Genomic DNA, 72,089 nt, shown 5'->3' on the forward strand with positions numbered 1-72,089 from the left:
TCTCACAAGCAAAACATGATCACACCTTAGTACTCTTTGGGTGTTAATCACATGGCGATGTGAACTAGATTACTCACTCTAGTAAACCCTTTGGGTGTTGGTCACATAGCGATGTGAACTATGGGTGTTAATCACATGGTGATGTGAACTAGTGATGTTAAATCACATGGCGATGTGAACTAGATTATTGACTCTAGTGCAAGTGGGAGACTAAAGGAAATATACCCTAGAGGCAATAATAAAGTTGTTATTTTATATTTCCTTATATCATGATAAATGTTTATTATTCATGCTAGAATTGTATTAACCAGAAACTTGATACATGTGTGAATACATAGACAAAACAAAGTGTCCCTAGTATGCCTCTACTTGACTAGCTCGTTAATCAAAGATGGTTAAGTTTCCTAACCATAGACATGTGTTGTCATTTGATGAACGGGATCACATCATTAGGAGAATGGTGTGATGGACAAGACCCATCCGTTAGCTTAGCACTATGATCGTTTAGTTTATTGCTATTGCTTTCTTCATGACTTATACATGTTCCTATGACTATGAGATTATGCAACTCCCGAATACCGGAGGAACACTTAGTGTGCTATCAAACGTCACAACGTAACTGGGTGATTATAAAGATGATCTACAGGTGTCTCCGATGGTGTTTGTTGAGTTGGCATAGATCAAGATTAGGATTTGTCACTCCGATTGTCGGAGAGGTATCTCTGGGCCCTCTCGGTAATGCACATCACTATAAGCCTTGCAAGCAATATGATTAATGAGTTAGTTGCAGGATGATGCATTATAGAACGAGTAAAGAGACTTGTCGGTAACGAGATTGAACTAGGTATGGTGATACCGACGATCGAATCTCGGGCAAGTAACATACCGATGACAAAGGAAACAACGTATGTTGTTATGCGGTTTGACCGATAAAGATCTTCGTAGAATATGTAGGAGCCAATATGAGCATCCAGGTTCCGCTATTGGTTATTGACCGGAGATGTGTCTCGATCATGTCTACATAGTTCTCGAACCCGTAGGGTCCGCACGCTTAACGTTCGATGACGATTTGTATTATGAGTTATGTGATTTGATGTACCGAAGGTTGTTGGGAGTCCCGGATGAGATCACGGACATGACGAGGAGTCTCGAAATGGGCGAGACGTAAAGACTGATATATTGGAAGGCTATATTCGAACATCGGAAAGGTTCTGAGTGATTCGGGTATTTTTCAGAGTACCGGGGAGTTACGGGAATTCGCCGGGAGAAGTAATGGGCCCTATTGGGCTTTAGTGGAGAGAGGGGAGAAGGGCCAAGAGGTGGCACGCGCCTCCCCCTGCCCAAACTGAATTGGACAAGGGGTGGGGGCGCGGCCCCCCTTTCCTTCTCCCTCTCCCTCCCTTTCCTTCTCTCCTACTTCGAATAGGAAAGAGGAGGGGAATCCTACTTGGACTAGGGAGTCCTAGTAGGATTCCCCACACCTGGCGCGCCCCCTTGGGCCGGCCACCTCTTCCCTCCCCTCCTTTATATACGTGGCCAGGGGGCACCCCAAGAACACAAGTTGATCTTTTAGCCATGTGCGGTGCCCCTCCACAGTTACACACCTCGGTCATATCATCGTAGTGCTTAGGCGAAGCCCTGCGCCGGTAACTTAATCATCACCATCGCCACGCCGTCGTGTTGATGGAACTCTCCCTCGGCCTCAACTGGATCAAGAGTACGAGGGACGTCATCGAGCTGAACGTGTGCTGAACAAGGAGGTGCCGTACGTTCGGTGGTAGGATCAGTCGGATCGTGAAGACGTACGACTACATCAACCGCGTTGATATAACGCTTCCGCTTTCGGTCTACGAGGGTACGTGGACACACTCTCCCCGCTCGTTGCTATGCATCACCTAGATAGATTTTGCGTGACCGTAGGATTTTTTTTAAATTACTGCGTTCCCCAACACTTCTCTCGTGCATTACCAAGGTATATCACGAGAAGGAGAGGAAACGACCACCATGACAATAGCAGGGATTCTTCCTCTCTGATATTTCGACGGTATATCATGGACACTCCCTCATAGATATTTCGATTGTCGGTGATGGTCGCTCCTCCTTTCTTTCGAAAGTGCATTACACCAAAATGTCTAGCACCTGTGAAAGAACAAGAAGCGACCCCTCACGACAACAGTCGGGATTCTTCCTCTCTGAAAGTCACACTAGGAGTCCCAACAGACTGAAAGTCAACACATTATATATATGGAGTAATGACATAAAAATGGCATATGTTTTGCTGGATTGTCGTTTAATTCCGTTCCGGCAAATCACGAGCACTCGATATGTCTTACTTTCTAGCACAAGTCATGCCAAAATTTATGGAAAATTTTGGCATGACCTTTGCTGCCGGAATGGAAATGAATCAACATTCCAGCAAAACATAGGCCACTCGGAGTTTCCCTTCAATAGAAAGAGACATATGTGGCCATCTTTCGCACCAAATACACAGTAGCTCAAGATCAACATGTCCATACACATACATATGTCCAAATAGTACAAAGTATCAATATTGAAATGATCTCATACAAACTTTGTATTGGTATTGATTCGAAAACCCTAAATATAGCCTAAAAAACTTAAAACAATCTAGCCTAAAAACCTAAATATAGTCGTAATAACCCTAAATAAAGCACACATTTTCCCCTAAGAGAATAACAAACCCTAGATAAAGCACAAGCAGGAAAACAAATAACCTGACAGAGGCTGACACTCAAGAGCATGTTCTTAAGGATGCACTAGCTAATAACAGAGAGCCATTATTTATCAATTAAAGCAAAGTTATAATGCAGCAAGGTGTTTGCACACTAAAGTGACCATGTTGATTTTAGGAACCAAAGTAGAACAACTAAAGACCGATCTTATTAGTACAAGAATTAACCAGGCGGGCTGTTATTCGGGCTGGCTATTAGCAGAAAAATGCTGCACCTGAAACCAAATCCCCTTTGCTCTCTTTGGTAACACATACTTGGAACGGCAAATAAAATGAGTGTTACGTACTTATATAACCAGACAAAAGCTCAGTCTCAAAGGCATTATATTTCCTAAGTATGTCTTTAATAGAATTGACAATGTTGTTTTACCAACAAATGTAGAACTGAAACACCGGCTTTTTGTACAGCGAAAAATAACTTGAGCAGGCTGCTGTTGAGGTTGGTTATTCAGAAATACTACCTCTCTACCAAAATATAATACGTTTTTGTAGGCTAAACTAGCCTACAAAAATGTCGTATATTTTGATAGGGAGGGAGTAAAATGGAAGAATTCCATGCAGAAACATTCAGAAGGTAGAATAAAGAGGCAACACACAGTATTTGCAAAAAAGAAAAGAAAATGTACTGTTACACCAAATGGCGCCCAAAAGTCATCATTCTATCATTCTAAAAGCATAAAAAACGCATCTAACAAAAGCACAACTTTATCACGTGCAACAACCCAAAGCAGTTAGCAAATAAATGCTCTAAAGGGTACAAAACATTTCTGAGTAGTTTGATCCCAAACAAAGGTAGCTCACAAAAAAAGATGTCAGCAATAGAAATAGAGTTGATCTTGTACAACAACGGTAACAGAAATTTGTATCTTTCAAGGAAGCAAACAATTTATAAGTAAAATAATCTGACATTTTGTCACGAACTCATCATCGCAGGATTGGATCGGAGAGGGGAAGGGGATGAGATCGAGACTTGGGAAGAGGTTTCTTTCCAAGGGAGGAGGTACAGATTAGGTGGGAGAGGTTCAGAGATACATCACACACATCGCATGCCCTGCCTACTGGCCTACAGCTGGCTAAATAGCTGCCCTCCACTTGTCCGCCTTGCCTTACAGGTGGGTCCATGCTAACTGGCAGAGGGGTCCCACCATCACGCGTCCACCGCATCATCTCCTGGTGATGCAAGTGTGACATTCCCCACTCCTTCAGAACGGGCGCCGTCTTCAGGTTCAGCGTGCTGCTCCGCGTCGCCGGCGAATGGTGCGTCCCACGCCGGTGCTTGCGGAAAACGGCGGTGAAGGGTGTCGTAGTCTTCCCACATCGTCGCCGTCTCGTCGTTGCACCACACACCTTGATCTGCACCAGAGCGTTGTTGCCGCGCTTGACCATGCGCCGCTCCAGGATCTCCACCGGTTCGTCGTCGTGGCCGGCCAGGTCTGGGGGTCGTGGTAGCTCGGCGAAGACCAGAGTATAGTTGGGGGTGAGTGGCTTGAGCTGGGATACGTGGAAGACTGGGTGTATCCTGCTGTCCGCCGGCAACTCCAGCTTGTACGCCATCTTGCCGATCCTGTCGAGCACCGAGAAGGGCCCGAAGTACTTGTACGCTAGCTTAGCACAGGGCCTGTTTGCCACCGACGACTGTGCGTAGGGTTGGAGCTTGAGGAGAACAGTGTCGCCCACCTCGAAGGAGCGCTCCGTGCGGTGCTGATCCGCCTGCTTCTTGAATCTATGCTAGGCACGGAGAATGTGGTCGCGCAGCCGTGCCGTGTGCATGCCCCAGTCCCAAGGCTCGCCGTCGATCATGGGCACCGTCTTGTCGCCCCAGAGTGCCATGGCGCCCAGGTTGGGCTCGCCGCCGTACAGAGCTTTGAAGGGGGAGCATTTGATCGAGGAATGGAACGACGAGTTGTACCAGAATTCTGCGGTTGGTAGCCATCGACGCCATTGCCGGGGCGCGTCGTGCATGGCGCAACGCAAGTACATTTCCATGCACTGGTTGACGCGTTCGCTCTGGCCATCCGTCTGGGGGTGGTACGTCGTGGAGAAGAGCAGCTTGGTGCCCGCACTGGCGAAGAGCTCGCGCCAGAGAGCGCTGGTGAAGACGCGATCGCGGTCGGAGACGATGGAGCTCGGAATGCCGTGCAGCTTGACGACCTGATCCCAAAAGACCTTGGCCACCTGAGGGGCTTTGAAAGGATGACGAAGCGGAATGAAGTGCGCTGATTTGGTGAGCCTGTCCACGACAACCATGATAGAGTCGAAGCCCTCCGACGGCAGCAAGCCTTCCACGAAATCCATGGTGAGGTCGCGTCAGGGAGCGGTCGGCACGGGCAAGGGTGCGAGTGTGCCCACCGGCTTGGATTGCTCGTGTTTGGTATGCTGACACACTGGGCACTGCCGCACGTAGTCGGTGACGTCGGTCTACAATCCGTCCCACACGAAAAGTTTCTTGATGCGCTGGTAGGTGGCCGTAGCGCCGGAGTGACCACCAACCGCGCTGTCATGCAGAGCGCTGATGATCTTGGTGCGCAAGGCCGTGTTCTTGCCGATCCACAAGCGCTCCTGCTTGCGGATGAGCCCCTTGTAGAGCTCGTACCCGTCGTCATCGGGGCTATGGATCGCGAGACGCGCTAGACACTACTAGGGAAAACCTTACCAGTAGCGCTGGTTTTTGAGCTACCAGTAGCGCAGGCGCCAGCGCTACTGCTACGGTGCTACAGCTATTTTGTAGCAGTAGCGCTTGTTTAGGGCAGCGCTACTGGTAAGTTCAGATACTAGTAGCGCGGCACTGGAAAGCGCTACTGGTAAATGAGCGCTGCTGCTAATATTTTGGCCCGCGCCACTGCTAAAATTTATGTTTTTTCGCATTTTGGCGCTGTACATGTTTAACAGATATATCTTTTATACAATAACAACTCATCATGAACTAGTCTGTTTAAATAGAATATTCATTACCACTTGTCATCACCACCAACAATGTTCGTCAATGAGACATCATATAACAAGTTGGTCACTAGTCATAATCACAACTCCTCATCATCATCAACTCTAACACATTGTAGCACATAATAACACATTCTAGCTACGACCTACTCCTCTCATAGGACCTACTCTACCCTCTCTTAGGCAAAATATCATAAAACAAGATAGGCATTGACTCTCCATTAAGGAAAATGGACTCTCCATAATAAAGAACGGAGATCATCCTGTCTCCAAGTCTTGGCCTACGCACAATGTTGCTTCCAAGTAGCTCTCTACGATGGTCGAAACATTTTTTGAAATCATTTATTATCATGGCTTCCTCGCTTTTAGAAATCCGGTATGGACAGGAATGATGTGTACTGCGGCTGACCTGGCCGTGGTGGTCGTAAGCTCATAACATCAACGCGACCTCTCGGCAACATCAGATGAGGCACACAATCCATCAGGATTTTCTGTTCAAAAACATAGTAATAACTTTGTAGTTAGCAATGTAGTTTAGTTTTAGAAGAATTTATGCAAAAGATGCACGGATGTCGTAAGAGTAGAAAATCTTATCATGCTATCTCCATTGATGTTACCGTAGTTCAACACATGCACTAGTGGCACGTATTGACCATAATGTGGAGGAGTTTGATAATAGCTATTGTAATTCTCAAGATGCGATAAGACCATCTTTCTCCTTATAAGTTAATTGTGCTTCATCATTGTAGTAGTAGGTTCTGTCTACCATCTTCCGTGCATTTTTTGAAGAATGAAAATAAGATGTCAATGGAAATAAGCTGTCAACTATTTTGAAATAAACAATATAAATTACTTAATAAATATGTTTGAGAAACTCACATAGCGGTAGAACTGGAAGCGTGTCAACAAGGACCCAGAATTGTATAGATTTACAGCAAAATCATAACCATGATGGGTCCGTAGTTGAATTATCTTTGTCTCCATGCTTTCATGATCTTCAAAACCATCTTCTACAAGACATAGCATCTTGCAAGGCATGGGATAAGCTAGTCGAATTGTAAAAGACGGAAATTACACGTTGAAGAAGAAGAGAAGTCGTGCAAAAAATAACAAAAAACACTTGTCGTCGTTGCGTGCCGTTTCAACATCGAAGGTCTCTTGGAGCTTGATGCTGAAGCGCCGACCTTCTACCTGATGAGGCCTGTCGCACAGACCGCGCTCATCTTCGCAGTACTCGCACATAGCGAATTCCCTTTCGTCGTCAGACATTTCCTAATAGGTAATTAATAATCCATCATCGAATACATATATAGTAGTTTGTAGCAAAGATCATCATATAACAACTAAAACACCTAAAATTTGTAGTTTGTAGTAGTTTGTAGCAAAGATCATCATCGAACCTAGTTTGTAGCAAAGATCATCATATAATCCATCATCGAATACATATATAGTAGTTTGTAGCACAGACCGCGCTCATCTTTTGCATTCAATAAGCAAATAACTAATAGGTAATTAATAATCCATCATCGAATACATATATAGTAGTTTGTAGCAAAGATCATCATATAATATCACTAATACATCTCGAATAATAGCTCCTCTAGGTTCAGTGGGCCGTGGTGGACACCCAAAGAGAAGGAACCATCACAGGATCATAGCTCCGGTGAGATCCTTGAAGAATCTGCCGGGTATTGGAGAACCTGCCGTCCGCCAACGCAACCATGTAGCGCTGGACGTGCGCGTCCTCCTCCGTGACATGGTGATGTACCACCTGCGCGGGGGACTCAAGCCTCTGCACTGATGCAGGCCCACGTGACCGCCACCAAAGACGCTCCGGGTCGACGACGGGCTGGCTCCTCACTAAGGTGCGCTCACCAGAAGGTAGCACAACCCAGTACCAGCCCGGCGGAGCCCAGTCCCGGACATGGCCCCTCGGCTTAAGCACGAATCCTCCGCCGAGTCGACGACGAGGATGCGGGATAGGCATCGTCGACGTCGAGAACAAAATGCTTAATTATGAAAACAAAATTAATAAACACTTAGCAAAATTCGGCATGACCTTTGCTAAAAGCAGGACATATCGAAAGCCTGAAATTTGCCAGAACGTAAACGAACAGACATTTCTGGCAAAACATAGGCCACTCGGAAAAATATGACATGTCCAAAATGTGACATGTTCAAAATATGACATGTCCACTGCAAATTTGCATATAACAGGAAAAATTGCTTTAACTAAAAAAATAACAACAATTGCTTTAACTAAAAAATACCTAGAATTCTGTTAACTACACCTAAAACAACTAAAACACCTAAAATTTTGTTAACTACACCTAAAACAACTAAAACACCTGAAATTCTGTTAAATAGACCTAAAACACCTAAATTCTATTAACTACACCTAATTAAAAACCTAGCTAAATTTCTGTCCTAACTTTAAAACCTAGCTAAATTTAAAAACCTAGGGTTCATACGAATTAACTAGGGTTCATACTACCTAATCTGTCCTAGCTAGGGTTTGATCATAACCAAGATTATTCTAAGAACCTACATTTTTTTCAACTATAGAGGATTCAAAATAACTACTCTCTAATAACTACAACTAGGGAGGGAGGGAGGAGGAGGAAGGAGGGAGGAGAACCTCGGTGGAGGAGGGCCGGCGCGGGGTGGCGACCGGCGGGGGAGGATGGCCGGTGCGAGGGGGCGGCTGGCAGGGGAGGAGGGCCGGCGCGGGGAAGGTTGGCCGACGGGGGAAGAGGGGCCGCGCGGGGGAGGGCGGCCGGAGTAGGACGCGGGGGCGGCGGCCGGATCGGGGGATTGAGGGATTCGATCTGTGAGTGTGAGCGTGTGAGTGTGAGTGAGTGAGAGGGGAGGGGCGCGCGGGCCGGCGCGGGAGGAAGCATAGGTGGGCTTAGCGGCAGCGCGGGGGAGGAGGCCCAGCGCTATAGCTAAAGCTGCAACAGGGGGACGAGAGCGTGGCCCATCAAGAGCAGCGCTGGCCTGGAAATCCCGCGCTACTGCTAACGTGCGCTTGCAGCGCTGGTGTTGTCCGACGCTACTGCTAAATAGCAATAGCATGGGGTCTTTAACCAATGCTACTGCTAAATGTCTATCTATAAGCATTTTCCTAGTAGTGCAGGCGATCCTGCGCATCAGCGTCCGTGGCGTAGGAGTTTGCCACCTCTTGAACCCATGCTGGTTGGCAAATGTAGAGCGCGTCCAGGTTCAGAGACACACCCACGCGAGAGAGAGCATCCGCGGCCCATTTTCGCTGCCGCGACGGTAGAGGAACTTGAATTGGAGTCCCACCAGCTTGGCCATGGCCTTGCAATTGCAGGTCGGTGGTGAGCTGCTGATCTTGCAGGTTGCAGAGGCTTTTGTGATCCGTGATGATGGTGAACGGGCCCCGTTGTAAGTACGCGCACCACTTCTCGACGGCCATCATGACGGCGATGAACTCCTTCTCATATGCCTATAGCCTCTGATTGCGCACGCCCAAGGCCTTGCTGAGAAACGCCACCGGGTGCCCTTCCTGCGCTAGCACCGCGCCGACGCCTGTGTCGCACGCGTCCGTCTCGATCGCGAACGGGCGCGCGAAATCTGGGAGCGCGGTCACCATTGCGCGCTTGAGGAGATCGAACGCCACCTGCGCTTTCTCCGTCCACTCGAAGCCCTTCTTGGTCAGCAAGCTTGTGAGCGGCTTGGCGATGATGCCGTAGTGCGTGATGAACTTGCGATAGTAGCCGGTGAGGCCGAGGAAGCCGTGAAGCTCGGTAGCATTGGTTGGGGTGAGGTCCAGCTGCTTGCGGATGTGCGCCAGATCCGCGAAGACTTGCGTGTTGAACGCGATATGGGCCTCGCGCTGCTTGTCGCCCGCAAGCGTGGTCTCGTCGAAGCGCTTCAGGAGCGCCTGCAGCATCGTCTTGAGCTCTCCCGTGGACTCTGTCATGGCGGTGATGATATGGCGAGTTTGAGCCGAGCGTTTGCTGGGCGGCGCCGTCGCACACGCTCCAAATCAGGCCAACCCCGCTGGGGATTTCGAGCGGATCTCACCGGAGCGAGGCCGCACCCGCAGCGGTGGATGTTACGGCTCGATCGAGAGGGATGAGTGGCAACGAAGAAAAAATTTGGGTGGGCAAAACCTGAGCTCTGATTACCAACTGTCACGAACTCATTATCGCAGGATTGGATCGGAGAGGGGAAGGGGATGAGATCGAGACTTGGGGAAGAGGTTTCTTTCCAAGGGAGGAGCTACAGATTAAATGGGAGAGGTTCAGAGATACATCACACGCATCGCATGCCCTGTCTACTGGCCTACAGCTGGCTAAATAGCTGCGCTCCACTTGTCCGCCTTGCCTTACAGGTGGGTCCATGCCAACTGGCAGAGGGGTCCAACCATCACGCGTCTACCGCATCATCTCCTGGTGATGCAGGTGTGACACATTTGAACAAACATGTGATGGTAACCTAACTCTCCCGAGGGTAACCTCCTAGGAACCTCAATCTGTGACGGGATGCAAGCTACCTCAATCCCTGTCGGGAAGCAAGCAATCTAATTGCACATGTTTTTGTAGACATGATGGCTCCTCACTGCATCTTTCTTGTAGAGATCAAGGCTCGTAACCACCAGGAGAAGTGCATAATTTACAACCGCACTCACGACCTACATAACTAATAGATGGACACTCCACATGACAGATATGAAAATCAATAACAAAAACACCCGCAAAAAAAATCAATAACAAAAAAGAATTGATGCATCTCTATCTATTGATATGATATATTACTAGCAAAAGCGCCCGTGCATTGCATCAGAACAAAAAATAACACACGCTCTTAACCCTATAACCATTACTCAAGACCACAATAGTTCCATGTCCTTTATTTTAGCGAGGCATCACATTTGTGTTGCCGCTTATCCTCTTTCTCACCCTTGCTGGCAATGGCCTTAGTGTTCACACAAACCAAAACATGTTTGAATGTGATTAATCTTAAGGCGTCTCTCTCCCTCTCTCTCCCCTTCTCTCTCTCTCTCTCTCTCTCTCTCTCTGATGAGAAATTCGTTGTTTTTCCCCTGTGAGGTTTTTTCAGAGGTGTGCATGTGTGGTTATTGATGTTTTCTTTCGTCTCTATATGGTCTTAGTGGGTGTTTATTTGCAATTCGGATCACTGCCGGTACGTAAAAAACGGACTGTGCCCTATAGATTACAAGTATGCTTCCAAAATAATATTTTAAAAATATGTAACAGGTAAAATAACATCATATTCAAATTCTACACATTTTTCAAACCAAAATTCATATATAACATGTTAAAATCGGAGTTACAGTTTAAAAAATATGGATATTTTGGAAAGCATTTGTTTGACTTAAATATGATCCGTGGGTCAATAACCTAAAAGGTATGGGGGTCCGTAAAAAAATGTAAAATAACGATTCGGTTCTGACTTAAATGTGTATTGTAGGTTAATTCATAGAAAATGCAGGGTTTTGTTTCTGAAAAATCGCGTGACGAACCGCAAGAAGCATTCCTTAATTTGTTATTACCAACAAAAGAGCCTGTGTGTTGCATCGAACAAAAAATAACACACGCTCTTAACACAATAACCATTACTCAAGATCATAATACATCCATGTCCCTTATTTTAGCGACCCATCATATTTGTGTTGCCGCTTATCCTACTTCTTACCCTATTCTAAGGCGTCTTTCTCTCTCTCTCTCTCTCTCTCTCTCTCTCTCTCTCTCTCACACTCTCACACACACACACGATGGGAAATTCATTGTTTTTTCCCATGCAAGGTTTTTCACAGGTGTGCATGTGTGGTTATCTTCTTTCATCTTTATAGAGTCTTACTGGGTGTTTATTTGCAATCGGAATCACCGCCGGTACGTAAAAAAGCGGACCGTGCGCTACAAATTATAAGTATGCTTCCAAAATAATACTAACAATTTTGAAATGTCTGATCATTTTTTTAATCAGCGAACATTTTATTAATGAATAAACTATTTTGTAAGTCACTAACAATTTTGAATTTTTTGGATATTTTTCCAATCATGGACAAATTCTGAATTGGCGAATGTTTGTTCCATTTCATTAACATTTGTTAATACAAGAACATTTAAAAAAACATGAACATTTCTTGATTCCCAAACATTTGTTTCCAAATTTGGAACATTTTTTGAATAAGCGAACATTTTTTTACAAAATCGCAAACATTTTTTGAACCCACAAACATTTTATTAAATGTTTTATTTCAAAATTATCATTTTTATCTATTTTAGGAACTTTTTTAAGTCCCAAATTATTTAAAGTAGAAAAAAAAGAAAACATAATAGAAACAGAAAAATAATAAAAACGAAAATTGCAAAACAGGCCTATCAGGCATGGGCTGGCGCAAACGGACGCGCTGTGTCTTCTCCCAGTGCACAGAGCGTGGTATAGGAGGTCGCTATTGCATGAGCCGGCCGAGGCGAAGGATTCCCCTATATAAAACGTTTTTTTATCAATTATAGGTAGCATTGGTGGGTGATATTTTGCAACTTTGGGGCAATTTTCATGACGTACCGCTAGAAGCAATAGCCTTTTTATTATTATGTACTAGCAAACATGAATTACAAAGTAATGCTTCTGAGTCTTTGTGACTATATACCCGCGTGAATTTTAAAAAATTAACTACCGGGTGGATCGGAATGTTATTGAAATTCAGAATAATTCTTTGAATTACAAATTTTTTTGACAACCACGATATTTTTTCGAAAATGTGAACATTGCTCCAATTTGTGAATAAATTAAAAAAATAAACATTTTCTTGCATTTGTGAACAAAATTTTAAAATCATGCGATGAGATGTGAACAAAATGTGGTCATCGCTATTGAAGATTATGATTTTTTTTCTTCCATTGCAACACACGGACCTTTTTGCTAGTTATTATTAGGTATAGATATAGATATAGAGGTATATATATAGTTAGATATAGATAAGGTAGAGATATATAGATATAGATATAGATGGATTGAATATTTTCGCACATCTAAGCAACTCCTACCTTGCTACTCACTAACTACTACTGAGAAGCGCAGCGACCATTGGCAAATAGCATGTCGACAGGAAATTTGCAATGGTAACTTATTTTGCTCAATTTATCAAGTCTATCTAAGTATAATCTCTGACAAACAATTTAGTCTGCATCCGGAAATCTCCCTTTGAAGAACAAAAAATATTTCTAACATTGATAAATATAATCACACGTGCAATTGAAGTATATACCAGATATCCTACATAGCATGAAGTGCTCTGTCGATCAGGAGATTTCCGAGGATAATTTATTTTCTCGAGTTAATCAAGTTTGTTTAAGTAGAAATCTGTGGAGAACAAAGAGCATACAGAAAATCAGGACAAACCACATGCTTCTAAGGACAGGAGAATCACATGTCAAATAGCATGTATGCATCGTGCCACAAAATCCTGGCAGAGAACATATACAGAGAGACAGTGCAGCACACTATAACATTCTTGCCTGCCAGGTTGCTCAAAATATAGCCTATATGTATACAGTGACAACCACTTTGACAGACACTTGACAAGAAAAACTTTCAGAAAATGAGTGTACCAAAAGGAAGATCAGGCAAACGGAAACTGAATAATAAGATAATTACTGCTAAACCAGTTTATTATCAATTCCAGTCCTCTGTTTCATTACGGACACACACGTCATCATGGACCAAAAAGAAAAGTACGAACTCTCTGTTCTGTGTGTGATCGCCGATTGTGGAATTTGAATAAAACACCTTAATGGATGATGATTTTCATTCTTTTTTGTCCTGTTGGTCTCGAAGATGTCTGTCAGTCTTCAGTGAAACTATAATGAGCTAAATTAGGAAAGATGCTCAGTCATACACAAATCAAGCAAACCACATAGGAGTAGAAACGCCTCTTGTGCAAGTAGTTGTGATGGCAAACTGCAGGGAACCACCACAGCAAGAAGAACTAATATCTCAATAATATGTAGTCCTACATGCATCGACACATCAGCTTATTTTAACTAGGTCTCTATGCTAACTGCCAAGGCATAAGGCACCTCGCCTCGGTCTTCCGCGAAAAAATGAGCTCCAGGCAGATGTTTCATTTCCTCTGGAATCAGCATCGGAAGGCCGGTTTACTTTAAATTACTCTAGGTGATCCCTGCATTCCGAACACCACAAAGGAAAATAAACCTCCATGAACAGTATTCCTTCTAGATTCCTGCGAAAATCCTACAAACCGAACGCAGCCTAAATCCATAATTAAAAACAATATGGGAAACCAAGTATGCTACAGATGATTTATTTCATATAAAAATATAAAATAAAAAGAATTCAAGACACATAATTATATGTCTAAACTTAACAATGAGATTGAACTGCATCTCCAGTGTACCTAAGGGCAGGCTGATAGAAAAAGCCATCATCATCATGATTTGGAAGATAATCTGAGCATACTTTGAACCTAGTAATGAACACCACCTCATGACAGGAAATTTTAACTACACATGAGTACTTGCTTAGTCAAACACCAAACATTTTCCGAGGAATACTGAAAAAACAAAGGCATGAACCACCAGCTTTGGAAATGAAATTCTTGAAACTAAATTTAAAAAGATAAGATAAAGGCATATAGCTATCCGCAAGCAGAATATCGATAAACTGTACAGTCAAGAAAAGGGACTTAAATCACTGGCTTTAGAATCAGAACTTGGTGAACTCTGGTATATGAATTTGAAGGTCTCTTTGTGTCGTTTTCTTTAGCACAATCCGAGCACAGGAAATTATGTAACTTTTTGGCCTGCTCAATGATCATTCCCATACAGGTTGGATGGAACCTGCACGTGTTCAAAGGTACAAACTAAAGAAACATGTGAATAAGGAAGGTCAACAGTAGCAGAAATACTGAGAAGATGAAAAGAGGGAACGAGTCAATAATTTTACCAACGGTTACCACCATCCTATTAACTTAGTAACCTTTGGAAATGTAAAACATTCTTTTGTGAAGGAACAATAAGCATGTAATGAAGGGAAACTTATACGAATTGAAGGATTTTATCAGCAAGCAAAAGTCTCAGTCCAATTTTGAAGCAAGTAGACAAACCCTGAATATATATTATATATTAAAGTTTAAAGCAGCCTTTTTGGGTTCTTAGTGCTTGGAACCGCATTATTAGATCTCTGAAATAACTTGGAAGATAATGTATCCAGTAAGCAAAAGTATCCTATTTGCACCTTATTGGCAGTCGTTTTCGATGGCCGTGGTGTCCTTGACATGGCCTTGCCTCAATGTAGACCTGACCGTGGAAACTTCTTCTGTGCCTCGCCGGTGCTGGTTGTCTGCAGCTTCTACAACTGAATCTCAGGTCTGCAGCGGAGTAATTTATTAGACCAATCTCATAGAAGAAAATAAATAATTCATCTATAGAAGGCTGTGCTGCTTCCACAAAGTAGTAGTTTTAGTACAAAACAAAAGAAATGTTATGAAGGTGAGTTTTACCTTTAATTGATTTGAACCATGCTGCAGGAACGAAGGTCAGATGAACTTCTATTGCTGCCCGCCACCGAAAACCCTAGCTGTCGCTCGACACCTTAGCTGCACGATACAGGCCGCAACCCTGCCGCCGGCTGACGAAGCCACAATCAGCGCAGCAGTCACACGAAGCCACCCGGAGCTGCCACCAACTCGCTCGCTGCTTCTTCCGCTCCTGATTCCACAAAATGCAGGGAGCAGGGAGAGAAAGAGAGACGGTTTGGGACTCACCTGTGCAGTTGGAGGCCATGAAAATGCGAGCTAATCGCGCACAAACGTGTTGGCCGTCTGGAAGAAGCGGAAGGAGTCCGTGGTGGCTTGCAGCCATGGACAAGGTCGAGCTCAGGAAGAAATAATGTCGGTGGAGGCCGCGTGGGAGGAGGAGCTACACCGGCAGCCCCGCAAGAAGAAAAGGGCAGAGCTCGGGGCAGCGAACGGCAGAGCTCACGACAATGAGGGCAAGGGCATGGGAGAGGCGCCAGAGATGGGCGGTGCAAGGGAGAAGAGAGGAAGCGGCGGGGGCAAGATGGAAGGAGGGTCCTAGGGGAAACCCGGGTTAGGTCATGGTCCAGGGCAATGAGGAGTGGAGTCGGCCCCTGGGCTCATGTCCAGGTGGGGATCGATTCGTCCCAATTTTTTCTCTAGCTACAATAGCCGCGGGTCGCTTTCAATGAATAATTTCACGGGAGCAACAAGGCTGCCTAATGACCCTCTCATACTTTATGAGTTAAATTTCTTTCCTCATTTTTCCCGATACACCCATCACCCATGTATTGTCCTCCTCCACCCATCCCATTGTGTCCAGGTGGGGATCGATTCGTCCCGATTTTTTCTCTAGCTACAATAGCCGCGGGTCGCTTTCAATGAATAATTTCATGGGAGCAACAAGGCTGCCTAATGACCCTCTCATACTTTATGAGTTAAATTTCTTTCCCAATATCTCCCGATACACCCATCACCCATGTATTGTCCTCCTCCACCCATCCCACTGTGTCTTCTAGTACTAATCTTGTAGACACTAGTCCGTCATCACCTGTAGCTTCCCCACCTCATTCGTTACCTGAGGCTACCTCACCTCGCTCGTAACCTTAGGCTTCTCCGGTGATTTCCCCTCGTCCTCTTCTTCACCACAATGACTCAATGATGCTTGGCTTTGGATTGCAAGGATTGCAATTGCAGCCACACGCGGTTGGCACATATCTGGAGTATTGTTTATGGTCTACTGACATCGTCACCGCCACGGTATAGACATCCACATCGCCTGCACCCTCTGCTTCAGTGCCCCTAAGAGAGCTCAACACCTATTCACCAGCTCTCCTTGACGACAATCTAGAAATTGGTGATCACCTCTTCAACATCAGCACTGCCCCAAGGGGGCGACGTTTCCCTTTCCAACTGGTCGATTGGCTGTCAGGCGGCCATTCCGCCTTCGACGCACTGTGGACTCGAGTCAACAATGTTGCTCGCATTTTAGACATATGGAAGGTACACAATGCCCGGGTGTTCAACATGTTATGAGTAATAGTATATTATAGTCATGTGCCCTTTGTATTTTCACATTATACAAGGGGCTTTCTTCATCACATATGTACGTGTTTAGCCTATGGCCACCTTGGAATACAAGTTGCATATTCCTAACATGGTATTAGAGCTAGGTTTTCTTCCTCACACACACAACTCGTGCTCCTCTCTGTCGATCTCGATCTAAGTTCCAGATCATTTTTTCTCAGGCTAGTACACCTCGATCAATTTTTCTTGTCATCGCTTCACTGCCTCCAAGTCGGGGTTGTCTCTCCTTTGTCATCCAGGCCTATCCCGTCCCGGAGAATTCCCACAAGTCGCCACTCCTGTCGTGCCCTTATGAGCTCAGTACCTCTCCCTCCATCACGCTCGCAACAAGCTACCTCCCCAACATCTTCAAGAGGTCACGCCTCATCGCCATCTCTAGGAGGCTGATGCCTCACCTCCATCCCAAGGAGGTTGGTGCCAACCGCTCCAGGAAGCCGCGCCTTGCCACCATCTCCAAGAGGTCGGCCTCGTCTCTCCTTCATCTAGGCCTCTACCGCCTCGGTGAATTCCCACAGGCCGCCGCGCCCGTCGTGCACTTCAGAGCTCGGTGCCTCCGCCTCCATCTCTCTCGCCCCTTCTGGCCACTTCCGCCATGCTCGCAATCGCAAGGTGCCTCTTCAATATCTTCAGGAGGCCGCGCCTCGTCGCCATGTACAGAAGGTCAGTGCCTCACTACCATCTCCGGGAGGCCGGCGTCCCACCGCTCCAAGAGGCGCGATCTTTGACACGTCCGCTGCTGCAGGTCACAGTCCCAACTCCCTCTTTTGCTACATGCAGCATTTCGCACCCGAACCTTAAGACTCGGCAACCCATCCCGCCAATTGGCTTCTTTGGGGACCATGCCCCTACTATGCGCGCCCTATACGCTGCTCTTTGATGCTCTAAGCTCTCTAAGATTGTTCTGTAAAAGAAAACGGTAGAAGAAAAAACAGGCACAATTTGGACAGTCTCTTGTTGTCCGATGATTTCTTAGGGTGTTCCTATGCTTACCCCATCTCACACATGCGTCGTCTATCGGTCTGCCGGTGCTTCGTGTTCCTCACCTATGACGTTGCTACCCCCATGGCTTTTGCAGGCAGTGGTGGTGGCTCCATAGTGACACCTCTCGTGACCTCTGCAGATGGTGATGGTAACTCTACACAGCGTCCCCTCAAGGCTTACGTCGATAGCGTTGTTGCACATCACTCCACCAGCTACGTCTCACAAATGCGCCTTCTCATCGCGCTTGGTGCTTTTGTGCTTGCGGTGCCGTCTCCTCCACCGACTTCTACAACCGGTATTTGTCGAACTACACCTCTAGCGGCTCACACAGGTGGTGGAGGCGGCCACTCTTCTGGTGAATCTACGTCGACCATTTCAGTAGTGTCCTTCACCGCGCAAGAGATTGCACAACTTCGATACCTAATTACTGCTTCTGATTCCTCGTCGCCTGATGCTTCTTCGTTGACCTCTTCAGTTGAATCCCTCACGATGCTGGAGATTACGAGACTTCAGTGTGTTAGACCACTTTTTACACAGTTGGGTATATTTCGATGGATCCTTGATACTGGAGCGTATTTTCATATAACTCGTGATTCTTCTAGTTTGTCCTCCATTCATCCCTCTAGATTCTCATGTTCATGTTCTTACTGCTGATGGCACTTCCCTCCCATTCGATAGTCAAGGCACTCTTAGCACTTTGTCTTGTCGTGTTCCTTCTTTATGCTATGAACTCGCTACCCTCGTAGCATATAGACGCCACCAAGACCAAACCCACAGATCACTTTGGCCGTGCCGATGAACTCGCTACCCTCGTAGCATATAGACGCCACCCATGCAATGTAGATCCACTGACCTACCCATTAACCTGTAACCAATGTCGCTGCCTCGACATACAACCACCGTCTAAAGTCGCCGCTCTAACATCCATAAAGCCTGACTACAAATCAACCTTGCCAACTGGACAATCACGACGGCGAGGGACGTAGCACCACAACGAGGCCTTCAAGAAGGAAACAACGGGCAAGGTCGCCATCGTTATCGACGCCAACCATAGTAAGTGCAGGGCTTTCACCACCAATGAGCCACACAAAGGATCCCGGACTACATGACGACAACACACATAGGAGAGTGCCTTGCCAATAACAACCAAACACACCCACACAACACAATAGGTACCATGCCCACAACCGTTCACCGTCACGGCGGATGATGTCTTTCTCCTTCCAGCTCCCTCTTCCCATCTTCCCCGCTTCCTTATCGCCATCCCCTCTTCGCTCAGCTCTGGGTCCAAAGACTGACGACATCGGCAGTACACTCCCAACAGCGTTTTCACCCTTTAACCACACCTCCCGTGTACTCTCCACTACACGCCAGTCCGGCAAGGAATCCTTTACCTAGCTGCAAGTTGCTTTGTGTGCTGCCTTGTTCCTACATCCCGTGCTCCCCTGAAGGTTGTCCCAATAGCCACAAGCTCAGGCACCACCACTGGCGGAGCAAGAGCACGGCAGTTGGCACCGTCTCCGTCTTACGCGAGGACGCAAAGCACCCAGGAGCACGACGCTACCTGTCACCAAGGCCAGGGACGCCCAGCAAGGGAACGTGGAATGCGGAATCAAGTCCGTGACACACAACCCACAAACAGGGGAAGGATGCCAAGTCGGGTCGGCAAGAAATGGAAAATGCAAGAGAGGTACGTGGAAGCAATGAAAACACTGTCAGGAGCAGCACCCCCTTGCCATCCTCTGTCTTTTCTTCACTTTAACTTGCGAATAGGAACCCTGCTGAGTTGCTCGTCCCAGTTTTCCCTCGTGGTATTCTATAAGACACTATTCCATAGGCCAAAATGCTATTATTAGAAATGTCCAAAAAGTATCATATAAGTTCGCTACCACGAGGTTGGGCACTTAACTCATTTCTAGGCTAGAAGCACATCTTTCTATGGATCCTTCATACTGGAGCGTCTTTTCATATGACTCATGATTATTCCGGTTTGTCCTCCATTCAAACCTATAGATTCTCATGTTCATGTTCTTACTGCTGATGATATTTCCATCCCATTCAATAGTCGAGGCACTATTAGCACTTTGTCTTGTCATGTTCCTTCGTTTGCTCATTTTAGGTGGTTAGATTAGGATCGCCACACGGGTTCCCTACTTTGTGTTGGCCCTCGGCGTAGTGATTCCCAGGACCTCCGGGAGCTTGTCTGGCTTCACCTGCCATGCTGACACCGCCGCTAGTCTCTTCGGCTCTTCGCCTCTGTTTCCTCGGCTACCGTCTCTATGTTGCAACACCGATGGTCACTTGTATGGCTCTCGTCCCTCATCTTTAGTTTGACGTGGTTTTCTTGGATCTGTCTTGGGTGTTGTGTCTTTAAACTGTCAAGTTTGTCAGCTTGGTAAACAGGTTCAGTTACTTCATCCTCATAGCGAGACGGTGTATCAACATCCTTTCGATCTTGTTCACTCTAATGTTCGGGTTCTAGCTTCCTTTGCCTCGATAGGAGGCCATCGCTACTATATTATCTTTATAGATGATTACTCTCGACATACATGGATATATTTTATATCTTCTTGTAATGGGATCTTATCTATCTGTAAGAAGTTTATCGCCATGGTTCATACCCAGTTTTCCACTCCTATCAGTGTCTTCGGTGAAGATTCTACTCATGAGTATTTCTCTCATATGATGTGCGGATTCCTTGCTGAGCAAGGCACACTTGCTCAATTCTCTTCTCCTGGTGCTCATGCTCAAACTGGTGTTGATGAGCGAAGCATGATCACTTTCTTGAGGCAGCTCGTTAGTTGATGAGTCTCATCCTTTCTATCCACGTCCATCCTCCCATTGACGATATTTATTTCCTCACTTCTCCAGATATACCTATCACACCACCCCTCCCACCGTGTCTTCCTGTACTAGTGTTGAGATCCCATGCCATCGTCACCCATGGCTTCCTCACCTTGTTCATTACCTGAGACTGCCTCAAACCTCTCTCGTCCCTTGAGGCTTCCCTTTGATTCCCCCTCATCCTCTTCTTACCGCATTGGTCGTCAACGTGTTGTGGATTCTTCTAATGCGCCATCTCCCTCGAATACCATGACTAATTCTGTTTGTAACGCACCGCCTCCAACTCAACCTATAGCTTCTGTGCTCGCCCGCTTCCTTCTATTAACCTCTATGGTTATTCTAGCGCCACTCTTCTTGAGACGACTTCTTACCATGACGCTGTCGGAAATGCCTTCCTTAATTGAATGAAGTGATATACATACTAAATGGGCAAGCAAGACATACTAGGACAAGCAACCTTGCAGCATCCATGGCATCCGTACCGGCCCTCCATGTTGTATGAACAATTGTAGTGATATAAAATTAGTGTCAAAAGAGAGCAACACGCCACAACCAGATATTCGGAATTTCATCATCCTGGAAACACGGCCACACGACAACTAAACTAGCAGGAGTAGGAAGGCATCCTTGGAAATAAAACAGTACCAACATGAGTTGAGGATGCGAGTGCATATCATGGATGGTACATAGACCACATATATGCAGTCCGAATTTCATGGAGGCAAGCAGGGAACAAATTAAGTGGTGATACTACATCCCGAAACTAACAAGACTGCTCCATGTGTGTAGTGGGAAACTACATACATATGTGCATATATATTCAGGTGTGCTGCCTAGTTGTTGAGTGCGAAGAAGTGTTTCAGACTTTGAGTGGGATGGAAATCAACATGAACATGACCTATATATATTCTATCAGTTGCTGCTCAAGGACATATATTCAGCAGGTTTCTATCAGGCAGGCAGCAAGGCAGAGAAACGAACAAACAAACAAAGAGTAGCACCATCATTATACAAGGGCGTACCTGTAGCAGCCTAACCAGACATAGCCATGGCACAATGGCCAAGTCGAGCTCAGAGCAACCACTGGAGGTGAGGAGAGGAGCTCACCATAGCTGTTTCTGTAGCCGCTGCCGCCGTCGCACCGAAGCGAAGCAGCACCGAGGTGCCTGGCACGATGAACCCCTTGTCACGTCTGCCTCGGTGATGGTCTTGTACCGAATCGAATCCTGCTGCATAAGGGCAATAAATAATCTTGAGGTCAATCGAAAAACAAAACAAGAAATGATGGACTTGAGATTGGAGAAAACATGGGGAGACCTAGTTGAGGTAAGGTACAGCAACAGCGACCTAGCTGAGGTAATAAATATAAGCATTCTATGCAAATAGGAGGCAGAAAGACACCTTGACAATAACCAACTTGTTTGTCAATACACGCATACACAGCTAGGAATGAGTGATTTTCTTTCTTCTCACAGAAGCGTATCAATCGGTCAGTGCACAGAACATCATAAACTGAAACTCATACAAGAAGAATTCCTTAGCAGAGATAAGAAAATCAGCTCATGTTCATATAAGAACTAAATCCCTGTACATCAACATGGTCTGCTAATGTGCAGAACACATTTGCAATACAAAGGATTGCTAGTAATCATGTTATATGCATATACAATTAGAGCAATGGCAACTGGCTCAATGACCCAGTTAGACATCCTAAACCCAGCAGAGCAACATAACCAACTAGATTAGAGCAGTAGCAACCAGATGACCAATGCTCAATTATGAGATGATTCACATGATCCCCAGCACATCACAGGAACCATAGCATCCATCGTGAACAAAAGACAGCAGCATGCATGCCCTTCCTGTCTCGAAGACATCTCCAACTAAGGTGTGTCTAGATCTCGCCCCGCATCTACCCCATGGTGGGCCAGCCCTGTATGGTTTGATCGCTGGGGTTTTCGGTGGAGGTCTGGTCACTGGTATAGTATACCTATCTGATCGCTAGTTAGTTCTCAAAAAGAAGAAAGTTATGATCGCCAGTTTGAATTCTGAAAAAGAAACGATCACTAGTTGGTTGTAGCCATCGTACACTTCACTGTTTTTTTTTTCGTTTCCACTTTTAAGATATACTAGCGAAAGAGACTGCATTGCAACGGGTACTAAATAAATAAATACAATTCCAGTACTTTCGAGTGAAGCAGATCCGTTATGCATAACAAAGTAAGGTTTGTGTTAAATCTTATGGCCAGCAAGGCCCTTAATATATTAACCATGCACATAACTTATCACTTTGACATTACAATATTGCCCCTTTATGTGTAGCATGATTGGGATCTGGAAACTTCCACGAATCGTATTTTTGAAGCAGTTCAATGGTATTCAGTTATTCACACATGTGCATCCCCTGTGAAGATGTCATGTGTAACTTTGTATATTTTGTTTCCTGGTATTTACATGGACATCCAAACAATCAAGTTTCTTCTCTTTTGAATTTAACCATAAGATATGTTCAAGGATAGCTATATAAGTTTGTAGACCTACCCAGATCGGCCATAAAAACCCCTTTCCGATCATGTGCCCTACTGTAGATGAGAACTTCCACATGTAGGATTTCATTACAGGAACCAACATTTAAGCACTGAGCGGTACTGTTTGGACCCAAAAAAATACTATTTTACTAAAGTGTAATAGCAAGTAGCAACTACTTACCAAGGACAATTGTCAGACATATGTTCAATGCATCATGTCTACAATGCATGATAGGAATAGTGATCCAGTCGCTCCCACTTTCACTTGCCATCCTTGCTAATAGAATATGTTGAAAGAGCAATCGTCCCATCATTGCTTGAATCCAAGAGAACATCCATCTCTCCTTCCAAATCCTCCTGCATTATCACCAGAGTACAATCAAAACACTCTATCAGCTCATCAAGAGCATAGCAGAGCACCACGATTTGAATAGGCACATGACACTCGTCAAATTAATCAGAACCGATAATAATCGGATAATTGTGCGGACATGTTCCTAAATCTGAAAGTTGCATGTGACACCAGATCATCCCATCACCAATCAGGAGCACGAGAGTGACAGAAAACAGAGAGATGCAGCGTATTCAATTATTCATTTATAGAAGCAAGCTCGAACTGGTCTTGCAGTCGGTAGGACACCTGCACATAGAAGATACTATGGGCATGGAGGCCTTTCTCTCTTTGTCCAAATAAAATCTGCAATTCCTTTCTTTCCAAATCTACCAGACTGCATAAGAGGCAAGATCGATCTTCTTATATGCAATCATCTCGATCTAATAAGTTCTTGCTTAAGACATATAAATCTTGCAAATAAAGCACGCGTCATCAGTATAATTCTCCAGGAGCTGATAAAAGGATAAGCATACTCATAGAAAATAATTTATCTATTTGTGTGGAGCACTACAAGACACTCCACACACATGGTGGTATAATTATTCAGGAACTGATAGCAGGAGAAGCATACTTAGAGAAATTAATTAATCTATTTGTGTGGAGCATGCTAAAACATACAGGATAGGCAGGTTCTTGTGGATACCATAATATGAACAGGCAGTCAGCAAGTTTTTAATATTCCATGGCAAGGCAATGACTTATGATGTACTCTCTTGGTTTCCTCTCCCTACGGATATATGCTACTGTGACAACAACATTGCATAAAACAGCTCTGCCTAGTGCCTGCACAGTCAGGGTCCAATTCCTTCTCTCATATTCTTCACTTACACGAGACAGCAAAAGGAAAGATCACTTTAACAGGGTCTAGGCACACATATTTGAAGTAGAACATATACAACAACGAAAATTGATGGTGTGCACTGCACAACATAAGACACAATTACCTGTAGTAGATCGAACAGAAACGCAGAATACTGGCTTCTTTCACTGGCCAAGTAATTTTTTTGGGGACTGGTACTGCTTAATTTGGATGTAGCTTATGCAGATATGTTGGCAATGAGACAAATCTGCAGTTCAGAACAGAAAGGTAAATTTGTGAAGTTCAGTGCCATGTTCAGAACAGAAAGACAAATCAAATCTGCTTAATTTGGATGTTCATCCTTTCCAAATCTGCAATTCCCTTCTCTCCAAATCTACCAGACTAATTAATTTACAAAAAAAAAAAACAAAGAAAACAAAACCCTAGAAAACATGTTGCTTGTGCCGCTTGTCGTGGAAGAGAAGGGAGGCTCAAGATGCGGCCTGTGCCGCTGCCGTGGAAGAGACGGGGGTTCACCGGCTGAGGAACGGAGCACCCTGAGCGAGCGTTCGAGGAGGAAAGGGACCTGCGCCATTGGTGGCCGTGGAAGAGGAGGGACGAGCTCTATCGCAGCCGCGCGCCGAAGGATCACCGATGCGCCCCTTCGCGCTGGAATCCGAAATTCCCCGCCGGCAGATTGGATTGAGGAAGAGTAAGAAGGTGAGAGGGGAGGCGGGAGCAGCGGCGTTCATCTCTGCTCGCTCGCCGGCCGCCAGAGGAGTTGCGCCGCGGCGGGGAGAGAAGGGTGGATCGATTTGGGGCCGGTTTAGTTGAGCGTTTCGGCCTCGATGGGCCGTCGGTGACTCTTGGGCCGTCGTTTCTCTGGTCCTGGTCTAGGAAAAAAATTGGATTTTCCTAACCAAATGACCCCTCTCGTGGCTATTAACTACACATGACCCCTTTGAATTTTGCTTTGAATTAATAAAGTGTGGGCATTCCTCAAAAGAGGGAAAATTTGGATTTTCTCAACAACAAAAATGGATTTTCTATAAAAAGGAAAAAATTGGAACATAATTGGCTAAAAAAAATCGGTTGAATTCCACACACACACACAAAAAAACGATGCCTGACCTTGTTTTAGGGTTTACTACTCCGCTGGCAATCTCGATCTCTGGTGAGAGTTTATCACCAATGTTTTTTTCTCGCACTAGTTGATCCAGAGAGTGGCTATCGCCTCCTCTCATGGAAGGGGCGTCAAGTTCTTCACGGGCGGTGGGGAAGAAAGCGGTGGAGGGGAACTTGGATGAGCTGACAAAGCACTTGGAGTTGCAGGATGATGAGCTAGATGACATAGTGGTGGGAACTACAGCTGGCTAAACGGGTCGGGCCAACCAGGCCAGCCCGCGAGCACGCCGGCACGGCCCGCCATGGCCCATGGGCCAGGCACAAGACGGGTTGAACGGGTCGTGCCCGGCACACGGCATGCCTTGGGTCGTGCCTGGCCTGGAGGCCGGGCACGCGGGCCAGCACGACACGGCCCGTTTATTATATACATGTAAAATACAACCCAACAGGCTGGAAATGTGCAGCCCAACGTGCTAAACAGGCCAACGTGCCAGCCCGTTTAGTAAATAGGTTGTGTTTGGGCCTAGAGGCGCATCACGTGGGCCTGCATGTCACAGCCCGCTTACTAAATGTGCCTCGGTGGCCGTGTCGTGCCAGGCACGTTTATAGTGCATCGGGCCGGGCCGGCCTATTTGGCCAGGTTTGATGGGAAGAGAGGATGTCAAGAATTTTGGATGTGTTTGGTAGGGTGCATGAGGGCAAAAGTTCCCAATCTAATCCACTTTTGCTTGTTTGGTAAGGTGCATGGGCTCACCTAGGCTATTCCCATCCGATGCAAAAAAAGGGCTCTTATGTGATAGCCTGTCTTATTAGGGATGATAGACTACTCATATCAATAAGGAATTCCTTCTTTTTTGGGAGCCATTCGGAAAGAACTCCAAAGTTAAGTGTGCTCAGCTTGGAGTAATCCCCGGATGGGTGACCAACCGGAAAGTTGCTCCCGGGTGCGCACGAGTGAGGACAAAGTGCGCAGAAAAAACTAGTATTGATCTGTGGGGCCAGTCTAGATCCCGCCAGGAGTAACGACCACCGGCAGGTGTGTCCGGGGTGTTACACCTTAGCCATGCTCATCTCATGCACCTGCATTGACGTAGCCATGCTGACCAGACCCTCGTCGCCACCCACCAGACCACGTCTAGATATATTTAAATTTTTAAAAAGTATTCATAATTTCAAATTTTGTTTCATTTTTCAAAAACTATTCAGAATTTAAAAAAATTTACATTTTCAAAAAGTTTAGAATTTTAAATTTTGTTTAAATTTAGGAAAATGTTCAGAATTTCAAAATTGCTTAAATTTTAAAAAAATGTTCAGAATTTCAAATTTTGTTTAAATTTTCAACAAATGTTCAGAATTTCAAATTATATTTATATTTCCAAAAAATGTTCAGCATTTCAATTTTTTTAAATGTTTCGAAATTCAAAATTTGTTTAAATGTTCAAAATATGTTTAGAATTTTAATTTTAAATTTAATAATTTTTCAATTTTGTTTAAATTAAAAAAGTTTAGAATTTCAAATATGTTCAAATTTCAAAAAGTGCTCAGAATTTTAAAATTTATTTAAATTTTCAAAAATGTTTAGGATTTCTAGTTTGGTTTAGATTTCCAATAAAATTCCATAATTTCAAAGTATGTTTAATTTTTTCATGCTTTTTCAATTGTGTTCACCATTCAAAAAAATATTCAGAATTCAAAATTGTTCAGCATGTCTATACACATGTAGGCTGCCAAAAAAAGTTTCAGCTAAGCATGTCTCAGCGCATACACCGCTGCCAAACAACAACAAATGAATGGACTCGGCATGTATGAAAGGAGAACAACTAGGCTAGATCCATACATACTACCAAACACACCGTCTCGGTCGCTTGATCATAGACCGGCCGTTCAGTCCTACTACGATGTTCAAGACTCTCAAGCACTCCCTTTGGTCCTTTTTTGTCTGCATATAAGTTTTGTCTATAGTCAAGAGGTATCTTTAATTTGACCAAACTTATAGAAAAAAGTATCGACATTCACCATACTAAATCAATATCATTAGGTTCATTATGGAGTGTAGTTTCATATTATATTTGGTATTGTAGATGTTGATATTTTTTAATATAAATTTGGTCAATTTGTGCAAAGCTTGACTTAACACAAATCTTACATGCAGAGTAAAAAGGACCAAAGAGAGTACGTTTGGGTATTACACAAACCCCGAAGTATCGCGAAGCAGGAGCCTCGGGATTGGAAGAAAGTGGTACGTGGTGGTCCTTTGCTCTTCAAGGGATACAACCTAATTGTGGAAGACTACGATGGACACACTGATCCGACCACGACCAACTTCGATGGACTATATGTGTGCGCGTAAATTCACAAGATTGTATCTTTACCATCATGAGAGTGTCGTGCATCAACTAGCGAGAAGAATTGGGAAGGTTCGTAATGGCTCTATTTTTAGAGCTCTTTTGTTGCATGTTCTCTTCATATATCATGTCTCACTGAACCAAAATAGTTGTCCATTATGCATTTTTACTAATATTTACACTTTTCCTTGTGAGCATTGCACATTTAGTATTTTCTTTAGTTTTAATTAGTTTCCTTCTTTTTCTTGTGTCTATAGGTGTTTTGGAGCAACCTAGGAACAAACACGATGAAAGGACCAAGGATGGGTTCAATATGGAGTCACCTAGGGGTGAGACTTAGCCATTCCGTGTAGGAGATATGCCCTAGAGGCAATAATAAATGATATTATTTATCTCCAAGTTCATGATTATGCTTATGCTCCATGCTGTAGCTGTTGTGGTTCCCGAGCCCGTATATCCATAAAGGCTCTGGGGAAAACCCATGTGCACGTGTGGAATAATAAACGATAAAATGTATTCCTAGTCATGCCTCTTAGACTAGCTCAAGTATTGCATGACGATTATGTTTTCCCAATCAAGGGCATGTCTATGCCAGCAATTTTGAGGGCACAATGTTAGAAGAACATTTGTGTTGAATCGACCCGAATTGATGTTATGCTATGAGATACATTCGTCACAAGTTTAATGATACATAACACAGAGATGGTTAACGTTTGCATGATTCCTTAGACCATGAGAGTATCGAGTTTCTTCATGCTTGCTTCATGAACTTTGGGGTTTGTTAAACGTCATCCGTAAATGGGTGGCTATTACGGCGGCTTACGGGTTCATGGAAAAGTATGTCAAGTAACTTGATAGCTCAAGATTGGGATTTGCTCCTCCGACGATGGAGAGATATTCTCGGGCCCTCTCGGTGTTACGGTATCCATAATCGTCTGGCCAGACACCTTGTGATTTGATCATTGGGATGCCGGAACACGGAAACGAGAAAAGAGAACAAAACCGGTAACGAGGTAACATGCATGGTGGACAAATTGTTCGTCCACGGGGATGCAATAAATCTCACCTCGGGTGTCTGTGACATATCGCGAAGCAACAGGAATAACTCACTGTAACTGGAGGTTCACTCGAATATTCATTCGTGTGGGTATAGGGGTCAATATGGGTGTCCATGGCTCCGCTGTTGATCATTGATCGGAAGGGGTTCCAGGTCATGTCTATACTTCACCGAACCTATAGGGTCACACGCTTAAGGGTCATCTATCTGCTGAATACTAGACAAGGAGTCTGAGAGAAATTTGCCGAAAAAGTTTCGGAGATAATGGAAGAGTTTCGGAGAGAGAATAGCGAAATAGTTTCGTAAAACCGAAAAGTTGTTTCTGTAGGGGAACGCAGCAGAAAACAAAAATTTTCCGACCTACGCACCAGCCCAGGACCACTATGGAGACTGCATACATGGTTTGATCTTTTTCGTTACCGACTCGTAGCGCAGCGGGAAGTAGAGTCGATGACGATCGGCGGTGCAGATCCCCGCAGCTAGGATTTACAACCTCCCAACCGCGAGGATGTATACCCTCATCTGCTCCTCAGACAGCCCTCCGGGAGGCGGTCGAACAGCCCCCCGGACGGTGTCGCGGACAGCCCTTCGGGAGGACCTTCGAAACTCGAACGGTCACTCGGACAGCCCTTCGGGAGGACCTTCGAAACTCGGACGGTCACACGGACAGCCCTTCGGGAGGCACTCACGAACTAAGACCGAAACTACGATCTCTCTACAGAGTTGCACACATACGGTGTCATCTATCCGGCAGGGCTTCGCCGTCCAGAACTAGTTCCTGCCGGAACCCAGACAGCCTTACGGCTCTACGAAACTCTTTTCGTGGGAGGGAGAGAAGAAGCCAGATAATGCATGGCATGTGTATGAGAGCAAGGGATGAGTGTGGAGGGCTGCCCCTCCACCTCTATTTATAGGAAATCCCAAGGGGTAGGGTAGTTTCACAAAAAACCCAAAATGCACATGAATGAAGTCCTTCCACAAGGACCTAGGAGTGAAACCAAGGAACAAGAGGGTCCCCAAGGGGGGATACCCCATGTGGCCGGCCACAACCCCATGAGGGGCCCAAAAAATGGCTCCTATCCATCCATGTCATCCCCAAGATCTTTTGGAGCAAAGCCCCAAAAGGTGGCTTTCCATAAAGTAACCATAAAGCTGATTTTCACTATTCACGACGACATTTTTCAGCGTCTGATCGAACTGAAAATATTTATGTGGGCTAAGAACATTTCCAGTACCCACTAAAATGATTTTCAACGCGTTCCGAAACAATTCCGGTTTTAGTGATTTTCATCTGTGAAACGCATCTGAAGTGGCTCCGGCAGCTCCGGAACATTTCCGGTGTTTATCTCAGAAAATTCCAAAAAGCTTCCAGAATGATTCTGGCATCCTCCAAGAATTATCAGGCATGTGCCGAAACCAATTTGACTTAATGGTGTATCCCGAAACAACTTTTCGGTATCATCGAAACTTATCCGATGACCTCTCTCTGCGGTACGATTCCGCTGTCCGAAACTTTTCGGTGTCCGAAACTTTTTCGGTGATTTTCTCTCAGACTCCCTGTCTAGTATTCAGCAGATAGATGACCCTTAAGCGTGTGACCCTATAGGTTCGGTGAAGTATAGACATGACCCGGAACCCCTTCCGATCAATGATCAACATCGGAGCCGTGGACACCCATATTGACCCCTATACCCACACGAATAAATATTCGAGTGAACCTCCAGTTGCCGTGTGCTATTCCTGTTGCTTCGCGATATGTTACAAATACCCGAGGTGAGACATGTTGGCATTCCCGTGGATCAACAACTTGTCCACTATGCTAGTTACCTCGTTACCGGTATTGTTCTCTTTTCTCGTTATCGTGTTCCGGCATCCCCGTGATCAAATCACAAAGTGTCTGGCCAGACGATGATGGATACCGTAACACCGAGAGGGCCCAGAGATATCTCTCCATCGTCGGAGGAGCAAATCCCAATCTTGAGCTATCAAGTTACTTGACACACTTTTCCATGAACCCGTAAGCCGCCGTAATAGCCACCCATTTACGGATGACGTTTAACAAACCCCAAAGTTCATGAAGCAAGCATGAAGAAACTCGATACTCTCATGGTCTAAGGAATCATGCAAACGTTAACCATCTCTGTGTTATGTACCAATAAACTTGTGACGAATGAATCTCATAGCATAACATCATGCCGGGTCGATTCAACACAAATGTTCTCTTAACATTATGCCCTCAAGGTTGCTGACATAGACATGCCCATGATCAGGAAAACATAACCATCATGCAACACTTGAGCTAGTCTTAGAGGCCAGACTAGGAATACATTTTACCGTTTATTATTCCACACGTGCATATGAGTCTTCCTCCGAGCCTCGTGGTTATTGCAGACTCGAGAACCATAGCAGTTATAGCATGGAACATAAACATAATTATGAACTCGGAGATAAATAATATCATTTATTATTGCCTCTAGGGCATATCTCCTACAGACTCCCACTTGCACTAGAGTCAATAATCTAGTTAATGCTAATGCACTTTACACCTGTGGCACACCGGTGTAAATATGCTTCGCTTGTGGTATAGCCTGATGTCCAACGGATCTGACGACTTCAGTTCCGTGTGTATCATTGCATGTCCTCGTGTTTTCACGTTTTCAAAAAAATTCATATTTTGTGTGGACTTGGCTTTGTATGTATGTGAATCACAGGTCAAACCTGGATTCCTCAGACTGAGTTCTGGAGCAACTACCTACAGTAGTGTCCCATTGTCAAAAGCCATCTTGGAACTATACTAAGTTCATGAATGAACTATATGATTCAACATCTTCTTTGTCGCTTCTAAAGCGTCAACATACTTAGCCCTTGTTATAGAATTTGCCACAGCAACTAGTTTGAACAAATTCCAACTAACTGTGCCACCACAATGTGTGTTACACAAAACCCTTAACTTAAATCGAAAATCGCACGGTGAAAAGATGAAGACTATCGATGTAACATTTTACAACGAACTCTTCATGATCTCCGCTTGCAAGAAAACATATCATCAGTACTTACTCTAGTACTCAATGACATCTTTCACTGTTGTCCCACGATCAGTACTTTGATCACTTTAGTATCCATACTCGCAACACCATGGGAGTATCGGACATATCTGGTTGTTTTACATACCATGGAATACATGATTAACCCAAACACAAAAGTGTGTGGAATCTGCATCATGTATTTTACTCATCAGTGTTTTGGGACACCGAGTCTTGCAAAAACTCCTTCCATGTGACTTTGGCAAGAATCACTCCTTGGCGTTTTAAATGCTAAAAGGTTTTAGCATCTTGTCAATATGTATTCATTGCTTAGCCCCATTAGGTAAATCTATCTCCATAGATCATCATGCCTAATATTGAGGCTATTTAGCCTAAGCACTTCATCGAAAAAATATTTTCAAATGAAGTCCTAATTCGTGTCAAGAAATTTATTTCCAATTACCAATGTGCCAAGCACATAAGGTTTTTAGAAATATTATTACGCTCCCACTTACTTTCTTGAAGTACAAGCATCTTCGTTACCCATTGATGAAGTCAAAACCCCTTTGACCATTTCATCAAAACACGAAGATTCCAACTCCATTTTGCTCTCTTCTGTCCATTGCTGGAACTCTGAAGTTTGCATACCTACTAGCATCCTCTGGATCGACAAATTACTTTGGACTGTATCATATACAAGTCCTAGCTTTCATTTCCATCAGATGGAAATCCTTTTATCATCCATGTTTCATATCTCATGATTGAAATATGTATTAATTGCTAGTTCAACCCGAACCGACTTTAAGCATCGCTACGATGAAAACAACCTCATCGTGGTCAACTCTTGAACTTGTTATTTCAACAAGTCGAGCTTTATGGATAAAACATTTTTATCCATATCAGTTTTAAGTTCCATAAATATTCGTTAGACTCTAAGTCTTCCGAAAGGTGTATCAAGGTTTTAATCTTGAATCACTTATATGGAAACTAACTTGGGTTGTATTGGCATTTAGCCAATTCCGGAGTCAGGGCCCATCAACGCTTCCTTGTGTATCGTAGGTATAATGTTGTCTAACAACAATATCTCGTTTGCGCACCTGAGAGGTTTGCACGAGCCTTGCCTACGTGGTTCAGCTGCAAGTTCGACCGAAGTTCATACATTTTATTGTAGAGACTTCCGTATCAGTCGCAGTAGGAAACTCTGGAATTACTTCCAAGGTCTCTTTCCTTTGATCTGATGACTTAGATACTGTTTATCTCGTCGAGTTGCACTATTCTCCCACTCACCTTTTTGAAAGAACCATTCTCTTTAAAAGCACACCATTTCGCGGCAAAACTATTTGCCTCGGTATAGTGAGGGAGGAATACCCAACATTTTGGTATAACCTACAAAGTAGCACTTGTCTGATTTGGAATAGGTTTGTAACCTTTTACACAAGCCCCATATTCCAAATGTTAAGAAAAGATATAACATGGTTGGGCGTACCATACCATGGCTTCATTTCAACAGACCCGATGTAGCTCTTTTCAGTGTAAAAGCCGCAGTCTCTAAAGCATCACTTTAAAAGGGATAATGGCAAATTTATTTATGTCATCTTTCACCTTACCATGTCATAAATGGTTTGATTACATCTCCACAGACTTTCCACTTGCAGTGGTGTTCCAGGAGGTGCAAGTTATGAAACCCCTTTCACAACTCATCAGACATTCGCTAAACATGTAACTCAAATATTCCTTTGTGCAATCAAATTGCAGAAACATAATTTTCTTGTTACAATAACTTCTACTTCATTTCTGAGAACCTTTCGAATGATTTCAAAAGATCCAGACTTACGTCTCATCAAGTAAATATCCATATATCTACTTGAGTCATTTCTGAAGATAAATAAATCCACCACTAACAACACTTATCGGACTACACACATCAAATGTATGATCACTAATAAGTTTGTTGTTCGTTCCTTATGGCCTGTGAACGGTATTTTAGTCACTTCACTTTTCGGAGGAAAGTTGCAAGTGTCAGATGATTCAAAATCAAGAAGACTTCAAAATCCATCATAATGGAATTTTCCATGCGGTTTCTCCAATGTGACCAAATGTAGTGCCACACTTGTGTGGTATTCTTTTAGTCTTGCGACATTTAGCGTTAGTGTTATGGATGTATCATATTACCATCAATATTCATAACATACATGCCATCTTGGATGGAAGCATGGCCTTCATGTTATTCATAATACTTAACAACAATTGTTGTTTTTATGAACAACTCTTTTGCAACAAACATTGTGCAATGGGCTAGAATGTATGAAACTCTAAAATGAATTATGAAAGTAAACCCAGAGGTATTGTATTATTATCAATATTCATAACATACATCTCATTCATAATGAAAGTATGGCCCTTGTGTTATTCATAACATCGAACATAAAAAGTTCTCTTATGAACAACCTTCTTGCAAGATACCTTATGCAATGGGATAGAGTTTGTAAAACTCTAAATGAATTATGAAAATAAATACAGACGGCAATACACCGATGGAAGGTATAGTAACATTTACTATGTTCCCTGTGTATACCTTAACCTCATTTCTAGCTAGTCTTTCAGGCCATAGTAGTTCTTACATCGAGTTGCAACAGAATGCAATCGAGCGGGCAATTTTGTGATGAACTCACAATACCCAAGAATTAGTGATTAACATGTTTAACCATAATTCGCAAGAACTATATCTTTGACCAGCCTTCTATACATCAAAAACTTGTATGACATTCATACATGAGCTGGATATTCCAGTCTTCTTTCCTTTTGCCTTTATACTTCTAACAGTTTAACTTTTAGTATTTCTCCTACTCTCAGAAGAAGCACCCAACTTAAGAGTGGCATTAGCCCCGGACTTCCTAGGCGTGTAAGTCATACTAACACCCTTTGGACACTTCCTTTCTCTTTAAGTTGTTGTTTTATTCACCTTTCATTATATGACAGGCGTTCTTCTGGATCCCTTTCCCAACAGTCAAATGCATAGTAAACACTTTTACTAATACTTGCAAACAAACATTGCTTTGTTTGTATCTGAAAATAATTTTCAGTTCCATGAATATCATATAACTATCCCAACTTTCGAAGTTTGGGTTTCATGGAAGCAAACATATTCCACTTGACTGTAACAGAATCCTAGCTTTTGGATCGAAGGACGAGAGTCACATGATCCATAGCATTAGCGGGAGGATACGGAAAGCATGCGATAGGACAATGTCCTTCTCGGCACTTTTGAGGACAATCCTCATATTACGTTACCAATCGTAAAGTTTTAACCAGATATTTAACAGCTATTCAATTTTAATAGGGAAGGTGGAAATGCGAGCCATTATTCTACAACTATTATGCAAGAAACACTTAGACAGTGTTCATAATTAATTGCACTTAGAATTAAACATGTTAATTCAACAGTGCGCTCCCACTCAAATCAATATCTCTCACAATTAATTTTGAGTGATACAAGATCCAGACTTCAATTCATCGCCATAGAATCATCATCTCATAACGGGAATTTTAATCGGTAGGCCAACTTGCCGATCACATCTCTATGTGACTCTTGCTCATCTTTCGATGCGTGTGTTCCGAGCTCAGGACGATCCTGCCATGAACGTCAAGACAACCAAGTGATCTTGCTGCGAGGTCTGACCTCACCCGCCTCACACTTCTCTAATCGTTCGTACCCATGCATCCATGGCGCACCCCGAAAAGATAGGTGCCGTGACGGTGCTACACTTGGGAGAACACTAACTACTTGATATTTTAAGTGAGAGATCACCCTAATAAAAGCGACTACCGCGCAATCAAGAAGGGTGCATCATAAGGGATAAACATCTTAGGCAATTCATAATAGCATGATATGGTATAGCCCTTTCTGACGGAGAAGTATTTCATTTCTTCGTCTTTGGCATTCGCGTCGGTGTTCACCTTCGCGAAGATTGCCACCACCTTGTCGATGCACCAGATAATATTGCTATCTCTATAGCTAACAAAATAATGCATTACAACAAGGTTGACACGCAGGTCATTAAAGTGCAATCATATGGCTCCAGCCATCATGCCGAATCATGACACGCAGGTCATGTTAATCAAATTACATCATATAGTCATCTCATACATAATCGAATTAGTATGAGCATTGCTATACCACATCACATGCACATCCTGCAAAACCAAGTTAGACGCCTCTAATCGGTTTATGCAAAATTTATTTTACGTGGCTTCTAAGGTTTTGACTTAAACCGCAGCGACCAACGTTCATCATCAAGTATGATTATTCAGGTTGCTAGATTAACATCTCGGGGTGTATGAAACACGGGATAATTAAATCTCGAGCCCCATACTAAACTTCGTCATACGCATGACCCCCGTGCAGATCATATCTGCAATGCCCTTTCATCTGCGAATTTCATCTTTCTTTTGACTACGGCAGAACCCAAAGAACTGATAGCACTTCCATGATCAATCAGGATCACGGATTGCCAGAACTTTGTCAAATTCCACCATGCTGTCTCGAGATTGAGCAAACACAAATTCTAGGGAAGCAACAAGAACCTCGGGTAACAGATTTCATCTGTCACCCGCATAAATAATTTTCAGCAATAGATCTCATCTACTACCTAATTATATTATGCAATACCCATACATCTCCATGTATTCTAGATCGAAACCTGCATCTACGCATAGCACGGCTCTTGATGCCACTGTAGGGGAACGCAGCAGAAAACAAAAATTTTCCGACCTACGCACCAGCCCAGGACCACTATGGAGACTGCATACATGGTTTGATCTTTTTCGTTACCGACTCGTAGCGCAGCGGGAAGTAGAGTCGATGACGATCGGCGGTGCAGATCCCCGCAGCTAGGATTTACAACCTCCCAACCGCGAGGATGTATACCCTCATCTGCTCCTCAGACAGCCCTCCGGGAGGCGGTCGAACAGCCCCCCGGACGGTGTCGCGGACAGCCCTTCGGGAGGACCTTCGAAACTCGAACGGTCACTCGGACAGCCCTTCGGGAGGACCTTCGAAACTCGGACGGTCACACGGACAGCCCTTCGGGAGGCACTCACGAACTAAGACCGAAACTACGATCTCTCTACAGAGTTGCACACATACGGTGTCATCTATCCGGCAGGGCTTCGCCGTCCAGAACTAGTTCCTGCCGGAACCCAGACAGCCTTACGGCTCTACGAAACTCTTTTCGTGGGAGGGAGAGAAGAAGCCAGATAATGCATGGCATGTGTATGAGAGCAAGGGATGAGTGTGGAGGGCTGCCCCTCCACCTCTATTTATAGGAAATCCCAAGGGGTAGGGTAGTTTCACAAAAAACCCAAAATGCACATGAATGAAGTCCTTCCACAAGGACCTAGGAGTGAAACCAAGGAACAAGAGGGTCCCCAAGGGGGGATACCCCATGTGGCCGGCCACAACCCCATGAGGGGCCCAAAAAATGGCTCCTATCCATCCATGTCATCCCCAAGATCTTTTGGAGCAAAGCCCCAAAAGGTGGCTTTCCATAAAGTAACCATAAAGCTGATTTTCACTATTCACGACGACATTTTTCAGCGTCTGATCGAACTGAAAATATTTATGTGGGCTAAGAACATTTCCAGTACCCACTAAAATGATTTTCAACGTGTTCCGAAACAATTCCGGTTTTAGTGATTTTCATCTGCGAAACGCATCTGAAGTGGCTCCGGCAGCTCCGGAACATTTCCGGTGTTTATCTCAGAAAATTCCAAAAAGCTTCCAGAATGATTCTGGCATCCTCCAAGAATTATCAGGCATGTGCCGAAACCAATTTGACTTAATGGTGTATCCCGAAACAACTTTTCGGTATCATCAAAACTTATCCGATGACCTCTCTCTGCGGTACGATTCCGCTGTCCGAAACTTTTCGGTGTCCGAAACTTTTTCGGTGATTTTCTCTCAGACTCCCTGTCTAGTATTCAGCAGATAGATGACCCTTAAGCGTGTGACCCTATAGGTTCGGTGAAGTATAGACATGACCCGGAACCCCTTCCGATCAATGATCAACATCGGAGCCGTGGACACCCATATTGACCCCTATACCCACACGAATAAATATTCGAGTGAACCTCCAGTTGCCGTGTGCTATTCCTGTTGCTTCGCGATATGTTACAAATACCCGAGGTGAGACATGTTGGCATTCCTGTGGATCAACAACTTGTCCACTATGCTAGTTACCTCGTTACCGGTATTGTTCTCTTTTCTCGTTATCGTGTTCCGGCATCCCCGTGATCAAATCACAAAGTGTCTGGCCAGACGATGATGGATACCGTAACACCGAGAGGGCCCAGAGATATCTCTCCATCGTCGGAGGAGCAAATCCCAATCTTGAGCTATCAAGTTACTTGACACACTTTTCCATGAACCCGTAAGCCGCCGTAATAGCCACCCATTTACGGATGACGTTTAACAAACCCCAAAGTTCATGAAGCAAGCATGAAGAAACTCGATACTCTCATGGTCTAAGGAATCATGCAAACGTTAACCATCTCTGTGTTATGTACCAATAAACTTGTGACGAATGAATCTCATAGCATAACATCATGCCGGGTCGATTCAACACAAATGTTCTCTTAACATTATGCCCTCAAGGTTGCTGACATAGACATGCCCATGATCAGGAAAACATAACCATCATGCAACACTTGAGCTAGTCTTAGAGGCCAGACTAGGAATACATTTTACCGTTTATTATTCCACACGTGCATATGAGTCTTCCTCCGAGCCTCGTGGTTATTGCAGACTCGAGAACCATAGCAGTTATAGCATGGAACATAAACATAATTATGAACTCGGAGATAAATAATATCATTTATTATTGCCTCTAGGGCATATCTCCTACAGTTTCGGGATATACCATTAAGTCAAATTGGTTTCGGGACACGCCTAATAATTCTTGGAGGGTGCCAGAATTATTCTGGAAACTTCTGGGAATTTTTCGGGATAAAAACCGGAAATGTTCCAGAGCTGCCGGTACCGCTTTGGTTGTTTTTCGCAGATGAAATTTCCTTATCTGAAATTGTTTTGGAACGAATCCAAAATCATTTTAGTGGGTACTGGAATTATTCTAAGACCCACAGGAATATTTTTGGACTTAATGGACGCGAAAAATTGTCTTCATGAATAGTGAAAACGCATTCTTTTTTGCTTTTCGCAGATGAAAATCACTAAACCAAATTGTTTCGGAACGCGATGAAATTATTTTAGTGGGTACTGGAAATGTTCTGAGCCCACATAAATATTTTCAGTTCGAACGGACGCTGAAAAATGTCGTCATGAATAGTGAAAGTGCTTTTTGCTTGGCTTCTTGGAGAAGCCACCTTGAGGGCCTTTTGGTATTATCCCACCCTTGGGCTTGGCCTATAAATAGGGGTGGAGGGGACTGCCTAAAGACACACTTTTTCTCACATACAAGTGCCATGCATGATCTGGCTTCTCTCTCCCTCCTAGCGAAATAATTTCGTAGAGCCGAAAGGCTGTCTGGGTTTCGGTGGGAACTAGTTCTGGACGGCGAAGCCCTGCCGGATAGATGACACTGTATGTGTGCAACCCCGTAGAGAGGTCGTAGTTTCGATCCTTTTGCCCGAAGGGCTGTTTTGAGAGTGCCTCCCAAAGGGCTATTGATGACCCACAAGTATAGGGGATCTATCGTAGTCCTTACGATAAGTAAGAGTGTCGAACCCAACGAGGAGCAGAAGGAAATGATAAGCGGTTTTCAATAAGGTATTTTCTGCAAGCACTGAAATTATAGGTAACAGATAGTTTTGTGATAAGATAAATTATAACGGGTAACAAGTAACAAAAGTAAATAAAGTGTAGCAAGGTGGCCCAATCCTTTTTGTAGCAAAGGACAAGCCTGGACAAACTCTTATATAGAGAAAAGCGCTCCCGAGGACACATGCGAATTATCGTCAAGCTAGTTTTCATCACGTTCATATGATTCGCGTTCGGTACTTTGATAATTTGATATGTGGGTGGACCGGTGCTTGGGTGCTGTCCTTACTTGGACAAGCATCCCACTTATGATTAACTCCTATTGCAAGCATCCGCAACTACAAAAGAAGTATTAAGGTAAACCTAACCATAGCATGAAACATATGGATCCAAATCAGCCCCTTACGAAGCAACGCATAAACTAGGGTTTAAGCTTCTGTCACTCTAGCAACCCATCATCTACTTATTACTTCCCAATGCCTTCCTCTAGGCCCAAATAATGGTGAAGTGTCATGTAGTCGACGTTCACATAACACCACTAGAGGAGAGACACATACATCTCATCAAAATATCGAACGAATACCAAATTCACATGACTACTAATAGCAAGACTTCTCCCATGTCCTCAGGAACAAACGTAACTACTCACAAAGCATATTCATGTTCATAATCAGAGGAGTATTAATATGCATATAGGATCTGAACATATGATCTTCCACCAAATAAACCAACTAGCATCAACTACAAGGAGAAATCAACACTACTAGCAGCCTACAGGTACCAATCTCAGACTTAGAGACAAGAATTGGATACAAGAGATGAACTAGGGTTTGAGAGGAGATGGTGCTGGTGAAGATGTTGATGGAGATTGACCCCCTCCCGATGAGAGGATTGTTGGTGATGACGATGGCGATGATTTCCCCCTCCCGGAGAGAAGTGTCCCCGGCAGAACAGCTCCGCCGAAGCCCTAGATTGGTTCCGCCAAGGTTTCACCTCGTGGCGGCGGAGTCTCGTCCCGAAAGCTTGCTTATGATTTTTTTTCTCGGACGAAAGACTTCATATAGCAGAAGATGGGCACCGGAGGGCCACCAGGGGGCCCACGAGGCAGGGGGGGCACGCCTAGGGGGGTAGGGCGCGCCCCCACCCTCGTGCCCAGGGTGTGGGTCCCCTCTGGTATTTTCTTCGCTCAGTATTTTTTATTATTTCCAAAAATAACTTCCGTGGAGTTTCAGGACTTTTGGAGTTGTGTAGAATAGGTTTCTAATATTTCTCCTTTTCCAGCCCAGAATTCCAGCTGCCGGCATTCTCCCTCTTTATGTAAACCTTGTAAATAAGAGAGAATAGGCATAAGTATTGTGGCATAATGTGTAATAACAGCCCATAATGCAATAAATATTGATATAAAAGCATGATGCAAAATGGACGTATCAACTCCCCCAAGCTTAGATGTCGCTTGTCCTCAAGCGGAAGCCGATAATGATAAATATGTCCACATGTTTAGAGGTAGAGGTGTCGATAAAATAAAATACGGACATGAGGGCATCATGATCATTCTTATAACAGCAACATATATGAATATTGTCATATGATTTCTTATGCTCAAGTAATAATCTATTCACAATGTCAAGTATGAATCAGAAACTTCATTGAGAACCAACAAACTATAATCTCAGTCATTGAAGCAACTGCAATTTATCATAACATCAGAAAGAGTCTATGTCAGAGCTTTTCAGCAAGCCCACATACTCAACTATCATTTAGTCTTTCACAATTGCTAACACTCACGCAATACTTGTGGTTACGGAGTTTCAATCGGACACAGAGGAAGATAGGCGCTTATAGTTTCGCCTCCCAACCTTTTACCTCAAGGGTAATGTCAACAATAATAATTCATGCTAACTTACATCCAATTAGATATATATATCAGGATCTTTCCAACATACTGTGCTTGCCAAAGGACAAAATGTAAAAAGGAAAGGTGAAGATCACCATGACTCTTGCATAAGGTAGAAGATAAAAGTAAAAGATATGCCCTTCGCAGAGGGAAGCAGAGGTTGTCATGCGCTTTCATGGTTGGATGCACAAAATCTTAATGCGAAAGAGCGTCACTTTATATTGCCACTTGTGATATGGACCTTTATTATGCAGTTCGTCGCTTTTATTTCTTCCACATCACAAGATCGTATAAAGCTTATTTTCTCCCACACTAATAAGTCATACATATTTAGAGAGCAATTTTTTATTGCTTGCACCGATGACAACTTACTTGAAGGATCTTACTCAATCCATAGGTAGATATGGTGGACCCTTATGGCAAAACTGGGTTTAAGGGTATTTGGAAGCACAAGTAGTATCTCTACTTGGTGCAAAGAATTTGGCTAGCATGAGGGAGAAAGGCAAGCTCAACATGTTGGATGATCCATGACAATATACTTTATTTCAGATATAAGAAAACATAACCCATTACGTTGTCTTCCTTGTCCAACATCAACTCTTTAGCATGTCATACTTTAATGAGTGCTCACAATCATAAAAGATGTCCAAGATAGTATATTTATATGTGAAACCTCTCTTTCTTTATTACTTCCTATTAATTGCAACGATGACCAAAGCTATGTTTGTCAACTCTCAACAACTTTTAATCATCATACTCTTTCTATGTGAAGTCATTACTCTCCATAAGATCAATATGATCTCTTTTTATTTCTTTTTATTCTTTCTTTTTCTTTTATTCCCTCAAGATCATGGCAGAATAATCAAGCCCTTGACTCAACACTAATCTTTATTATATAGCTCACGGACTCGATTACATAGAGGGATCATAAAGCAAAACTCAAAACTAGATCATACCAAAACTTTATTCTACTAGATCAAGATATTACCAAAAGGATCGAACTAAGAAAAACGGTAAAGATAGGAGTGTGATGGTGATACGATACCGGGGCACCTCCCCCAAGCTTGGCATTTGCCAAGGGGAGTGCCCATACCAGATACTTAGTTTTCCTTTTTCGGAGGAGGTGATGATGGAGTTGTTGATGATGGATAGTCGCACATCGAGCGTAAGAGGTCCTCCAACTTGCGGATAATGCCCTTGAGTGCGATGATATGCTCCTTCAACAAAATATTTTCACGTGTGAGATACTTGTTTTGTATACGAGCTAACTCAATCATCTTGAAAGCTTCGATCTCAGTTGGGGTAAGAAGATTGTGATCTAGTTGAAGGATGTCTTCTGCTGCCGGAGCTTGGTCCTCCGTGGCCTTCTTGATCCCTTCATCCTTGTTGATCTCCATGGGTTCTTCCCTCTTCAGCTCTATCTTCATTAGCCAAGCATCATTGTCACCGTTGTTGGAGGAGGGGGACGACATGATGCCTGGCCTTGACAACCCTGACAAAAAACAGCTCGAAACAAGAATAGAGGATAATTGCGTGATACGGGAGTCAAAACCTTCGGGAGTTTATATAATGAATTTTTACCGACCGAAAGAAGTATCGTGCAAGAAAACGGAGTCCGGAGAGCACATGAGGTGCCCACGAGGTAGGGGGGTGCGCCCTCCACCCTCGTGGAGGCCTCGTGTCCTTCCCGGACTGCTTCTTATTTTCCTATTTTTCTAAATATTCCAAAACGGAGAAAATTTGCCATTAGAACTGTTTTGGAGTCGGTTTACTTACCGTACCACATACCTATTCCTTTTCAGAGTCTGAAACGTTCTGGAAAGTGTCCCTTATGTATTCCTCCGGGGTTACGGTTTCAATAACATTAGTTTCAACATTTATAGGATTACCTGAGATATAATGTTTGATTCTTTGACCGTTCACCACCTTCCGATTTGTGCCTTCGAAGTTGTTGATTTTTATGGCACCGGAACGATAGACCTCCTTGATAATGTAAGGACCTTCCCATTTAGAGAGAAGTTTTCCTGCAAAAAATCTTAAAAACGAGAGTTGTATAATAATACATAATCACCTACATTAAACTCACGCTTTTGTATCCTTTTGTCATGCCATCTTTTAACTTTTTCTTTAAACAATTTGGCATTCTCGTAGGCTTGGGTTCTCCATTCATCAAGTGAGCTAATGTCAAATAATCTCTTCTCACCGGCAAGTTTAAAATCATAATTGAGCTCTTTAATAGCCCAATATGCCTTATGTTCTAGTTCGAGAGGTAAGTGACATGCTTTTCCATAAACCATTTTATACGGAGACATTCCCATAGGATTTTTATATGCAGTTCTATAGGCCCATAATGCATCATCAAGTTTCTTGGACCAATTCTTTCTAGATCTATTAACAGTCTTTTGCAAAATTAATTTGAGCTCTCTATTACTCAATTTACTTGACCACTAGACTGTGGGTGATAAGGGGATGCAATTCTATGATTAACATCATACTTGGCAAGCATTTTACGGAAAGCACCATGAATAAAATGTCAACCACCATCAGTCATTAAATATCTAGGGACTCCAAACCTCGGAAAAATAACTTCTTTAAGCATCTTAATAGAAGTGTTATGATCAGCACTACTAGTTGGAATAGCTTCTACCCACTTACTAACGTAATCAACAGCAACTAAAATATGTGTGTATCCATTGGAGGTAGGAAAAGGTCCCATATAATCAAAGCCCCAAACATCAAATGGTTCAATAACAAGTGAATAATTCATAGGCATTTCTTGACGTCTACTAATATTACCAATTCTTTGACATTCATCACAAGATAAAACAAACTTACGAGCATCCTTGAAGAGAGTAGGCCAATAAAAACCGGATTGCAATACCTTATGTGCAGTTCTGTCTCCAGCGTGGTGTCCTCCATAAGCCTCGGAGTGACACTTGCGTAGGATCTGTTCCTGTTCATGCTCAGGTACACAACGTCTAATAACACCATCTACTCCTTTATAAAGATGTGGGTCATCCCAGAAGTAATGTCTTAAATCTAGAAAAACTTTTTCTTTTGCTGGTATGTGAAACTAGGTGGTATAAATTTAGCAACAATGTAATTAGCATAATCAGCATACCAAGGAGCAGTACGAGAAGCATTTATGACATTTAATTGTTCATCAAGAAAGCTATCATCAATAGGTAGTGGGTCATCAGGAACATTTTCTAACCTAGACAAGTTGTCTGCAACGGGGTTCTCAGCTCCCTTTCTATCAATAATATGCAAATCAAATTCTTGTAGCAAGAGAACCCATCTAATAAGTCTAGGTTTAGCATCTTTCTTTTCCATAAGATATTTAATAGTAGCATGATCAGTGTGAATAGTTACTTTAGAATCAACAATATAAGGTCTGAACTTATCACAAGCAAATACAACATCTAAGAATTATTTTTCAGTAGTAGCATAATTTCTCTGAGAACTGTCTAGAATCTTACTAGCATATTGAATAACATTTAATTTCTTATCAACTCTTTGTCCTAGAACAGCACCTACAACATAATCACTAGCATCACACATAATTTCAAAGGGTAAATTCCAATCAGGTGGCTGAACAATAGGTGCAGAAATCATTGCTTTCTTAAGTATTTCAAATGCTTCTACACAATCATCATCAAAGACAAATGGTATATCTTTTTGTAATAGATTAGTCAGAGGCTGAGAAATTTTTGAGAAGTCCTTAATGAACCTCCTATAAAAACCGGCATGACCAAGGAAACTTCTTATACCTTTGATGTCCTTGGGACATGGCATCTTTTCAATAGCATCAACTTTAGCTTTATCAACTTCAATACCTCTTTCAGAAATTTTATACCCCAAGACAATGTCTTCATTAACCATAAAGTGGCACTTTTCCCAATTCAAGACAAGATTAGTTTCTTCACATCTCTGCAAAACTCGATCAAGGTTGCTCAAGCAATCATCAAAATACGATCCATAAACGGAGAAATCGTCCATGAAAACCTCACAAATCTTTTCACAAAAGTCAGAGAATATAGCCATCATGCATCTTTGAAAGGTAGCAGGTGCATTACATAAACCAAAAGGCATACGTCTATAAGCAAAAGTACCAAAAGGGCAAGTAAAAGTGGTCTTTGATTGATCATCGACTGACACAGGTATTTGAGAGAAACCAGAATAACCATCTAGGAAGCAAAAATGTGTATGTTGGGATAATCTTTCTAGCATTTGATCGATAAAAGGTAAGGGGTAATGATCCTTTTTAGTAGCCTTATTCAATTTGCGAAAATCAATTACCATCCTATAACCTGTAATAATTCTTTGCGGGATCAATTCATCTTTATCATTAGGAACGACAGTAATACCTCCCTTCTTAGGGACACAATGGACAGGACTTACCCACTGACTATCAGCAACAGGAAAAATTATACCTACCTCAAGGAGCTTTAGTATTTCCTTCCTTACCACTTCTTTCATCTTAGGATTCAACTGTCGTTGATGATCAATAACTGGTTTGGCGTCTTTCTCCAAATTTATTTTGTGTTGACATATAGTGGGGATAATGCCCTTAAGATCATCAAGAGTATATCCAATAGCATCACGGTGCTTCTTCAGAGTTTTCAATAATTTTTCTTCTTCCTTCTCTGAAAGGTTAGCACTAATAATAACAGGATATATCTTCTTTTCATCGAGATAAGCATATTTAAGAGTATCAGGTAATGGTTTAAGCTCAAACACGGGATCACCCTTGGGTGGAGGAGGATCCCCTAGGATTTCAACAGGCAAGTTGTGTTTCAGAATAGGTCCCTGTTTAAAGAACACTTCATCTATTTCCCTTCTTTCATTCATAAACATATCATTTTCATGATCTAGCAAATATTGTTCTAAAGGATCACTAGGAGGTACGGCAATAGAAGCAAGACCAATAATTTCATCTTTACTAGGCAATTCCTCTTCACGGTGTTGTCTACGAAATTTAGAAAAATTAAACTCATGAGACATATCACCCAAACCAATAGTAACAACATCCTTTTCGCAGTCTATCTTAGCATTAACAGTGTTTAAGAAGGGTCTACCAAATATAATGGGACAAAAGCTATCTTGTGGGGAACCAAGAACAAGAAAATCAGCAGGATATTTAGTTTTCCCACACAAGACTTCAACATCTCTAACAATTCCAATTGGTGATATAGTATCTCTATTGGCAAGCTTAATGGTGACATCAATATCTTCTAGCTCAGCAGGTGCAATATCATGCATAATTTCTTTGTATAAGTCAATAGGTATTGCACTAGCACTAGCACCCATGTCACATAAGCCATGATAACAATGATCTCCTATTTTAACAGAAATAACAGGCATGCCTACCACAGGTCTATGTTTATCCTTAGTACCAGGTTTAGCAATTTTAGCAGTCTCATCACAGAAATAAATAACATGCCCATCAATATCATCAGCCAAGAGATCTTTGACAATAGCAATAGTAGGTTCAACTTTAACTTGCTCAGGAGGTGTATAGGTTCTAATATTGCTTTTACGAACCACAGTTGAAGCTTTAGCATGATCCTTTATTCTAACAGGAAAAGTGGTTTCTCAACATAAGAAGTAGGAACAATAGGATCATTATAAGTGATAGTCTTGTCTTCAACTTTAATAGGTGCAACTACTTTTACTTCTATGGGAGGATGATATTTAAACCACTTCTCCTTAGGGAGATCAACGTGAGCAGCAAAAGATTCACAAAAAGAAGCTACTATCTCAGAGTCAAGTCCATATTTAGTGCTAAATTTACAGAAAACATCAGTATCCATAAAAGATTTAACACAATCAAACTTAGGTGTTATACCTGACTCCTTACCTTCATCGAGGTCCCAATCTTCAGAGTTGCGTTTAATTCTTTCCAATAAATCCCATTTGAATTCAATAGTCTTCATCATAAAAGAACCAGTACAAGAAGTATCGAGCATGGTGCGATTGTTGTCAGAAAGCCGAGCATAAAAATTTTGAATAATCATTTCTCTTGAGAGCTCATGATTGGGGCATGAATATAACATTGACTTAAGCCTCCCCCAAGCTTGAGTAATGCTTTCTCCTTCGCGAGGCCAAAAAATATATATATAATTACGATCACGATGAACAAGATGCATAGGATAAAACTTCTGATGAAATTCCAATTTCAATCATTTGTAGTTCGATGATCACATATCATCACATAGCCTATACCATGTCAATGCATCTCCCTTCAAAGATAAAGGGAAGACCTTCTTCTTGTAACATCATCGGGCATACCTGCAAGCTTAAATAATCCACAAACTTCATCCACATAGACTAGGTGCTCATCAGGATGTAATGTTCCATCTCCTGCAAAAGGATTAGCTAGCTGTTTTTCTATCATACCCGAAGGAATTTCAAAGTAGACATTTTCATTTTCAGTAGGTTCAGTAGGTTGAGGAGCAAATCTTTGCTCTACTGGTCGGGGTGAAGATACCCCGAACAAGCCCCTCATAGGATTACTTTCCATAGCAACAAGTGACAGCAAATTTCATCACACTATATAAATTTTTCCTTACCAAATTCCACCTACCAAACGCGCTTCACTCCCCGGCAACAGCGCCAGAAAAGAGTCTTGATGACCCACAAGTATAGGGGATCTATCGTAGTCCTTTCGATAAGTAAGAGTGTCGAACCCAACGAGGAGCAGAAGGAAGTGATAAGCGGTTTTCAGCAAGGTATTTTCTGCAAGCACTGAAATTATAGGTAACAGATAGTTTTGTGATAAGATAATTTGTAACGGGTAACAAGTAACAAAAGTAAATAAAGTGCAGCAAGGTGGCCCAATCCTTTTTGTAGCAAAGGACAAGCTTGGACAAACTCTCATATAGAGAAAAGCGCTCCCGAGGACACATGGGAATTATTGTCAAGCTAGTTTTCATCACGTTCATATGATTCGCGTTCGGCACTTTGATAATTTGATATGTGGGTGGACCGATGCTTGGGTGCTGTCCTTACTTGGACAAGCATCCCACTTATGATTAACTCCTATTGCAAGCATCCGCAACTACAAAAGAAGTATTAAGGTAAACCTAACCATAGCATGAAACATATGGATCCAAATTAGCCCCGTATGAAGCAACGCATAAACTAGGGTTTAAGCTTCTGTCACTCTAGCAACCCGTCATCTACTTATTACTTCCCAATGCCTTCCTCTAGGCCCAAATAATGGTGAAGTGTCATGTAGTCGACGTTCACATAACACCACTAGAGGAGAGACAACATACATCTCATCAAAATATCGAACGAATACCAAATTCACATGACTACTAAGAGCAAGACTTCTCCCATGTCCTCAGGAACAAACGTAACTACTCACAAAGCATATTCATGTTCATAATCAGAGGAGTATTAATATGCATATAGGATCTGAACATATGATCTTCCACCAAATAAACCAACTAGCGTCAACTACAAGGAGAAATCAACACTACTAGCAACCTACAGGTACCAATCTCAGACTTAGAGACAAGAATTAGATAGAAGAAATGAACTAGGGTTTGAGAGGAGATGGTGCTGGTGAAGATGTTGATGGAGATTGACCCCCTCCCAATGAGAGGATCGTTGGTGATGACGATGGCGATGATTTCCCCCTCCCGGAGGGAAGTGTCCTTGGCAGAACAGCTCTGCCGGAGCCCTAGATTGGTTCCGCCAAGGTTTCGCCTCATGGCGGCGGAGTCTCGTCCCGAAAGCTTGCTTATGATTTTTTCTCGGATGAAAGACTTCATATAGCAGAAGATGGGCACCGGAGGGCCACCAGGGGGCCCACGAGGCAGGGGGCGCGCCCAGGGGGGTAGGGCGCGCCCCCCACCCTCGTGCCCAGGGTGTGGGTCCCCTCTGGTATTTTCTTCGCTCAGTATTTTTTATTATTTCCATAAATAACTTCCAATGGAGTTTCAGGAGTTTTGGAGTTGTGCAGAATAGGTTTCTAATATTTGCTCCTTTTCGAGCCCAGAATTCCAGCTGCCGGCATTCTCCCTCTTTATGTAAACCTTGTAAGATAAGAGAGAAGAGGCATAAGTATTGTGGCATAATGTGTAATAACAGCCCATAATGCAATAAATATTAATATAAAAGCATGATGCAAAATGGACGTATCAGCTGTCCAAGTGACGGTCCTAGTTCTGTGAGTCCTCCCGAAGGGCTGTCCAAGTGACTGTCCGAGTTTTGAGGGTCCTCCCGAAGGGCTGTCCGCGACACCATCCGAGGGACTGTCCGACTGCCTCCCGGAGGGCTGTCCGTGGGGCAGATGAGGGTATACCTCATGGTTGGGAGGTTGTAAATCCTAGCTGCGGGGATCTGCACCGCCGTTCGTCATCGACTCTACTTCCGCTGCGCTACGAGTCGGTAATGAAAAAGATCAAACCATGTATGCAGTCTCCATAGTGGTCCTGGGCTGGTGCGTAGGTCGGAATTTTTTGTTTTCTATTGCGTTACCCTACAGTGGCATCATGAGGCGTGCTATGCGTAGATGCAGGTTGCGATCTAGAATACATAGAGATGTATGGGTGTTGCACAATATAATTAGGTAGTAGATGAGTTCTATTACTGAAAATTATTTGTGCGGGTAGCAGATGAAATCTGTTACCTGATGTTCATGTTGCTTCCCTTGAATTTGCATAATCCTTATCTTGATGGCATGGTGGAATCTCACAAAGTTCTAGCAATCCGCGATCCTTTCATGCTGCTCCTGAGTATGCTGATTGACAGATCAACGAAGTGCTAACAGTTTTTTGGGTTCCACCATAGTTAAAGAAAGATGGATGTTTAACAGACAAAAGGGCAATGTAGATATGATCTGCACATGGGTCATGCGTATGACGAAGTTCAGCATGGGGCTCGAGATTTTATTATCTCGTGTTTCATACACCCCGCAAAGTTAATCTAGCGATTTGAATTATCGTACTTGATGATGGACGTTGGTAGCTTCGGTTTGTTTCGAAAACTTAGAGGCCACGAAAAGCAAGTTTTTGCATGAACCGATTAGAGGCGTCTAAACTTGGTTTTGCAGGAGGGTTTGCATGTGCATGTGATGTGGTATAGCTGTGCTCATAATAATTTGATTATGTATGAGATGACTATATAATGTAATTAACATGACCTACGTGTCATGATTCGGCATGATGGCTGGAGCCATATGATTGCCTTTAATGACCTCGGTGTCAACCTTAAGTAATGCATTAATTTTTTACGCTATGGAGATAGCAATATTATGTGGTGCATCGATAAGGTGGTGGCAATCTTCGCGAAGGTGAACACCAACACGAATGTCGAAGACGAAGAAATGAAAGACTTCTCCGTCAGAAGGGGCTATACCATATCATGGTATTATGAATTGCTTGATGCACCCTTCTTGATTGCGCGGTAGTCGCTTTTTATTAGGGTGATCTCTCACTTCAAAATATCAAAGTAGTGAAGGAAATATGCCCTAGAGGCAATAATAAAGTTATTATTTATTTTCTTATATCATGATAAATGTTTATTATTCATGCTAGAATTGTATTAACCGGAAACATAATACTTATGTAAATACATAGACAAACAAAGTGTCACTAGTATGCCTCTACTTGACTAGCTCGTTGATCAAAGATGGTTATCTTTCCTAGCCATTGACATGAGATGTCATTTGATTCATGGGATCACATCATTAGGAGAATGATGTGATTGACTTGACCCATTCCGTTAGCTTAGCACACGATCGTTTAGTATTCTGCTATTGCTTTCTTCATGACTTATACATGTTCCTATGACTATGAGATTATGCAACTCCCGTTTACCAGAGGAACACTTTGTGTGCTACCAAATGTCACAACGTAACTGGGTGATTATAAAGGTGCTCTACAGGTGTCTCCAAAGGTACTTGTTGGGTTGGCGTATTACGAGATTAGGATTTGTCACTCCGATTGTCGGAGAGGTATCTCTGGGCCCACTCGGTAATGCACATCACTTAAGCCTTGCAAGCATTGCAACTAATGAGTTAGTTGCGGGATGATGTATTACGCAACGAGTAAAGAGACTTGCCGGTAACGAGATTGAACTAGGTATTGAGATACCGACGATCGAATCTCGGGCAAGTAACATACCGATGACAAAGGGAACAACGTATGTTGTTATGCGGTTTGACCGATAAAGATCTTCGTAGAATATGTGGGAGCCAATATGAGCATCCAGGTTCCGCTATTGGTTATTGACCGGAGACGTGTCTCGGTCATGTTTACAAGTTCTCGAACCCGTAGGGTCCGCACACTTAAAGTTTGATGACGGTTATATTATGAGTTTATGTGTTTTGATGTACCGAAGATAGTTCGGAGTCCCAGATGTGATCACAGACATGACGAGGAGTCTCGAAATGGTCGAGACATGAAGATTGATATATTGGACGACTATATTTGGACACCGGAATGGTTCCGGGGGTTATCGGATATATACCGGAGTACCGGGAGGTTACCGGAACCCCCCGGGGGTTTAATGGGCCTACACGGGCCTTAGTGGAGAAGAGGAGGGGCGGCCAGGGCAGGCCGCGCGCCCCCTCCCCCTCTAGTCCGAATTGGACAAGGAGGGGGGGTGCCCCCCTTTCCTTCCTCTCTCCCTCCTCCTTCCCCCTTCTCCTAATCCAACAAGGAAGGGAGGGAGTCCTACTCCCGGTGGGAGTAGGACTCCTCCTGGCGCGCCCCCTCCTGGCCGGCCGCCTCTCCCCCCTTGCTCCTTTATATACGGGGGCAGGGGGGCACCCCATAGACACAACAATTAATCATTGATCTCTTAGCCGTGTGCGGTGCCCCCGCACCATAATCCACCTCAATCATATCGTAGCAGTGCTTAGGCAAAGCCCTGCGTCGGTAGCATCATCATCACTGTCATCACGCCGTCGTGCTGACGGAACTCTCCCTCGAAGCTCTGCTGGATCGGAGTTCGTGGGACGTCATCGAGCTGAACGTGTGCTGAACTCGGAGGTGCCGTACGTTCGGTACTTGGATCGGTCGGATCGTGAAGACGTACGACTACATCAACCGCGTTGTGCTAACGCTTCCGCTTTCGGTCTACGAGGGTACGTGGACACACTCTCCCCTCTCGTTGCTATGCATCATCATGGTCTTGCATGTGCGTAGGAAAATTTTGAAATTATTACGTTCCCCAATAGTGGCATCCGAGCCTGGTTTTATGCGTTGATGTTATGTGCACGAGTAGAACACAAGTGAGTTGTGGGCGATACAAGTCATACTGCTTACCAGCATGTCACACTTTGGTTTGGCGGTATTGTTGGATGAAGCGGCCCAGACCGACATTACGCGTACGCTTACGCGAGACTGGTTCTACCGACGTGCTTTGCACACAGGTGGCTGGCGGGTGTCAGTTTCTCCAACTTTAGTTGAACCGAGTGTGGCTATGCCCGGTCCTTGAGAAGGTTAAAACAGCACTAACTTGACGAACTATCGTTGTGGTTTTGATGCGTAGGGAAGAACGGTTCTTGCTCAGCCCGTAGCAGCCACGTAAAACTTGCAACAACAAAATAGAGGACGTCTAACTTGTTTTTGCAGGGCATGTTGTGATGTGATATGGTCAAGGCATGATGCTAAATTTTATTGTATGAGATGATCATGTTTTGTAACCGAGTTATCGGCAACTGGCAGGAGCCATATGGTTGTCGCTTTATTGTATGCAATGCAATCGCCTTGTAATGCTTTACTTTATCACTAAGCGGTAGCGATAGTCGTAGAAGCATAAGTTGGCGAGACGACAACGATGCTACGATGGAGATCAAGGTGTCGCGCCGGTGACGATGGTGATCATGACGGTGCTTCGAAGATGGAGACCACAAGCACGAGATGATGATGGCCATATCATATCACTTATATTGATTGCATGTGATGTTTATCTTTTTATGCATCTTATCTTGCTTTGATTGACGGTAGCATTATAAGATGATCTCTCACTAAATTATCAAGGTATAAGTGTTCTCCCTGAGTATGCACCATTGCGAATGAAAGTGCGTTATATCGACTAGAGGGGGGGTGAATAGGCGATTTTTATAAATTCTTCACTAAGGAAACTATGGGTGAGGAAATTCCTTAGCGAAGAACTACTTGCAGCGGAATAAGTACTCACAAGTATGCATAGCAGAACACAAGCATAGTCATCATGATGAAATGAAAACAAGCACATAGTACAGAAAGCGTAAACACAGGATAACACAGGATGAAGACAAACTGACTGAGGAAATTGAACTGAGGAAATTGAGAAAGTCTTCAGTCAAAGTCTTCAAACACAGATATGAACAATTGCACAACACAGGAATGAGGAAATGAAGGAGTTGAGGAAATAGAACCAGTTGGCTTGGTGAAGACAATGATTTGGTAGACCAGTTCCAACTGCTGTCTCAGTTGTACATCTGGTTGGAGCGGCTAGGTATTTAAACCTGAGGACACCCAGTCCCGGACACACAGTCCTCACCGTATTCTCCTTGAACTAAGATCACACAGACCTCGTCCAATCACTCGTGGTAAGTCTTCAGGTGACTTCCGAACCTTCACAAACTCGGTCACTCGGCGATCCACAATTTCCTCTTGGATGCTCTAGACCATGACGCCTAACCGTCTGGAAGAAGCACAGTCTTCAAAGGTAACAAGCGTCGGATCCACGCAGGATCAATCTCTTCAGTGATGCTCAATCACTTTGGGTTTGTAGGTGTTTGGGTTTGGGGTTTGTCCTCACTTGATGATTTTCGCTCAAAGTCCTCCGAGGATGGGACGCTCTCAAATGACAAGTGTCAGTTTCTCTCGGAGCAGCCAACCAGCTAGTGGTTGTAGGGGGCGGCTATTTATAGCCTAGGGAGCAGCCCGCATGATAAGACATATATGCCCTTCAATGATATGACCGTTAGGTGGGTAGATATTTTGGGACAGCTGGCGTATAGCACAGCAACGGTCGGAAATTTGAGGTTTAAATTCCTCAGGGCTATCATGTTCCTCACTGTGTAGGCAATCCGCACTGGCGAATTCCTAACTCCTCAGTCAGAACAAATTCCTCAGAGACCAGAAGAACTCCGTCTCTGTCACTGAAGAATATGACTGAACTGTATGAGATTTCCAATGGTTCACTCGAAGGGATTGGTAGGTGTAGAATTTTGAGTTGAGCATCACATGGAAATTTTTCCTTAGTATTTCCTCGACCCCCTTTAACAGTACGGTGTTTCCTATGACTCAAGAAAGAGAAAATGAGACTACGAAAACAAAAGTCTTCACGCTTCATATTCCTCAAAAGAATACCAAGTCTTCAAGGTCACACCAATTTCTTCACTTTCAAAGTCTTCAGAAAGTCTTCAGAAATCCAAAGTCTTCAGTCGAAGAACTTCATTTTTAGGGGTCGACTTTCTCTGTAATCATCAAACTCCTCATAGACTTATAGATCTGTGTACACTCACAAACGCATTAGTCCCTTAACCTATAAGTCTTCAATACACCAAAATCACTAAGGGGCACTAGATGCACTTACAATCTCCCCCTTTTTGGTGATTGATGACAATATAGGTTAAGTTTTCAACGGGGATAAACATATGAAGTGTAAATACTGATATTGAGGAATTTGATTGCAAGATATAGAAGAACTCCCCCTGAAGATATGCATAGTGATGAATTTGCTTTTGAAGCAATGCACACTTGAAGAGTTGAATCATGGAGATCTCCCCCTATATCTTGTAATTCATACACGCATTTGACATAATATATGAAGAATTTGAAATGCATGATGAAATATGGTGACTGATGTAATTCAGCATGCGTGCAATAACATTAACGAGGAATGCAGAAGAAACAGCAAAAGTATCAGGTCACCATAGAGTTTTAAGTTTACAACTCGATCCAACAAAGTCTTCAAAAGAACGAGAGTTGCAACTTAGAAAAAAACGCCAATATAATAGACCCGCTTGAAGACTAACTCAAATTTCTCCCCCTTTGTCATCAAATGACCAAAAGGGTTGAAAATGAGGACTAACGCCCCTGAAGAATATCAAGGTGATGAAGGAGCGTCAGCATTGTTGGGGTCGGTTGTTGGAGTAGGGCCTGCCGCAGTGTCGTCCAAATCTTCATTTTCATCAGTGTCACGTGATGAAGAATAGGAGCTGGCCACCAAGGAAGGAACCTTGACCTTCTTGTACTTCTTCGGAGGAGGTGCAGCCCAGTCAAGATCGTCCTTGAGACCTATTGTCTTCAGATCTTCTTCACTATAGACTTGAGACAGAACAACCCAGGTGCGGTTGAGGATTTCATGAAGGTAGTAGTGGTTTTTCTTCACTGCATTGTGGGTAGTAGTCATGTTTTGAAGAATTGAACCAAACTGACGCTTGACCCATTTATGATTGCGATCAACCTTCTGGTGAAGACTGAGGAGTAGCTCACGGTCAGTCATCACCCTTGGTGCTGTGCCTTGAGGATTTTGCTTGGGTGCGTTGGCGGCAAAGTCATGGGTGGCAGAGTCATCATTGGTGGAGTAGGATGCAGCCTTGCGAAATTGTCCATCCAATGGACGACTTTCTTCATCAATTACAGCTGTAGCCTTGCCCTTTTCATCAGCTGAGGAAAATGTCCGTTTGAGGACTTCAATTGGGGGCAAGTAGCTGCAATGGTTCAGTGTATCAGCTTTATAGTTGAGTGAAGACCTTGTCCTGATGAATCTCATAATCCAAGGTGTATAAGGCTTCAACTCAAATGGTGACATGGCGACATTAGCCAGAGTCCTCATGAAGAAATCATGGAAGTTGATGGGTATGCCATGAATGATATTGAAAAGCAGATTCTTCATGATGCCAATGACTTCTTCATTTGAGTTGTGGCCCTTGATTGGACTCAATGTCTTCGTCAGAATGCGATAGACAGTCCGAGGCACAAACAGCAATTCCTTCACAAGGAATTTTGTTCTTGAGGTCTGACCTGGCTTCAAAGGCTTCATCAGCACTTGCATGTAGTGATCGGTTAGCTCAGGTTCATTATAGACGCAATAAGCACCTTCAAGGGGCAGACTGAGAGGTAAGGCACGAAGCAATTCAGTAGCTGGTGCCTTGTAGTGAGTGTTTTCAGACATCCAGTCCAGCACCCATGAATTCACATCTTCAGAATTTCCGGTGATGTGCAGCGTTGCATAGAATTGAAGAATAAGTTCTTCATTCCAATCACAGATGTCAGTGCAGAAATTTAACAGTCCAGCGTTGTGAAGAATACTGAGGACTGGCACGAAGCACGGCAGAGATTCCATGTCCACTTGAGGGATGTGCTCATGATCGAAGACTTTGTCTTTGTCGAACAGCACTGAGGAATAAAAATTTGCCTGGCTGGCAGTCCAGAAACGCCTCTTCCTTATGCGAGCAGAGTCATAGGGGTTGTAATCAGTGAAGAATACATGCTCGCCAAAGAAGGCATCAGTCTTGAATTTTTGCTTCCTGGAGAAAGGATCCTTTGGTTTGGGCAGAGGAGTGTCAGTGAGTTGCATCACAGCCTCAGGAATCACAATCTCAGATTCTTCAGGCTGAGGAATTTCTGGTTCCTCTTCAGTGGCAGCCTGGTTCTGGAATTCTTCTTTTTCAGTTTCTTTAGCACTAGTGGCTGGAATGTCTTCATGAGCTTCATCAGATCCCATTTGAACTGTAGTGACTGGGGACTGAGGAATTTGCTGCAGTGGAGTGAAGACTGGAGAATTGGGGTGCTGACTTTCCCAAAAGTCATCATTCATCACAGGTGTGGTACAACCAATGTCCACATCTTCATCTTCAATTTCTTCAACGCCGGCCTCTTCAGCAGTAAACTGAGGCACAAGCGAGGAAACAACTGGGGTTGAAGGGATTTCATCCACTTCAATTTCTTCATCCATCTGCTCTAACGTAGCAGCAGAAGGAGTTTCTTCATCAGATCCGCTAGGGATCACATATCCTTCACCAAAAGGAACAAGGTCCTTTGATGGCATGGTTGAGATTGGAATAGCATCAATCGGGTTTGCAAAAGAGCTGGTCATAGGCTTCATTTTCTTCGGAGCAGAAGAATCTGAAGAAGCTGATGCTTTCCTTTTCTTCACAGCTGCACACTCTGCAGCCTTGGTCTTCTTCACATCGGATGCAGATGGAAGGATCGGAGTTGGGGTAGGCGCAGGAGGAGCAGAGGACTTTGGTTCTGTTTCTTCAGGCACAACTGATGCAGTTGGACTGACCTCTTCATTTTCTTCAGGCGCACCGCTAGTGGGTGCCCTGGAACTCACATTATCTTCAGCAGCCTGATTGTCATCAGCGGTGCTGGCATGTTCTTCAGTTTGCTGAGCAGATGCTTCAGCCTGAGTGACTTCAATATGCACAGGGGCAGCGGCACTTGAAGTGAGTGTCTTCGTCAGATTGACGAACCCGACCTTGGCTCCTTTCCAATCAGCATAGTAAGCGTTGAAATCATCGCTGAGGACTTTGATTTCAGACTGGAGCTTTACAAGTTCATCAGTTGTCATAGAGACAACGTTGTTCTACAGGAACTTCTCCTTCCTGTACTGTGCTTTCTTGAGTTGCCTGGCCTTCTCATATTTCCATTTTTCTTCACTGATGAAATGGGTCAGCATGTGACTTTGGCCAAGTGTCAACTTGAAATCAGGCATAGGAGTGTTTGGGTCCTTGTGCCAGAGATCAATATAGTCGAGGATCAGCTTTGGATCCAAAAGCAGTGGCACTTCTGTGCCCTTGGCTCTAGCGGCCCTGACTTGCCTGTCTCTGATGATTTCAGCAAGTTCTTCATCATCAGCTTCGTCTTCATCAGACGGTACTTGGAAGGCGACCTACTTCTTCTAAGGACTTGGGCGAGAGCCTCGTCCAGCAGTTGTCTTTGTCTTCAGCAGAGAGGGTCCTGTTGAAGACTTTGGTGCAGTCGAGGAACTAGCTGAAGCTCCTGAGGCAATAGAGATGCCTGTAGTCCTTGGCACGTGGCAAGATGCACAGGTGCTGAGGATTTTGTCGGAGCAGCTGAGGACTTTGGAGGAGCAGGAGCGGCTTGAGGAATTGGCCGTGAGGGCTGAGCTGAGGAAATTGGCCGTGAGGGCATTGAAGAAGAGGCACTTGGCTTGTGCGCAGGCTTCTTTGCCATGGATTTCTTCAGCCGTACAGAGGCCTCAGCAGCAGAAGTGGAATCTTCGTTGAATTTCTTCACTGCATCTTCTGCCTGTTTGGCCAACTTGGCTTGGCGCTTGGCCCATTCTTCAGGAAAATCCTCACCGCTTGATGCTAGTGGGATCTGCCTCTTGGCCAGGTGCCAATGGAGGTCTTGAGCATGGAGGAGTAACAGCGAATTTCTTCATGTACTTTGGAGTCACATACCTGTACTCCCTCCACTCTTTTTCCCATCTCCTTTCTATCCTCTGAATGCGCACCTTGCGCTGATTCTTATCTTCCTCAGGGGGTGTGCAGTACCCCGCATAAATGTCCTCAGGGATTTCAAAGGCAGTATTGACCTCAGGCTTCTTTCCTCGCTTCTGTGGCCTCTTTTCATTAGCCATTTTCTTCAGTTGAGGAATTTGAACAATTTAACTCTCTGAAGAAGTATGCAACTTTTCTTCAAGGAACGCTGCAAATGAGTTAAGTTGATGAGAACCTAGTGATTCAGCAGCGGACATGAGTACCTGTGAACAGAGTATAGTTGCGAGGAATTTGGAGAGGTCATATGCGTTCTCAGAAGGTTTTTCAATAAGAACAAGTTTGAGGAATTTGACCAGATGAGTCTTGAAGAATTTCACTAAGCATTCTTTGTCTTTGGTTCCAGAGTTTTATAGATCAAAGATCCACACAATTGAGGAATCTTGAAGAAAAGTGATGCTTAGAGAAACGAATCAAGAGCGGATGACATGCGAGGTGTTTAGTGTGTGAGGATTTGAAGAAAAAACACCTTTGAAGATTTTGTGGTAAACATTTGAATCAAAGTGGGCAGTAAAAGTAACTTTTAATTACCCTGAATGAAGAACACGACAAACTAGGATGTGGAGAAGTGAAGCTCGTCTGTGCAGATCTTCCACGCCCTAACTTGGCGGAGGAAGACGGCTACGGCGGCGGTGGAGTGAAGATTTCCGCGGCCGGCGTGAGTACGGCGGCGACGAGGTCGAGGCAGTGAAGCTCTTCCTCACCAGCGACGATGATGTAGTGGCGGCGCTAGGGTTTGAGAAGCTCGAGCTGGAGAGAGGTCGAGCGGAGTAAAAGAAGTGAGGAAGGGGAGAGGGGGTATTTATAGCCACAGTGGAAAACGGTTCGCCCGAAGAAATTGGACGAACGTGCCCCTGACCCTTCTCATTCGCATGACATGTGTCACCCACGTACTGAGAGGTGGAGATCGTGTTAGATCGTTGGTGAATAGATAAGTATATCGTGGGAAGCGGAACGGTTTGAGCGGCAAAGCCGAAAATTTGGATAAGATAAGTTAAAAGTTCTGTTCGCAAATTCTTCAGCTGACAAGGACACAGTGAAGATTTTGAATGAGTTTCAAATAGAACGCACATGAAGAATTTGTGAATAGATTGGGTTGAGTATAGCATAGAGGGGGAAGGGTCCGATCACATTCACTTAGCAGAAATAGCAACTTGAAGAATTAGCCATAAGTGAATGCTGTAGAGGACATAAACTCATATATATCTATATAGCCAATGAAGAGAAATGACGGAAATAGTGAAGATTTTGCAAAGTTGAAGAATATGAACAACTGAGGAATTTCAAAACTGAGGAAAAACTCAAATTGAAGATTTTCAACTTTTGTGGTGGCGTGACCCACCATATAAGAATGATGATTTCAGACACCGCGCACAATTGTCGTAGGGTTCTGAGAATCAATTTCTTCATTAATTTCTTCACACTTAGAGTGTTATTCTTCATTGATTGAAGAAAAACGCTTCTTCATGTGTTGCACATCTAAGTCATCAATTTTGCATAAGTGTTAGGATGAGTGTCCTTTTCAAAGAACATTCGAAGATTCTAGGATATTTAGCTCACACCGCAACTTGCTAAATCTCTTCTCATCCAAGGGCTTTGTGAAGATATCGGCTAGATGTTCTTCAGTCTTCACATGCTCAATAGAAATGTCGCCCTTCAACACATGATCGCGAAGAAAATGATGACGAATCTGAATGTGCTTTGTCTTCGAGTGCTGAACTGGGTTGTGAGCAATCTTGATGGCACTCTCATTGTCACAGAAGAGAGGCACATTCTTCACGTTGATGCCGTAGTCCTTGAGAGTTTGCTTCATCCACAGCAATTGAGCACAGCAAGAACCAGCAGCAATGTATTCAGCTTCAGCAGTAGACAGTGATATGCAGTTCTGTTTCTTCGAGGACCAACAAACCAAAGATCGTCCGAGGAAATGACATGTACCAGATGTTGACTTGCGATCCACACGATCACCAGCATAGTCAGAGTCAGAATATCCAACGAGATCAAAAGCCGAGCCCTTGGGGTACCATAATCCTAGTGTTGGTGTGTGAGCTAGATATCGAAGAATATGCTTCATAGCCTTATGGTGTGATTCCTTCGGTGTAGCTTGAAATCGGGCACACATGCAAACACTAAGCATAATATCTGGCCTAGATGCACATAAGTACAATAAAGAACCAATCATGGAGCGGTATACCTTTTGATCGAAGTCAATACCATTTTCATCAGTGCACAGATGGCCATTTGTGGGCATAGGAATTTTGACGCTTTTGCAATCTTGCATGCCGAATTTCCTCAGTACATCCTTGAGGTATTTCTCCTGAGATATGAATATGCCATTGCGCTGTTGACGAATTTAAAGACCTAAGAAGAATTTCAACTCTCCCATCATAGACATTTGATATTCTTCACTCATCATATAGGCAAATTCATCACTATAACGTTGGTCAGTACAGCCAAAGATGATGTCATCAACATATATTTGGCATACAAACAATTCATCATCATATGATTTGGTGAAAAGAGTAGGGTCGAGTGAACCGGGTTTGAAGCCTTTCTTCATGAGGAATTCCTTCAAAGTATCATACCACGCCCGAGGGGCCTGCTTGAGGCCATAGAGGGCCTTATTTAGTCTGAAGACTTTGTCAGGATGCTTAGGATCTTCAAAACCTGGGGGTTGAGCAACATATACTTCTTCCTCAAGCTTACCATTGAGGAATGCACTTTTCACATCCATTTGATATAAGGTGATATCATGATGGTTAGCATAAGCAAGTAATATGCGAATAGCTTCAAGTCTAGCAACAGGTGCAAAAGTTTCATCGAAATCAATTCCTTCAACCTGTGTGTAGCCTTGAGCTACTAGCCGTGCCTTATTCCTCACCACAAGGCGATTTTCATCTTGCTTGTTGCGGTAGATCCACTTTGTGCCAATGATATTGTGTTTGCGAGGATCTGGACGATTGACCAGTTCCCAAACGTTGTTAAGCTTGAACTGATGTAATTCTTCTTGCATGGCCTGAATCCACTCAGGCTCCAGAAATGCTTCATCTACCTTAGTGGGCTCTGAGATAGAGACAAAAGCATAGTGCCCACAAAAGTTAGATAAATGTGAAGCTTTTGAGTGTGTGAGAGGACCTGGTGCTTCAATGTCATCGATGATCTTCTCAACTTGCACTTCTTTTGCAACGCGAGGATGAGTAGGTTGTCGTCGAGGAATTTGATCAGCATTTTCTTCGGCACCATTTTCTTCAGCAATTTCTTCAAGTGCATTAGCTCGACATTCTTCACGTTCTGGAATGAATTCTTCAGCAGATTCCTCGGTAGGAATGACATCCTCAGTAGCCTTGAACTTGATAGTTTGCTCAGGTGCTGGTTCATCTATCACAGAGGGTAGGTGCTCTCTTTGCGAGCCATTAGTTTCATCGAACCGCACATCTACAGTTTTAACAACCTTGTGAAGAACGGTGTTGAAGACTCTGTAGGTGTGCGAGTCCTTTCCGTAACCAAGCATAAAACCTTCATGTGCTTTCGGTGCAAATTTAGCATTGTGATGAGGATCTCTAATCCAACATTTAGCACCGAAGACTTTGAAATAACTCACATTGGGTTTCTTGTCAGTGAGGAGTTCATAGGCAGTCTTCTTGAAGAATTTGTGAAGATATACCCTGTTGATGATGTGGCACGCAGTATAAATTGCCTCAATCCAGAAGTGACGAGGCGTCTTGTACTCATCAAGCATAGTGCGAGCCATCTCAACAAGAGTTCTGTTCTTGCGCTCCACGACGCCATTCTGCTGAGGAGTATAAGGAGCAGATAACTCATGAGTAATACCAAGTTCATCAAGATAGTCATCAAGACCAGAATTCTTGAACTCAGTTCCATTGTCACTTCTGATGTGCTTGATCTTCACACCAAAGTTGGTTGAAGCCCTCGAGGAAAATCGTTTGAAGACTTCCTGCACTTCATGTTTGTAAGTAACAATGTGTACCCATGTGTAACGAGAGTAATCATCAACAATAACAAGCCCATAGAGAGATGCATCATTTGTGACAGCTGAGTAATGGTTAGGACCAAAGAGGTCCATGTGAAGCAATTCGAATGGTCGAGTAGTGGTCATGATAGTCTTCGCTGGATGCTTAGCCTTGGTCATCTTTCCAGCTTCACAACCTCCACATAGGTGATCCTTGAGGAATTTGACATTCTCAATGCCAATGACATGCTTATTCTTCGCAAGTGTGTGCAAATTCCTCATGCCTGCATGACCAAGTCGTCGATTCCATAGCCATCCTTCTGAAGCTTTTGCAAGTAGGCACATGGCTGGTTGCGGTCCTGTAGAGAAATCAACAATATACAAGTCTCCTCTCCTAAAGCCTTCGAAGACTTTGGAATTGTCAGCTTCCATAACCACAACACAACGATACTTGCCAAAGACAACTACCATATCAAGATCACAAAGCATTGAGACAGACATGAGGTTGTATCCTAAGGACTCGACAAGCATGACTTTGTCCATGTGTCGATCCTTTGTGATCGCAACCTTACCTAGACCTAATACCTGACTTTTGCCTTTGTCAGCGAAGATGATATGCTTCAGATGCGATGGTGATAAGGGAGCATCAATCAATAGATTCTTGTCACCAGTCATGTGATTTGTACATCCACTATCGAGGACCCACTTAGTGGCTTTGGGTTGATCATCCTGCAGATGAATTAGTGCAGCTTACGAACTTCATATACTTCATCAGTGAAGAATATGACATCAATTCATCAGATCAATTTCATCAAGCAATAGAACAAATAAAGCAGTATGAGGACGTGAGAAATGAAATTTCATTTCTTCATGATTAGCCTGCGTCCTTTCAGGCAATTTGTCAGGTCCCCAGCAAATTCTTCAGACGTTAAAGTACGTCTGGAGACCTGACCCTGCATAAGAGATTAGTTCTTTTTCTTCACCACCCACATCTGAAGGGGTGGCAAAGAGTTCATCACTCTGCGAGCTCCATATGAGAAAGGTGGCATAGAAGCCAATCCATTTCGTTTCACATAAGAGGTGTTAGGGTAAGCATATGAATAAGCAGAGAAATTCTTTGAGGACTTATGAACATAATGATTAGAAGAATAATGCTCATATTCATAGCCCTTGGCTCTTCCCTGCGAAACAGAGTTGTTAGCATAATGATGTTCATATGAGGACTTTGATCCTTTTGAGGAATTTGATCCATTTGAGGAATTTGGTCCATATGAGGACTTTGATCCATATGAAGAATTTGGTACATATGAAGAATTTGATCTGGGGTTCCTATTCCTCACAAGTGGTGTCATGAGGACATTCACCTGAAGACTTTCAAGGCACCTTTTAGGAACCCAGATTTTCTTCATAGGGGAACCGTTCCTGCAGTTAGTGCCAACATATCTAGCAAATACTTCACCATTCTGATTTTTGAACAGTTTATAGTTGGAGTCAAATGACTCATCAGAAGAATGAGAAGATTCACATGTAAAGCCAGATAAATTAGATGGATCAACTGGAGGTCCCTTTGCAGCAACCCATGAGGTTTTGGGGTACTGCTTAGGCTTCCAATATGTACCATCAGCATTGAGTTTCCTCTCAAAGGCAATACCCTCTTTCCTAGGGTTCCTGTTGAGGATCTGCTTTTTAAGCACATCACAAAGAGTCTGATGCCCTTTGAGGCTTTTGTACATGCCTGTCATGTACAATTCCTTTAGCCATGCATTGTCAGTGATACTAGCAATGTCCTCAGATGAGGAATTAGTGATAGCAGAGACAGTTGAAGAATTTGTAGCATTAGAAGCATTTGAACATTCAGGTGAAGAATTAGTAGCATTAGAAGCATTTGAACATTCAGGTGAAGAATTAGCAGATTCACGTTCCATGCATTTCAATCATGGAGGAACAAATTCTTCCAGAGCAGCGCTGATTTGTTGAGCAAGTAATGAATCGCGCTCCTTCTGAAGATCTTCATAACTCACTCTTAGCTTCTCAAGATCTTGCTTTCTTTGAAGAAATTCATAAGAAAGCTTCTCATGATCAGATAAGAGAGTGTTATGATGACCTTGAAGGTTGTCATACCTAGTCTGAAGTCTTTGAAGATTTTCAGTCAAGGTTTTAGTGCGATCCATTTCTTCACCCAACATATCATCACTCTTGTCTAGCATGTTTTGAACCTTTTCAAGGGCCCTTTTTTGTTTCACAGCAATCTTAGCAAGTTTAGAATAGCTAGGCTTAAGGTTTTCATCAGATTCATTTTCACTTGATTCAGATGAGGCATATTTGAGTACCTTGGCACCCTTTGCCATGAAGCAATAGGTGGGAGCGTAGTCATCATTGCCTTCATCAGCCTTGTTGGTGAGGTCATTTTCTTCAGAGTTGAAGATAGACTTGCTGACGAATGCAGTAGCGAGGGCTAGGCTCGCCACACCGGATTCGGAATCCTCAGATGCCTCCTCTTCCTCATTTTCTTCAGATTCAGCCTCAGAGTCCATTTCCTTGCCAATGAATGCCCGAGCCTTCTTGGAGCTACTCTTCTTGTGAGATGAAGACTTTGAGGATTTTGATGATGAAGATTTTGAGGATTTCTTCTTTTTCTTCGTATCATCAGAACTGTAATCCTTGTATTTCTTCTTCTTTGATTCCTTTTCCCACTAAGGACAATCTTGAATGTAGTGTCCTGGTTTCTTGCATTTGTGACAAAGCCTCTTCTTGTAGTCACTGGATGAGGAATCATTGCTCCTTGAGGGTCTTCCAAAGCGACCACGTCTTGAGAGCTTCTGGAATTTCTTCACTAGCAGTGCTAGATCATGGCTCAGTTCTTGAGGATCACCAAGACTGCTTTCAGAGTCTTCATCTTCAAATTCAGAAACTGCCTTGGCCTTCAGTGCACGTGATCTGCCATAGCTCGAACCATAGAGATCTCTCTTTTCAGCAAGCTGGAACTCATGAGTGTTTAGCCTTTCGAGGATATCAGCGGGATCAAGTGACTTGTAATCAGCACGCTCTTGTATCATCAAGGCCAGAGTATCAAATGAGGAATCAAGCGATCTCAGCAGTTTCTTCACCACCTCGTGGTCGGTGATGTCAGTGGCACCAAGTGCTTGAAGCTCATTTGAGATGTCAGTGAGGCGATCGAAGGTTTGTTGAACATTCTCATTGTCGAGTCTTTTGAAGCGGTTGAAGAGATTGCGAAGAACATCAACTCGAGAGTCACGCTGTGTTGAGACTCCTTCATTTACTTTGGACAGCCTATCCCAGATAAGCTTAGCAGTTTTCAAAGCACTCACTCTTCCATACTGTCCTTTGCTCAGATGACCGCATATGATATTCTTCGCTTGAGAATCGAGTTGCTTGAATCTCTTCACATCGGCAGCGTTCAGTGAGGGTGAGACAGAGGGAACACCTTTTTCCACAACATACCAGAGATCGTTATCAATTGCCTCAAGATGCATTCGCATCTTATTCTTCCAGTAGGGGTAGTCCGTCCCATCGAAGGTAGGACACCCAGCAGAGACCTTGATCATACCTGCGGTCGACATAACTAAAACTCCAGGTGGTTAAACCAAAATCACACAGAACAAGGGAGTACCTTGCTCTGATACCAATTGAAAGTGCGTTATATCGACTAGAGGGGGTGAATAGGCGATTTTTATAAATTCTTCACTGAGGAATTTGTGGGTGAGAAAATTCCTTAGCGAAGAACTACTTGCAGTGGAATAAGTACTCACAAGTATGCATAGCAGAGCACAAGCATAATCCTCATGATGAAATGAAAACAAGCACAGAGTACAGAAAGCGTAAACACAGGATAACACAGGATGAACACAAACTGACTGAGGAAATTGAGAAAGTCTTCAGTCAAAGTCTTCAAACACAGATATGAACAATTGCACAACACAGGAATGAGGAAATGAAGGAGTTGAGGAAATAGAACCAGTTGGCTTGGTGAAGACAATGATTTGGTAGACCAGTTCCAACTGCTGTCTCAGTTGTACATCTGGTTGGAGCGGCTAGGTATTTAAACCTGAGGACACCCAGTCCCGGACACACAGTCCTCACCGTATTCTCCTTGAACTAAGATCACACAGACCTCGTCCAATCACTCGTGGTAAGTCTTCAGGTGACTTCCGAACCTTCACAAACTCGGTCACTCGGCGATCCACAATTTCCTCTTGGATGCTCTAGACCATGACGCCTAACCGTCTGGAAGAAGCACAGTCTTCAAAGGTAACAAGCGTCGGATCCACGCAGGATCAATCTCTTCAGTGATGCTCAATCACTTTGGGTTTGTAGGTGTTTGGGTTTGGGGTTTGTCCTCACTTGATGATTTTCGCTCAAAGTCCTCCGAGGATGGGACGCTCTCAAATGACAAGTGTCAGTTTCTCTCGGAGCAGCCAACCAGCTAGTGGTTGTAGGGGGCGGCTATTTATAGCCTAGGGAGCAGCCCGCATGATAAGACATATATGCCCTTCAATGATATGACCGTTAGGTGGGTAGATATTTTGGGACAGCTGGCGTATAGCACAGCAACGGTCGGAAATTTGAGGTTTAAATTCCTCAGGGCTATCATGTTCCTCACTGTGTAGGCAATCCGCACTGGCGAATTCCTAACTCCTCAGTCAGAACAAATTCCTCAGAGACCAGAAGAACTCCGTCTCTGTCACTGAAGAATATGACTGAACTGTATGAGATTTCCAATGGTTCACTCGAAGGGATTGGTAGGTGTAGAATTTTGAGTTGAGCATCACATGGAAATTTTTCCTTAGTATTTCCTCGACCCCCTTTAACAGTACGGTGTTTCCTATGACTCAAGAAAGAGAAAATGAGACTACGAAAACAAAAGTCTTCACGCTTCATATTCCTCAAAAGAATACCAAGTCTTCAAGGTCACACCAATTTCTTCACTTTCAAAGTCTTCAGAAAGTCTTCAGAAATCCAAAGTCTTCAGTCGAAGAACTTCATTTTTAGGGGTCGACTTTCTCTGTAATCATCAAACTCCTCATAGACTTATAGATCTGTGTACACTCACAAACGCATTAGTCCCTTAACCTATAAGTCTTCAATACACCAAAATCACTAAGGGGCACTAGATGCACTTACAGCGAAAGTTCTTCGTGCTGAGACACCACGTGATGATCGGGTGTGATAGGCTCTACGTTCAAATACAACGGGTGCAAAATAGTTGCACACGCGGAATACTCAGGTTAAACTTGACGAGCCTAGCATATAACAGATATGGCCTCGGAACACTGAGACCGAAAGGTCGAGCGTGAATCATATAGTAGATATGATCAACATAGTGATGTTCACCATTGAAACTACTCCATCTCACGTGATGATCGGACATGGTTTAGTTGATATGGATCACATGATCACTTAGAGGATTAGAGGGATGTCTATCTAAGTGGGAGTTCTTAAGTAATATGATTAATTGAACTTTAATTTATCATGAACTTAGTAGTATCTTGCTTGCCTATGTTGTTGTAGATAGATGGCCCGTGCTGTTGTTCCGTTGAATTTTAATGCGTTCCCTGAGAAAGCAAAGTTGAAAGATGATGGTAGCAATTACACGGACTGGGTCTGTAACTTGAGGATTGTCCTCATTGCTGCACAGAAGAATTACGTCCTGGAAGCACCGCTAGTGCCAAACCTGCTGCAGGAGCAACACCAGATGTTATGAACGTCTGGCAGAGCAAAGCTGATGACTACTCGATAGTTCAGTGCTTTACGGCTTAGAACCGGGACTTCAACGACGTTTTGAACGTCATGGAGCATATGAGATGTTCCAGGAGTTGAAGTTAATATTTCAAGCAAATGCCCGGATTGAGAGATATGAAGTCTCCAATAAGTTCTATAGCTGTAAGATGGAGGAGAATAGTTCTGTCAGTGAGCATATACTCAGAATGTCTGGGTATAACAATCACTTGATTCAACTGGGAGTTAATCTTCCGGATGATAGCGTCATTGACAGAATTCTTCAATCACTGCCACCAAGCTACAAGAGCTTCGTGATGAACTATAACATGCAAGGGATGGATAAGACGATTCCCGAGCTCTTCACAATGCTAAATGCTGCGGAGGTAGAAATCAAGAAGGAGCATCAAGTGTTGATGGTCAACAAGACCACCAGTTTCAAGAAAAAGGGCAAAGGGAAGAAGAAGGGGAACTTCAAGAAGAACAGCAAACAAGTTGCTGCTCAGGAGAAGAAACCCAAGTCTGGACCTAAGCCTGAGACTGAGTGCTTCGACTGCAAGCAGACTGGTCACTGGAAGCGGAACTGCCCCAAGTATATGGCGGATAAGAAGGATGGCAAGGTGAACAAAGGTATATGTGATATACATGTTATTGATGTGTACCTTACTAATGCTCACAGTAGCACCTGGATATTTGATACTGGTTCTGTTGCTAATATTTGCAACTCGAAACAGGGACTACGGATTAAGCGAAGATTGGCTAAGGACGAGGTGACGATGCGCGTGGGAAATGGTTCCAAAGTCGATGTGATCGCAGTCGGCACGCTACCTCTACATCTACCTTCGGGATTAGTTTTAGACCTGAATAATTGTTATTTGGTGCCAGCGTTGAGCATGAACATTATATCTGGATCTTGTTTGATGCGAGACGGTTATTCATTTAAATCAGAGAATAATGGTTGTTCTATTTATATGAGTAATATGTTTTATGGTCATGCACCCTTAAAGAGTGGTCTATTTTTGTTGAATCTCGATAGTAGTGATACACATATTCATAATATTGAAGCCAAAAGATGCAGAGTTGATAATGATAGTGCAACTTATTTGTGGCACTGCCATTTAGGTCATATCGGTGTAAAGCGCATGAAGAAACTCCATACTGATGGACTTTTAGAACCACTTGATTATGAATCACTTGGTACTTGCGAACCGTGCCTCATGGGCAAGATGACTAAAACTCCGTTCTCCGGAACTATGGAGCGAGCAACAGATTTGTTGGAAATCATAAACACAGATGTATGTGGTCCAATGAATGTTGAGGCTCGCGGCGAGTATCGTTATTTTCTCACCTTCACAGATGATTTAAGCAGATATGGGTATATCTACTTAATGAAACATAAGTCTGAAACATTTGAAAAGTTCAAAGAATTTCAGAGTGAAGTTGAAAATCATCGTAACAAGAAAATAAAGTTCCTACGATCTGATCATGGAGGAGAATATTTGAGTTACGAGTTTGGTCTACATTTAAAACAATGCGGAATAGTTTCGCAACTCACGCCACCCGGAACACCACAGCGTAATGGTGTGTCCGAATGTCGTAATCGTACTTTACTAGATATGGTGCGATCTATGATGTCTTTTACTGATTTACCGCTATCATTTTGGGGTTATGCTTTAGAGACAGCTGCATTCACGTTAAATAGGGCACCATCAAAATCTGTTGAGACGACACCTTATGAACTGTGGTTTGGCAAGAAACCAAAGTTGTCGTTTCTTAAAGTTTGGGGCTGCGATGCTTATGTGAAAAAGCTTCAACTTGATAAGCTCGAACCCAAATCGGAGAAATGTGTCTTCATAGGATACCCAAAAGAGACTGTTGGGTACACCTTCTATCACAGATCCGAAGCCAAGACTTTTGTTGCTAAATTTGTAATCTTTCTGGAGAAGGAGTTTCTCTCGAAAGAAGTGAGTGGGAGGAAAGTAGAACTTGATGAGGTAACTGTACCTGCCCCCTTATTGGAAAGTAGTTCATCACAAAAACCGGTTCCTGTGACGTCTACACCAATTAGTGAGGAAGTTAATGATGATGATCATGAAACTTCAGATCAAGTTGTTACTGAACCTCGTAGGTCAAACAGAGTAAGATCCGCACCAGAGTGGTACGGTAATCCTGTTCTGGAAGTTATGTTACTAGACCATGACGAACCTACGAACTATGAAGAAGCGATGGTGAGCCCAGATTCCGCAAAATGGCTTGAGGCCATGAAATCTGAGAAGGGATCCATGTATGAGAACAAAGTGTGGACTTTGGTTGACTTGCCCGATGATCGGCAAGCCATTGAGAATAAATGGATCTTCAAGAAGAAGACTGACACTGACGGTAATATTACTGTTTATAAAGCTCGACTTGTTGCAAAAGGTTTTCGACAAGTTCAAGGGATTGACTACGATGAGACTTTCTCACCCGTAGCGATGCTTAAGTCTGTCCGAATCATGTTAGCAATTGCCGCATTTTATGATTATGAAATTTGGCAAATGGATGTCAAAACTGCATTCCTGAATGGATTTCTAGAAGAAGAGTTGTATATGATGCAACCGGAAGGTTTTGTCGATCCAAAGGGAGCTAACAAAGTGTGCAAGCTCCAGCGATCCATTTATGGACTGGTGCAAGCCTCTCAGAGTTGGAATAAACGTTTTGGTAGTGTGATCAAAGCATTTGGTTTTATACAGACTTTTGGAGAAGCCTATATTTACAAGAAAGTGAGTGGGAGCTCTGTAGCATTTCTGATATTATATGTGGATGACATATTGCTAATTGGAAATGATATAGAATTTCTGGATGGCATAAAGGGATACTTGAATAAGAGTTCTTCAATGAAGGACCTCGGTGAAGCTGCTTACATATTGGGCATCAAGATCTATAGAGATAGATCAAGACGCTTAATTGGACTTTCACAAAGCACATACCTTGACAAAGTTTTTAAGAAGTTCAAAATGGATTAAGCAAAGAAAGGGTTCTTGCCTGTGTTACAAGGTGTGAAGTTGAGTAAGACTCAATGCCCGACCACTACAGAAGATAGAGAGAAGATGAAAGATGTTCCCTATGCTTCAGCCATAGGCTCTATCATGTATGCAATGCTGTGTACCAGACCTGATGTGTGCCTTGCTATAAGTTTAGCAGGGAGGTACCAAAGTAATCCAGGAGTGGATCACTGGACAGCAGTCAAGAACATCCTGAAATACCTGAAAAGGACTAAGGATATGTTTCTCGTTTATGGAGGTGACAAAGAGCTAGTCGTAAATGGTTACGTCGATGCAAGCTTTGAC

At 43.4% G+C, this 72,089-nt stretch overlaps 1 protein-coding gene and 1 long non-coding RNA gene across 6 annotated transcripts; both read right to left on the minus strand.

The window, feature by feature from the left end:
- Positions 1–9,161: 9,161 nt before the first annotated feature.
- Positions 9,162–9,638, minus strand: LOC141025726 (uncharacterized mitochondrial protein AtMg00860-like). Its single transcript, XM_073501640.1, has one exon. The coding sequence runs from the start codon at positions 9,636–9,638 to the stop codon at positions 9,162–9,164; it is 477 nt and encodes a 158-aa protein (XP_073357741.1).
- A 3,703-nt stretch (positions 9,639–13,341) lies between these two features.
- On the minus strand, positions 13,342–25,414 carry LOC109748733 (uncharacterized). Of its 5 annotated transcripts, none has more exons than XR_006664937.2 (6): positions 24,944–25,414; positions 24,503–24,625; positions 23,346–23,521; positions 15,210–21,865; positions 14,945–15,077; positions 13,342–14,547 (listed from the first exon to the last, which is right to left on the minus strand). It is a non-coding gene; the product is annotated as an uncharacterized lncRNA (long non-coding RNA). The 5 variants fall into 5 exon arrangements; XR_006664938.2 differs by having other exon boundaries at positions 24,895–25,414; XR_006664939.2 differs by having other exon boundaries at positions 15,210–21,862; positions 24,503–25,414.
- Between the last annotated feature and the right edge of the window lie 46,675 nt (positions 25,415–72,089).

Source organism: Aegilops tauschii, chromosome 6, assembly GCF_002575655.3.
Source record: "Aegilops tauschii subsp. strangulata cultivar AL8/78 chromosome 6, Aet v6.0, whole genome shotgun sequence".
Lineage (NCBI taxonomy): Eukaryota > Viridiplantae > Streptophyta > Magnoliopsida > Poales > Poaceae > Aegilops > Aegilops tauschii.

What these genes read in the sequence shown, in the direction of transcription:
- LOC141025726 (XM_073501640.1), bottom strand. Translation starts at nt 9,638, where the DNA reads ATGACAGAGTCCACGGGAGAGCTCAAGACGATGCTGCAGGCGCTCCTG.